This window comes from Lethenteron reissneri, chromosome 70 (assembly GCF_015708825.2).
Source record: "Lethenteron reissneri isolate LAM-NWPU_2019-01 chromosome 70, ASM1570882v1, whole genome shotgun sequence".
Taxonomy (NCBI): domain Eukaryota; kingdom Metazoa; phylum Chordata; class Hyperoartia; order Petromyzontiformes; family Petromyzontidae; genus Lethenteron; species Lethenteron reissneri.
The window spans coordinates 467,107-539,195 of NC_083848.1; the positions used below are offsets into that span (position 1 = coordinate 467,107).

The 72,089-nt window shown below is 54.6% G+C and overlaps 2 protein-coding genes across 8 annotated transcripts in view; both read left to right on the top strand.

Annotated features, from left to right (window-relative positions):
- The first annotated feature begins 16,561 nt into the window (after positions 1-16,561).
- On the top strand, positions 16,562-49,140 carry LOC133360908 (glycogenin-1-like). 2 transcript variants are annotated; one of them, XM_061579790.1, is made up of 7 exons: positions 16,562-17,106; positions 41,929-42,064; positions 42,779-42,953; positions 43,663-43,825; positions 45,395-45,521; positions 46,587-46,965; positions 47,759-49,140. In XM_061579790.1, the coding sequence occupies exons 1-7, from the start codon at positions 17,100-17,102 to the stop codon at positions 47,960-47,962; spliced, it is 1,191 nt and encodes a 396-aa protein (XP_061435774.1). In that variant the 5' UTR covers positions 16,562-17,099; the 3' UTR covers positions 47,963-49,140. The 2 variants fall into 2 exon arrangements, with proteins under 2 accessions (XP_061435774.1, XP_061435773.1); XM_061579789.1 differs by lacking the exon at positions 16,562-17,106 and adding an exon at positions 39,647-39,792.
- Positions 49,141-57,879: 8,739 nt separating this feature from the next.
- Positions 57,880-72,089, top strand: part of LOC133360897 (TSC22 domain family protein 1-like) — a 27,446-nt gene continuing 13,236 nt past the window's right edge. The window contains exons 1-3 of one of the 6 annotated variants that reach the window (XM_061579769.1): positions 60,870-61,180; positions 61,597-61,716; positions 66,303-68,125. In XM_061579769.1, the coding sequence (XP_061435753.1) occupies positions 66,366-68,125 (1,760 nt within the window). In that variant the 5' untranslated portion in view covers positions 60,870-61,180; positions 61,597-61,716; positions 66,303-66,365. The other 5 variants (XM_061579767.1, XM_061579770.1, XM_061579771.1 and 2 more) reach the window with 5 other exon arrangements.

Sequence of the window (72,089 nt, forward strand, 5' to 3'; positions counted from 1 at the left end):
TGAGACTCACAGAGCCAGACTGAGGCTCACAGAGCCAGACTGAGGCTCACAGAGCCAGACTGAGCCTCACAGAGCCAGACTGAGCCTCACAGAGCCAGACTGAGCCTCACAGAGCCAGACTGAGCCTCACAGAGCCAGACAGAGCCTCACAGAGCCAGACTGAGCCTCACAGAGCCAGACTGAGACTCACAGAGCCAGACAGAGCCTCACAGAGCCAGACTGAGCCTCACAGAGCCAGACTGAGACTCACAGAGCCAGACTTAGGCTCACAGAGCCAGACTGAGCCTCACAGAGCCAGACTGAGCCTCACAGAGCCAGACTGAGACTCACAGAGCCAGACTGAGCCTCACAGAGCCAGACTGAGGCTCACAGAGCCAGACTGAGGCTCACAGAGCCGGACTCAGGCTCCCACATGGTTCAGTGTTAATCACTGAGACTCACAGAGCCAGACTAAGGCTCCAACAGGGTTCAGTGTTAATGACTGAGACTCACAGAGCCAGACTAAGGCTCCCACAGGGTTCAGTGTTAATCACTGAGACTCACAGAGCCAGACTATGGCTCCTACAGGGTTCAGTGTTAATCACTGAGACTCACAGAGCCAGACTAAGGCTCCCACATGGTTCAGTGTTAATCACTGAGGCTCACAGAGCCAGACTAAGGCTCCCACAGGGTTCAGTGTTAATCACTGAGAATCACAGAGCCAGACTAAGGCTCCCACAAGGTTCAGTGGTAATCACTGAGGCTCACAGAGCCAGACTAAGGCTCCCACAGGGTTCAGTGTTAATCAATGAGACTCACAGAGCCAGACTAAGGCTCCCACAAGGTTCAGTGTTAATCACTGAGACTCACAGAGCCAGACTAAGGCTCCCACAAGGTTCAGTGGTAATCACTGAGGCTCACAGAGCCAGACTAAGGCTCCCACAGGGTTCAGTGTTAATCACTGAGACTCACAGAGCCAGACTAAGGCTCCCACAAAGTTCAGTGTTAATCACTGAGACTCACAGAGCCAGACTAAGGCTCCCACAGGGTTCAGTATTAATCACTGAGACTCACAGAGCCAGACTAAGGCTCCCACAGGGTTCAGTGTTAATCACTGAGACTCACAGAGCTAGACTAAGGCTCCCACAGGGTTCAGTGTTAATCGCTGAGGCTCACAGAGCCAGACTATGGCTCCTACAGGGTTCAGTGTTAATCACTGAGAATCACAGAGCCAGACTAAGGCTCCCACAAGGTTCAGTGTTAATCTCTGAGGCTCACAGAGCCAGACTAAGGCTCCCACAGGATTCAGTGTTAATCAATGAGACTCACAGAGCTAGACTAAGGCTCGCACAAGGTTCAGTGTTAATCACTGAGACTCACAGAGCCAGACTAAGGCTCCCACAAGGTTCAGTGTTAATCACTGAGACTCACAGAGCCAGACTAAGGCTCCCACAGGGTTCAGTGTTAATCACTGAGACTCACAGAGCCAAACTAAGGCTCCCACAGGGTTCAGTGTTAATCAATGAGACTCACAGAGCCAGACTAAGGCTCCCACAGGGTTCAGTGTTAATCAATGAGACTCACAGAGCCAGACTAAGGCTCCCACAAGGTTCAGTGTTAATCACTGAGATTCACAGAGCCAGACTAAGGCTCCCACAGGATTCAGTATTAATCACTGAGACTCACAGAGCCAGACTAAGGCTCCCACAGGGTTCAGTGTTAATCACTGAGACTCACAGAGCCAGACTAAGGCTCCCGCAGGGTTCAGTATTAATCGCTGAGGCTCACAGAGCCAGACTATGGCTCCTACAGGGTTCAGTGTTAATCACTGCGAATCACAGAACCAGACTAAGGCTCCCACAGGATTCAGTGTTAATCACTGAGACTCACAGAGCCAGACTAAGACTCCCACAGGGTTCATTGTTAATCACTGAGACTCACAGAGCCAGACTAAGACTCATATATGGTTCAGTGTTAGTCCACACTCTGTGCTGTTGTAATGCCGCTCCTCGCCACGAGAGGTCACTAGAGTTGCGGTTTGGGCCCAGCCTGGCCCTGGATGCCCACATGGGCAGCAGCATCACCACCACCACCAGGTAAATCCACTGCTGGTTTCGAATTTCGCGACTCCATCTCTCCAGTGTGGCTCTCAGCGTCTCTCACACGGCCACCGTGAACCCACGCTGACCCTGGCTCGAACCCATCATGATCACCATCATGATCATAATCATCATGATCATGATCATCATCAATATCGTCATCGTCATCATCATTATCATCATGATCATCATCATAATGAACATCATCATGATCACCATCATGATCATAATCATGATCATAATCATGATCATAATCATCATCATCATGATCATCATCATTATCGGCATCGTCATCATCTTCGTCATCATCATCATCGTCATCATCGTCATCATCATCATGATCTTCATCATCATGATCATCATCATTATCGTCATCATCATCGTCATCATCATCGTCATCTTCGTCATCATCATCATCGTCATCATCGTCATCATCATCATGATCTTCATCATCATGATCATCATCATTATCGTCATCATCATCGTCATCATCATCGTCATCTTCGTCATCTTCATCATGATCTTCATCATCATGATCACCATCATGATCAGCATCATGATCACCATCATGATCATAATCATGATCATAATCATCACCGTCATGATCACCATCAGCCGCGGCAGCTGTGATTGGAGTTGTGGGTTCGAGATTCGCCTTCTGGGGCCTCTTTCATTCACTGCACTCAACTGAACCATTCACTCGCTCACAGAGACAAAGGTCCCCCACACAGCCCCAGCAGACTGCAGGGGCAAGGGCCGTTAGCGAGTGGCAGCAGCAGCGCACGTGGTGTCAGTGACATACACACAGTGACACACACAGTGACACACACAGTGACACACAGACACACACAGACAGACACACACACACAGACACACAGACACACACACACAGACACACACACACAGACACACACACACACAGACACACACAGACACACACAGACACACACACAGACACACACACAGACACACACAGTGACACACACACAGTGACACACAGACACACACACACAGACACACACACAGACACACAGACACACACACACAGACACACACACACAGACACACAGACACACACACAGACACACACACACACAGACACACACACAGACACACACACAGACACATGCAAGCACCCACACAACAACAGCCGCCATTCACCACTAATTGGCTCCTGTGCCAGGCTGGGTGCACTTTGAGGCCACGTGACAGACCCAGCAGGTGCCATGGGTTGACTGATGTGCCAGGCTAGGTGCAGGAGGAGGTCACGGGACAGACCCAGCAGGTGCAGTGGGTTGACTGCTGTGCCAGGCTAGGTGTATGAGGAGGTCACGGGACAGACCCTGCAGGTGCCATGGGTTGACTGACTGAGATAAGTGGCCGATGCACCACCTGTGCCCCCTACTGTGTCTACTCGTTGCGTTTTACCCGCCCGGCGCTCCGCTCGTTGTTGTGAGCGTCGCTCCTCTGCCCTCCGCTGTTCCTCCAACTACCCAGTCGCCTCAAGGTGCACCTAGCCTGGCACTGCCCAGTAGTAGCGTCCTTCACGAGCCTCCTCCTCCACAGAGGCCGATCTTGACACAGCTGGTACCAGTCATCGGCAAGTCCACTCAGCTCCACGTCCCCTGTACCACATCAGCTCCAGCCCCTGTCACTCACTCACCCACTCTCCCACCCACTCACCCACTCTCCCACCCATTCACCCACTCTCCCACCCACTCACTCACCCACTCTCCCATCCACTCACTCACTCACCCAATCTCCCACCCACATACTCAACCACTCTCCCACCCATTCACCCACCCACTCTCCCACCCATTCACCCACTCTCCCACGCACTCACTCACCCACTCTCCCACCCATTCACCCACCCACTCTCCCACCCACTCACCCACTCACCCACTCACTCACCCACTCTCCCACCCACATACTCACCCACTCTCCCACCCATTCACCCACCCACTCTCCCACCCATTCACCCACTCTCCCACCCACTCACGCACCCACGCTCCCTCCCACTCACTCACCCACTCTCCCACCCACTCACTCACCCACTCTCCCACCCACTCACTCACCCACTCTCCCACCCACTCACCCACCCACCCACTCTCCCACCCACTCACCCACTCACTCACCCACTCTTCCACCCACTCACCCACTCACTCACCCACTCTCCCACCCATTCACCCACCCACTCTCCCACCCACTCACTCACCCACTCTCCCACCCACTCACTCACCCACTCTCCCACCCACTCACCCACCCACTCTCCCACCCACTCACCCCACTCACTCACCCACTCTCCCACCCATTCACCCACCCACTCTCCCCACCCACTCACTCACCCACTCTCCCACCCACTCACCCACTCTCCCACCCATTCACCCACTCTCCCACCCACTCACCACCCACCCTCCCACCCATTCACCCACCCACTCTCCACCCACTCCCCACCCACCCACCCACTCACCCACCACTCACCCACCCCTCACCCATTTTCCCAACCACCTCACTCACCCACTCACCCACCCACTCACCCACCCCCTCACCCACCCACTCACCCACCCACCCACCCATTCACCCACCCACTCACCCACTCACTCACCCACTCTCCCACCCACTCACTCACCCACTCTCCCACCCACTCACCCACCCACTCTCCCCCCCCACTCACTCACCCACTCACCCACTCTCCCCCCACCCACTCACTCACCCTCTCCCACCTACTCACTCACCCACTCTCCCACCCACTCACCCCCATTCCCACCACTCTCCCACCCACTCACTCACCCACTCTCCCACCCACTCGCTCACCCACTCTCCTACCCACTCACCCACCCACTCTCCCACCCACTCACCCACTCACTCACCCACTCTCCCACCCATTCACCCACCCACTCTCCCACCCACTCACTCACCCACCCACTCACTCACCCACTCTCCCACCCACTCACCCACTCTCCCACCCACTCACCCACTCACCCACCCATTCACCCACTCTCCCACCCACTCACTCACCCACTCTCCCACCCATTCACCCACCCACTCTCCCACCCACTCACCCACCCACTCACCCACCCACTCACCACCCACTCACCCACTTTTCCACCCACTCACTCACCCACTCTCCCACCCACTCACTCACCCACTCTCCCACCCACTCACTCACCCACTCTCCCACCCACTCACCCACCCACTCTCCCACCACTCTCCCACCCACTCACTCACCCACTCACCCACTCTCCCACCCACTCACTCACCCACTCTCCCACCCACTCACTCACCCACTCTCCCACCCACTCACCCACCCACTCTCCCACCCACTCACCCACTCACTCACCCACTCTCCCACCCATTCACCCACCCACTCTCCCACCCACTCACTCACCCACTCTCCCACCCACTCACTCACCCACTCTCCCACCCACTCACCCACCCACTCTCCCACCCACCCACTCTCCCACCCACTCACTCACCCACTCTCCCACCCATTCACCCACCCACTCTCCCACCCATTCACTCACCCACTCTAACACCCACTCACCCACTCTCCCACCCACTCACCCACTCACTCACCCACCCACTCACTCATCCACTCACCCACCCACTCTCCCACCCACTCACCCACTCTCCCACCCACTCACCTACCCACTCACCCACCCACTCTCCCACCTACTCACCCACCCACTTACGCACTCACCCACCCACTTACCCATCACTCCATCTCTTCTCTAGCCCGTGTCGTGCCCGTACACACACACACACACACAGTGACACACACACACACGTAGTGGCACACACAGACCCGCACAGATGCGCGTTTGTGAGCGCGTGTTCAGCAAACTGCAGTCGAAACGGCACGTGAGCTGTGGTTCTCGTTACTGATGTCACAACAGTTCTGGCCTTGTGTCAACAACAACACACACACAGACACGTGTCAAACACACACACGTGTCACACACACACACACAAACACCACACACATACAGACACCACACACACACAGACACGTGTCACATACACACACACACAGACACGTGTCAAACACACACACGTGTCACACACACACACACAAACACCACACACATACAGACACCACACACACACAGACACGTGTCACACACACACAGACACGTGTCACACACACACACACAGACACCACACACACATAGACACGTGTCACACACACACAGACACCACACACACACAGACACGTGTCACACACAAACACCACACACACAGACACGTGTCAAACACACACACACACACGTGTTAAACACACACACGTGTCAAACACACACACACACACGTGTTAAACACACACACACACACGTGTCAAACACACACACACACGTGTCACACACACACAGACACGTGTCAAACACACATACCACACACACGTGTCACAGACACGTGTCAAACACACACACACAGACACCACACACACCACACACACACACCACACACACCACACATACCACACACACACACCACACACACCACACATACCACACACACAAACACACAGCACACACACAGACACCACACACACCACACACACACACCACACACACCACACACACCACACATACCACACACACACCACACACATACCACACACAAACCACACACACCACACACACACCACACACACACACCACACACACCACACACACCACACACACACACCACACACACCACACACACCACACACACACACGCCACACACACACACCACACACACACCACACACATACCACACACAAACCACACACCACACACCACACACACCACACACACACACCACACACATACACCACACACACCACACACGCCACACACGCCACACACACCACACACACCACACACACACACCACACACACCACACACACACCACACATACACCACACACACAACACACACACAACACACACACACCACACACACACCACACACACCACACATACCGCACACACACACCACACACACACGCAACACACACCACACACCACACAGACACCACACACACCACACACACACACCACACACACCACACACACACAAGTGTCAAACACACACACACACACATACACCACACACACACACACCACACACACACACCACACACACACCACACACACCACACACATACACCACACACACACCACACACACCACATACACCACACACACACGTGTCAAACACACACAGACACGTGTCAAACACACACACACACCACACACACACACACCACACACACACCACACACACACACCACACACACACCACACTCCCCACGCACACACCACACACCACACACACCACACACCACACACACACCACACACACACCACACACGCACCACACACACACCACACACACACATACATCAAACACACATACCACACACACACACCACACACACATACATAAAACACACACACACATACCACGCACACACACACACCACACACACACCACACACCACACACACACACCACACACACACCACACACACACACCGCACACACACCACACACACATCAAACACACACACCACACACACACATACATCAAACACATACACACACATACCGCACACACACACCACACACACACCACACACACATCAAACGCACACACCACACACACACCACACACACACACCACACATACATCAAACACACACACATACCACACACACACACCACACACACATACATCAAACACATACCACACACATGCCACACATACATCACACACATGTCACTCACACACAAAGACAAAGATCCCCCGTGTAGCCTTAACAGACTGTAGGGGCAAGTGCTGTTAGCGAGTAGCAGCAGCACCTATGAAGGCCGGCACGGCACACGAGGGGGTGGGTGGCCAGCACCACGCCCGACCGCCTTTGTCTCCCCAGTGGTAAAGTTTTTACACAACGCACCAGGTTACTCATTTGAGGCTGAGTCGACCTAGGGGAGGCCCAGGACCGGTTCAGATAATCGTCACTGGCGGTGTTGGTCGTGAGCGGGAATCGAACCCGGGTCGCCAGGTTCGTAGCGCAGCGTAGCGCTAACCACTGCACCACCGCTCCCCACATGCACACACACAGTGACACACACACTGACACACACACACTGACACACACACAGTGACACACACACTGACACACACACAGTGTCCACACACAGTGTACACACACACAGTGTACACACACACACTGACACACACACACTGACACACACACTGACACACACACACTGACACACACACACACACTGACACACACACAGTGACACACACACTGACACACACACACAGTGTACACAGTGACACACACGCACACTAACTCACTGCACGTGTTCACAATGAACTCACGCTGCCGCTGCAGTGGCAGTGGTGGTGGTGTTGGTGAGCAACTACAGACAACATCAACAACAACATCAACAACAACATCAACAACTCGGCGTGTGTGTCTGTGTGTGTGTGGGGACTCCAATAGGAACTCAGATATATAATGGGTGACGTTTCGGGCAATGCACCTTCTTGATGGCACACTCACAGACTCGCTCACACACACACACCTACCCACTCACCCAATCACACATTCACCTAATCACACACTCACCAACCCACACACTCACGAACCCACGCTCTTACTCACCCACTCACTCACCCACTCCCTCACCCACTCACCCACTCACTCACCCAATCACACACTCACACACCCACTGACCCACACTTCCACTCACTCACACACGCGCAAAAGTCAGGAACCTGTATATAATATAATAATAACCCTGTGTGTCCTAACTTGTGGGCCACCCTGTACAATAACCATAATAACAACCCACAGACTCACCACACAGAGACCCACAGACTCACCACCACCACACAGAAACCCACCGACTCACCACACAGAGACCCACAGACTCACCACACAGAGACCCACAGACTCATCACACAGAGACCCGTAGACTCACCACACAGAGACCCACAGACTCATCACACAGAGACCCACAGACTCACCACACAGAGACCCACAGACTCACCACACAGAGACCCACAGACTCATCACACAGAGACCCACAGACTCATCACACAGAGACCCACAAACTCACCACACAGAGACCCACAGACTCACCACACAGAGACCCATAGACTCACCACACAGAGACCCGTAGACTCATCACACAGAGACCCACAGACTCATCACGCAGAGACCCACAGACTCACCACACAGAGACACACAGACTCACCACACAGAGACCCACAGACTCACCACACAGAGACCCACAGACTCATCACACAGAGACCCACAGACTCACCACACAGAGACCCACAGACTCACCACACAGAGACCCACAGACTCACCACACAGAGACCCACAGACTCATCACACAGAGACCCACAGACTCACACACAGAGACCCACAGACTCATCACACAGAGACCCACAGACTCATCACACAGAGACCCACAGACTCACCACACAGAGACCCGCAGACTCACCACAATGAGACCCACAGACTCACCACACAGAGACCCACAGACTCACCACACAGAGACCCACAGACTCACCACACAGAGACCCACAGACTCACCACATAGAAACCCACAGACTCACCACACAGAGACCCACAGACTCACCACACAGAGACCCACAGACTCATCACACAGAGACCCACACAGACTCACCACACAGAGACCCACAGACTCATCACACAGAGACCCACAGACTCATCACACAGAGACCCACACAGACTCACCACACAGAGACCCACAGACTCATCACACAGAGACCCACAGACTCACCACACAGAGACCCACAGACTCATCACACAGAGACCCACAGACTAACCACACAGACCCACAGACTCACCACACAGAGACCCACAGACTCACCACACAGAGACCCGCAGACTCACCACACAGAGACCCACAGACTCATCACACAGAGACCCACAGACTCACCACACAGAGACCCACAGACTCACCACACAGAGATCCACAGACTCACCACACAGAGACCGACAGACTCACCACACAGAGACCCACAGACTCATCACACAGAGACCCATAGACTCACACACAGAGACCCACAGACTCATCACACAGAGACCCGCAGACTCACCACAATGAGACCCACAGACTCACCACACAGAGACCCACAGACTCACCACACAGAGACCCACAGACTCACCACACAGAGACCCACAGACTCACCACACAGAGACCCACAGACTCACCACACAGAGACCCACAGACTCATCACACAGAGACCCACACAGACTCACCACACAGAGACCCACAGACTCATCACACAGAGACCCACAGACTCACCACACAGAGACCCACAGACTCACCACACAGAGACCCATAGACTCATCACACAGAGACCCACAGACTCATCACACAAAGAACCACAGACTCATCACACAGAGACCCACACAGACTCACCACACAGAGACCCACAGACTCATCACACAGAGACCCACAGACTCATCACACAGAGACCCACAGACTCACCACACAGAGACCCACAGACTCATCACACAGAGACCCACAGACTCACCACACAGACCCACAGACTCACCACAAAGAGACCCACAGACTCACCACACAGAGACCCGCAGACTCACCACACAGAGACCCACAGACTCATCACACAGAGACCCACAGACTCACCACACAGAGACCCATAGACTCATCACGTGTTGAATCTTCGGGAGTTTCCGGGTCTCTGGAGATCCATCTTCTCTGCTGCTAATAGCTCACCATCATGTGAGCGGGTGGTTTACACTCACACGTGGGCAGACAGACACGGAGACCCAGACCCAGGGCTCGAACCCAGACTCTCAGTGTCTCTGACACGGCCATCGTGAACCCCCTGAGAGAGAGACACCCAGACCCAGGGCTTGAACCCAGACTCTCAGTGTCTCTGACACGGCCATTGTGAACCCCCTGAGAGAGAGACACCCAGACCCAGGGCTTGAACCCAGACTCTCAGTGTCTCTGACACGGCCATTGTGAACCCCCTGAGAGAGAAACACCCAGACCCAGGGCTCGAACCCAGACTCTCAGTGTCTCTGACACGGCCATCGTGAACCCCCTGAGAGAGAGAGAGAGAGACACACCCAGACCCAGGGCTCGAACCCAGACTCTCAGTGTCTCTGACTTAGTGAACCCCACTGAGAGCGAGAGACACCCAGACCCAGGGCTCGAACCCAGACTCTCGGTGTCTCTGACACGGCCATCGTGAACCCCCTGAGAGACAGAGACACCCAGACCCAGGGCTTGAACCCAGACTCTCAGTGTCTCTGACACGGCTATTGTGAACCCCCTGAGAGAGAGAGACACCCAGGCCCAGGGCTTGAACCCAGACACTCAGTGTCTCTGACACGGCCATTGTGAACCCCCTGAGAGAGAGAGACACCCAGACCCAGGGCTTGAACCCAGACTCTCAGTGTCTCTGACACGGCCATCGTGAACCCCCTGAGAGAGAGAGACACCCAGACCCAGGGCTTGAACCCAGACACTCAGTGTCTCTGAAACGGCCATCGTGAACCCCCTGAGAGACACAGAGAGACACTCAGACCCAGGGCTTGAACCCAAACTCAGTGTCTCTGACACGGCCATCGTGAACCCCCTAAGAGAGAGAGAGACACCCAGACCCAGGGCTTAAACCCAGACTCTCAGTGTCTCTGACATGGCCATAGTGAACCCCCTGAGAAAGAGAGAGAGACACCCAGACCCAGGGCTCGAACCCAGACTCTCAGTGTCTCTCACACGGCCATCGTGAACCCCATGAGAGAGAGAGACACCCAGACCCAGGGCTCGAACCCAGACTCTCAGTGTCTCTGACACGGCCATCGTGAAGTGTTCTGACCACACGAGCAGCATGCTCGGGTTAAAGTGAGAACACGAACACCCCCTTCTGTGTCATCTCAACACTCTCACACACACACACACTGGCAGCACGCGTGAGTTAAAAAATAGTCTGGGTGTGTGTGCGCGTGTGTGTACGCCTGTGTGTGTGTGTATGCCTGTGCGTGTGTGTGTGTGTTTGAGTACGTGTGTGTGTGCATGCCTGCACGTAGGTGGGTGTGTGTGAGGGTGTCTTTGAGTGCGTGTGTGTGTGTGCATGCCTGTACGTGTGTGTGTTTGTGTTTGAGTGCGTGTGTGTGTGTATGCCTGTACGTGTGTGTGTTTGTGTGTGTGTGTTGAGTGTGTGTGTGTGTGCATGCCTGCACGTAGCTGGGTGTGTGTGAGTGTGTGTACCCATGTGTGTGTGGGTTTGTGTGTTTGAGTGTGTGTGTGTGTGCATGCCTGCACGTACGTGTGTGTGAATGTGTGTGTACGCCTGTGTGTGTGTGAGAGTTTGTGTGTTCGAGTGTGTGTGTGTGCATGCCTGCATGTATGTGTGTGTGAGTGTGTGTTTACGCCTGTGTGTGTGGGTTTGTGTGTGTGTGTTTAAGTGTGTGTGTGTGCATGCCTGCATGTACGTGTGTGAGTGTGTGTACACATGTGTGTGTGGGTTTGTGTGTGTGTGAGAGTTGTGTTTGAGTGTATGTGTGTGTGCATGCCTGCATGTACGTGTGTGAGTGTGTGTACGCCTGTGTGTGCGAGTTTTTGTGGGAGTGTTTTAGAGTGTGTGTGTACGTGTGTGTGTGTGTGTGCGTGTGGGGAGCGGTGGTGCAGCGGTTAGCGCTAAGCTGCGCTACGAACCGGCGACCGAGTTCGATTCCCGCTCACGGCCACCAACACCACCAGTGACCGGTCCTGGGCCTCCCCTAGGTCGACTCAGCCTCAAATGAGTACCTGGTGCGGTGTGTAGTAAACATTGCCACTGGGGAGACAAAGGCGGCCGGGCGTGGTGCTGGCCACCCACCCCCTCGTGTGCCGTGCCGGCCTTCATAGGTGCTCGCTAACAGCACTTGCCCCAACAGTCTGTTAAAGCTACACGGTGTGTCTTTGTTTTCAGTGAGATGTTCACTACCTCGCCTGCTATGCAAGAGGTCGTGAGTTCGACCCCGACCCTAACGCCTGCTGCTGCTGCTGTATATTTAGAGTCTGCGTCTCTCTCTCTCGCCGTGGTCGCGTGGAATTTCCTCCGGGATCCCTCCGGTTTTCCCCTTGACATTTAAAATTCAACGTCACGCGCTCGGAGTATTTGCACTGCTGCTATACTGCTCCTAGTAGTGTGTGTGTGGGAGAGGCTGCCACTTCTCTGTCGGGAGCTGGACCGGTACCGCCTGGATCTTTGCAGTATTCAGGAGCAGTGGCGGCTCCTGCAAAATCACTCAGGGGGGGCAAATGTCTGGATGATTGATAAGGATAAGGTCCACCCATGCAATGAATAAATTAACAGCTTAAGCATGTAAAGGCAACTTCACTTCTTTAATATTAATGAAAAATAAAGTGACTCTTACAATACATCTTGTTTGTTTATATACTCACTATTAAAACAAACCACTCAAGTTTATTTTATTAAAGATTCCACTAGGTAGCGATAAATTATATTGTTGGATGATGACGTTACACGTATGATGACGTAAGCACGTTAGGGCTTGCCCTCCCGGAAGCCATAGAGAATGCATTGGAGCGCCCCCGTTCGAAAAAAAACATCTTTGAATGTAAGTCTATGGGGCCACTCGGGGCGATTCTCAGCCGGAGTGAAATCGCCCAAAAAGAGGCGGTACTCCACAGAACGTAGCATGACGCTGATTGGACTATATCCAGAGGCTGCAGTGACGGCTAGCGTGACTCTGTGGTTGAATGACATTGGTGGTGCGTCGCCCAATCGCCCTAATGAAGAAACCGCCCCTGTTCAGGAGGTCCGGTGGACCGGCTCTGGCTCCTGCCACCATGAGGGGTGGACAGTCCTCAACCCGGGGCAGGAGACTGCCAAACAACAGGGAGTGGCTCTTCTTCTGAACAAGAGAATGAAGGGGGCGTGGGAGCGCGGCGGTGAGATGTGGCTCACCTCCCCATCGACGAGAGGCGAGGAATGGTGGTGGTGGTGTTGGTGGTGCCTGACGCCCCACACCGAAGATGAACATCGGTGGAGGGATGCCAGGCAATGCCGATGATGAAGCAAAGGTCGAGGCGGTGGTGGCCGCGGGTTGCCGAGGGGGTGGAGGCTGCCCCAGTCGCTCGCGGTCACGAATCGCCCTGTAGCTGCACCAACATGGCGACCTACAACAAGGGAAAGAGCCGCGCCGCGACCTCTGACCCCGCGGGAATCCATTTTGCCGGGCGGTCGTCTGAGGTCCAGGATAACGTCACGGGTTGCCAGCTTGCCGGGCCCGTGGCGCCTCAAGTATTTGAGAAAGTAGCCCGCTGCCTGCGAGCGAGCGGGAGGGGTTCACGATGGCCGTGTCAGAGACACTGAGAGCCTGGGTTCAAGCCCTGGGTCTGGGTGTCTCTCTCTCTCAGGGGGTTCACGATGGCCGTGTCAGAGACACTGAGAGTCTGGGTTCAAGCCCTGGGTCTGGGTGTCTCTCTCTCAGGGGGTTCACAATGGCCGTGTCAGAGACACTGAGAGTCTGGGTTCTAGCCCTGGGTCTGGGTGTCTCTCTCTCTCAGGGGGTTCACGATGGCCGTGTCAGAGACACTGAGAGCCTGGGTTCAAGCCCTGGGTCTGGGTGTCTCTCTCAGGGGGTTCACGATGGCCGTGTCAGAGACACTGAGAGTCTGGGTTCAAGCCCTGGGTCTGGGTGTCTCTCTCTCTCAGGGGGTTCACGATGGCCGTGTCAGAGACACTGAGAGTCTGGGTTCAAGCCCTGGGTCTGGGTGTCTCTCTCTCTCAGGGGGTTCACGATGGCCGTGTCAGAGACACTGAGAGCCTGGGTTCAAGCCCTGGGTCTGGGTGTCTCTCTCTCTCTCTCTCAGGGGGTTCACGATGGCCGTGTGAGAGACACTGAGAGTCTGGGTTCAAGCCCGGGGTCTGGGTGTCTCTCTCTCTTTCAGGGGGTTCACGATGGCCGTGTCAGAGACACTGAGAGCCTGGGTTCAAGCCCTGGGTCTGGGTGTCTCTCTCTCTCTCTCTCTCAGGGGGTTCACGATGGCCGTGTGAGAGACACTGAGAGTCTGGGTTCAAGCCCGGGGTCTGGGTGTCTCTCTCTCTTTCAGGGGGTTCACGATGGCCGTGTCAGAGACACTGAGAGGCTGGGTTCAAGCCCGGGGTCTGGGTATCTCTCTCTCAGGGGGAGCGTGAGTGGGTGGGTGGGTAGGCTGGTGGAGGCGCCATCTGTTGAGAAAGGTCCGAGACCAGGAAAAGCGCCGGGCGGAGATGATCTCCCAAGCGAACTGCCCTGGGAGGGTGGCGTCTGTGCACAGACTGCCCTACGTGGCATCGTCACAACAGTGTGGACCGCTGGACGGGTTCCGCAGGATTGGAATGGTGCCCTGGTTGGGTTCCCCCTGTTTAAGAAAGGGGGACCTACAGACTGTAACAACTACAGGGGCATTTCACTCCTCCTCAGTGTGAGGCCGGGAAAGGTCCTGGCAAGGATTATTCAACATCGCCTTGCCAGGCACGCTGAGGAGAGGCTTGCGGAGCCCCAATGCGGTTTCAGAAAAGGACGTTCCTGCCCAGATGCCATATTTTCTGTCCGTCTGCTACAGCAGAGGTGTAGGGAATTCCAACAAGACCTACATCTCTGCTTTATTGACCTGGTCAAGGCCTATGATACCATCAGTAGGCCTGGGCTCTGGGTTGTTCTTCGTGCTTTCAGAGTCCCTGACCCTCTGCTCACGATCATTAAGGACACTTCATGATGGTGAGCGGGCCCGGGTGAAACTACGTGGCCGGGAGTCGGAGCCATTCCCTGTACACCTTGGGGTGCGGCAGGGATGTCCACATCACACTCACCCTACCCCCATCACCTCGCCCCCATCACACTACCCCCATCACACTACCTCCTCCCAGCCCCTCTCCCAGCCCCTCCCTCTCCCAGCCCCTCCCCTCTCCCAGCCCCTCCCTCTCCCAGCCCCTCCTCCTCCCAGCCCCTCCCTCTCCCAGCCCCTCCCTCTCCCAGCCCATCCCCCTCCCAGCCCATCCCCCTCCCAGCCCCTCCCCCTCCCAGCCCCTCCCTCTCCCAGTCCCTCCCCCTCCCAGCCCCTCCCCCTCCCAGCCCCTCCCTCTCCCAGCCCCTCCCCCTCCCAGCCCATCCCCCTCCCAGCCCCTCCCCCTCCCAGCCCCTCCCTCTCCCAGCCCCTCCCCCTCCCAGCCCCTCCCCCTCCCAGCCCCTCCCCCTCCCAGCCCCTCCCTCTCCCAGCCCCTCCCCCTCCCAGCCCATCCCCCTCCCAGCCCCTCCCCCTCCCAGCCCCTCCCTCTCCCAGCCCCTCCCCCTCCCAGCCCCTCCCCCTCCCAGCCCCTCCCTCTCCCAGCCCCTCCCCCTCCCAGCCCCTCCCCCTCCCAGCCCCTCCCCCTCCCAGCCCCTCCCCCGCGTGACGCGTGCCTATAAACGCGGAAGAGAGGCGCTGTGGCAGCTTCCCTCTTCACTCGCGGTGCCACCAGCGGCATCAGCAGCAACATCAGCAGCGGCATCATCAGCAGCGGCAGCAGCAGCAGCGGCAGCATCAGCAGCATCATCAGCAGCGGCAGTGGCATCAGCGGCAGTGGCATCAGCGGCAGCATCAGCAGCAGCGGCGGCAGTGGCATCACCCGCACTCCACACACTGTACCAGTGACACACACATCACACGTGTCCGCACTGTACCAGTGACACACTGCATGCACACACACACACACTGACACCTACACACACACACTGTGACACCTACACACACACACACTGTGACACCTACACACACACACACCGTGACCCCAACACACACACACACACACCGTGACCCCAACACACACACACACACTGTGACACACACACTGTGACACCTACACACACACACACTGTGACACCTACACACACACACACCGTGACCCCAACACACACACACACACCGTGACCCCAACACACGCACAGAGAGAGACAACGCGATACAAGAAAGGACACCATGGCTGGTGAGTGACTTGGATCTGTGTGTGATCTGTTGAAGGGTCTTGCCCCGAAACGTCGCCTGTTTATATCATGTAAGATCAACACACGCGGTGTCACTTACGAGCGTGTTGGGATTTAGTGTTATTTGTGGGGTGAGTGGGTGGGTTTGTGGGTGGCTGAATTGGTGGGTGGGTTGGTGGGTTTGGGTGGGTTTGGGTGGGTGGGTGGGTTTGAGTGGGTTGGAGGGTGAGTGGGTTGGTGGGTGAGTGGGTTGGTGGGTGAGTGGGTTGGAGGGTGAGTGGGTTGGAGGGTGAGTGGGTTGGTGGGTGAGTGGGTTGGTGGGTGGGTTGGTTGGTGGGTGGGTGAATTGGTGGGTGGGTGAATTGGTGGGTGGGTGAATTGGTGGCTGGGTTAGTGGGTGGGTTGGTGAATTGGTGGGTGGGTTGGTGGGTGAGTGGGTTTGTGGGTGGGTGAATTGGTGGGTGGGTGAGGGGGTTTGTGGGTGGGTGAATTTGTGGGTGAGTGGGTGGGTTGGTGAATTGGTGGGTGGGTTGGTGCATTGGTGGGTGGGTTGGTGGGTGATTTGGTGGGTGGGTTGGTGAATTGGTGGGAGCGAGGTGGGTGGGTGAGTTGGTGCTATGAAGAAGGGTCATAGCCCGAAACGTCGCCTGGTGTGTATCTCGTATACACAGCACATGTAATGGTCCATTCAGGAGCAAAGTTGTATTGGTTTGTGTTATTTGTAAGTGGGTGTGTGAGTGACTGGGTGTGTGAGTGAGTGTGTGAGTAGGTGTGTGAGTAGGTGTGTGAGTGACTGGGTGAGTGACTGTGAGTGACTGGGTGACTGGGTGAGTGACTGTGTGAGTGAGAGTGTGAGTGAGAGTGTGAGGGACTGGGTGAGTGAGAGTGTGAGTGAGTGTGAATGTGTGTGACTATGTATGTGAGTGAGTGTGAGGTGGGTGTTGTGAGTGAGTGACTGGGTGAGTGAGTGACTGGGTCAGTGTGGGTGACTGGGTGTGACTATGTATGTGAGTGTGTGAGTGAGTTACTATGTGAGTGTGTGAGTGAGTTACTATGTGAGTGTGTGAGTGAGTTACTATGTGAGTGTGTGAGTGAGTTACTATGTGAGTGTGTGTGAGTTACTATGTGAGTGAGTGAGTGAGTATGTGAGTGTGTGAGTGAGTGTGTGACTATGTGAGTGAGTGTGTGAGTGAGTTACTATGCGAGTGTGTGAGTGAGTTACTATGTGAGTGAGTGAGTGACTATGTGAGTGTGTGAGTGAGTGTGTGACTATGTATGTGAGTGTGTGAGTGAGTTACTATGTGAGTGTGTGAGTGAGTTACTATGTGAGTGTGTGTGTGTGAGTTACTATGTGAGTGAGTGACTATGTGAGTGTGTGAGTGAGTGACTATGTGAGTGTGTGAGTGAGTTACTATGCGAGTGTGTGAGTGAGTGACTATGTGAGTGTGTGAGTGAGTGAGTTACTATGTGAGTGAGTGTGTGAGTGACTATGTGAGTGTGTGAGTGAGTTACTATGCGAGTGTGTGAGTGAGTGACTATGTGAGTGTGTGAGTGAGTGAGTTACTATATGAGTGAGTGAGTTACTATGTGAGTGAGTGTGTGAGTGAGTTACTATGTGAGTGTGTGAGTGAGTTACTATGTGAGTGTGTGTGTGAGTGAGTGTGGGTGTGTACCACTTCGTAGGACGATTACCAAAAACATCGTCCACCACATTAGTTCCTCATGTCCTGCACAAAGACAAAGCCTCCCCGTGTAGCTTCTAACAGGCTGCAGGGGCAAGTGCTGTTAGTAGCGAGTAGCAGCAGCGCCTATGAAGGCTACCGGCACTGTGGCACACGAGGGGGTGGGTGGTCAGCGCCACGCCCGGCCGCCTTTGTCTCCCCAGTGGCGATATTTACTACACATCGCACTAGGTTCTCATTTGAGGCTGAGTCGACCTAGGGGAGGCCCAGGACCGGTTCAGATAATCGTCACTGGTGTTGGTGGCCGTGAGCGGGAATCGAACTCGGGTCGCCGGGTTCGTAGCGCATCGTAGCGCTAACCACTGCACCACCGCTCACCACACACACACACACACGTGTACACACACTGACACACACACGTGTACACACACGACACACAGACAGACACACAGACAGACAGAGACACTGACACACGGGGCACACAGACAGACAGACAGACACACACAGACAGACAGACACACACAGACAGACAGACACACACAGACAGACAGACACACACAGACAGACAGACACACACAGACAGACAGACACACACAGACAGACAGACACACACACACTGACACACACACACTGACACACACACACTGACACACACACACTGACACACACACACACTGACACACACACACAGTGACACACACACACTGACACACACACAGTGACACACACACAGTGACACACACACACACACTGACACACACACAGTGACACACACACAGTGACACACACACACACAGTGACACACACACACACAGTGACACCACACACAGTGACAACACACACACACACAGTGACACACACACACAGTGACACACACAGTGACACACACACACACAGTGACACACACACACAGTGACACACACAGTGACACACACACACTGACACACACAGACAGACACACACAGACAGACAGACACACACACACTGACACACACACACTGACACTCACTCCCAGCGCGAGACCGACTCATTACATCCCGAGGGGGATTGCTCCTCTGAACAAAATCGTCCCACGGTTCAGTTTGCAAGCGCTGAGTTGGCGGTTAAAGTTGACGTTCATATTTGTTTCGATTTCACGGAAGATAGTAAGTGCGGGTGTTGTATACCTGAAGTTTGCGTGTCTCTCTCTCATCATCATCATCATCACGGTGGCTAGGAGATGTTAACTACCTCGCCTGGCGCACAGGAGGTCGTGGGTTCGATCCCGACCCTGACGACGCCTGCTGCTGTTTATTTGAGGTCTGCGTCTTTCTCATCATCATCATCATCACGGTGGGTATGAGATGTTGACTACCTCGCCTGGTCTGCAGGAGGTCGTGGATTTGCCCCTGGGGTGAGGAGCGGGACTGCGCGTGGCAGAGGGGGGGGTAGCAGACCCACAGACTCGCACAGAGACCCACAGACTCGCACAGAGACCCGTAGACTCGCACAGAGACCCGTAGACTCGCACAGAGACCCGTAGACTCGCACAGAGACCCGTAGACTCGCACAGAGACCCGTAGACTCGCACAGAGACCCGTAGACTCGCACAGAGACCCGTAGACTCGCACAGAGACCCGTAGACTCGCACAGAGACCCGTAGACTCGCACAGAGACCCGTAGACTCGCACAGAGACCCGTAGACTCGCACAGAGACCCGTAGACTCGCACAGAGACCCGTAGACTCGCACAGAGACCCGTAGACTCGCACAGAGACCCGTAGACTCGCACAGAGACCCGTAGACTCGCACAGAGACCCGTAGACTCGCACAGAGACCCGTAGACTCGCACAGAGACCCGTAGACTCGCACAGAGACCCGTAGACTCGCACAGAGACCCGTAGACTCGCACAGAGACCCGTAGACTCGCACAGAGACCCGTAGACTCGCACAGAGACCCGTAGACTCGCACAGAGACCCGTAGACTCGCACAGAGACCCGTAGCGTAGACTCGCACAGAGACCCGTAGACTCGCACAGAGACCCGTAGACTCGCACAGAGACCCGTAGACTCGCACAGAGACCCGTAGACTCGCACAGAGACCCGTAGACTCGCACAGAGACCCGTAGACTCGCACAGAGACCCGTAGACCTCGCACAGAGACCCGTAGACTCGCACAGAGACCCGTAGACTCGCACAGAGACCCGTAGACTCGCACAGAGACCCGTAGACTCGCACAGAGACCCGTAGACTCGCACAGAGACCCGTAGACTCGCACAGAGACCCGTAGACTCGCACAGAGAGACCCGTAGACTCGCACAGAGACCCGTAGACTCGCACAGAGACCCGTAGACTGCGCACAGAGACCCTAGACTCGCACAGAGACCCGTAGACTCGCACAGAGACCCTAGACTCGCACAGAGACCCGCAGACTCGCACAGAGACCCGCAGACTCGCACAGAGACCGTGACTCGCACAGAGACCCGTAGACTCGCACAGAGACCCGTAGACTCGCACAGAGACCCGTAGACTCGCACAGAGACCCGTAGACTCGCACAGAGACCCGTAGACTCGCAGAGACCTATAGACTCACACAGAGACCCATAGACTCACACAGAGACCCATAGACTCTCACACAGACCCATTGATTAGCACCGAGACCCATAGACTCACACACAGAGACCCATTGATTAGCACTGAGACCTATAGACTCGCACACACAGACCCATTGATTAGCACCGAGACCTATAGACTCACACCGAGACCCATTGATGGGCACTGAGACCCATAAACTCACACATAGAGACCCATTGATTAGCACTGAGACCCATAAACTCACACAGACCCATTGATGAGCACTGAGACCCATAAACTCACACATAGAGACCCATTGATTAGCACTGAGACCCATAAAATCACACAGAGACCCATTGATTTGCACTGAGACCCATAAACTCACACAGACCCATTGATTAGCACTGAGACCCATAAACTCACACATAGACCCATTGATTAGCACTGAGACCCATAAACTCACACATAGACCCATTGATTAGCACTGAGACCCATAAACTCACACAGACCCATTGATGAGCACTGAGACCCATAAACTCACACATAGAGACCCATTGATTAGCACTGAGACCCATAAAATCACACAGAGACCCATTGATTTGCACTGAGACCCATAAACTCACACAGACCCATTGATTAGCACTGAGACCCATAAACTCACACATAGACCCATTGATTAGCACTGAGACCCATAAACTCACACAGACCCATTGATTAGCACTGAGACCCATAAACTCACACATAGAGACCCATTGATGAGCACTGAGACCCATAAACTCACACATAGAGACCCATTGATTAGTACTGAGACCCATAAACTCACGCAGACCCATTGATTAGCACTGAGACCCATAGACTCACACAGACCCATTGATTAGCACTGAGACCCATAAACTCACACAGAGACCCATTGATTTGCACTGAGACCCATAGACTCACACAGACCCATTGATTAGCACTGAGACCCATAGACTCACTCAGAGATCAATTGATTAGCACTGAGACCCATAGACTCACACAGAGACCCATTGATTAGCACTGAGACCCGTAGACTCGCACAGAGACCCGTAGACTCGCACAGAGACCCGTAGACTCGCACAGAGACCCGTAGACTCGCACAGAGACCTATAGACTCACACAGAGACCCATTGATTAGCACTGAGACCCATAGACTCACACAGAGACCCATTGATTAGCACTGAGACCCATAGACTCTCACACAGACCCATTGATTAGCACCGAGACCCATAGACTCACACACAGAGACCCATTGATTAGCACTGAGACCTATAGACTCGCACACACAGACCCATTGATTAGCACCGAGACCTATAGACTCACACCGAGACCCATTGATGAGCACTGAGACCCATAAACTCACACATAGAGACCCATTGATTAGCACTGAGACCCATAAACTCACACAGACCCATTGATGAGCACTGAGACCCATAAACTCACACATAGAGACCCATTGATTAGCACTGAGACCCATAAAATCACACAGAGACCCATTGATTTGCACTAAGACCCATAAACTCACACAGACCCATTGATTAGCACTGAGACCCATAAACTCACACATAGACCCATTGATTAGCACGAGACCCATAAACTCACACATAGACCCATTGATTAGCACTGAGACCCATAAACTCACACAGACCCATTGATGAGCACTGAGACCCATAAACTCACACATAGAGACCCATTGATTAGCACTGAGACCCATAAAATCACACAGAGACCCATTGATTTGCACTGAGACCCATAAACTCACACAGACCCATTGATTAGCACTGAGACCCATAAACTCACACATAGACCCATTGATTAGCACTGAGACCCATAAACTCACACAGACCCATTGATTAGCACTGAGACCCATAAACTCACACATAGAGACCCATTGATGAGCACTGAGACCCATAAACTCACACATAGAGACCCATTGATTAGTACTGAGACCCATAAACTCACGCAGACCCATTGATTAGCACTGAGACCCATAGACTCACACAGACCCATTGATTAGCACTGAGACCCATAAACTCACACAGAGACCCATTGATTTGCACTGAGACCCATAGACTCACACAGACCCATTGATTAGCACTGAGACCCATAGACTCACTCAGAGATCAATTGATTAGCACTGAGACCCATAGACTCACACAGAGACCCATTGATTAGCACTGAGACCCGTAGACTCGCACAGAGACCCGTAGACTCGCACAGAGACCCGTAGACTCGCACAGAGACCCGTAGACTCGCACAGAGACCCGTAGACTCGCACAGAGACCCGTAGACTCGCACAGAGACCTATAGACTCACACAGAGACCCATTGATTAGCACTGAGACCCATAGACTCACACAGAGACCCATTGATTAGCACTGAGACCCATAGACTCTCACACAGACCCATTGATTAGCACCGAGACCCATAGACTCACACACAGAGACCCATTGATTAGCACTGAGACCCATAAACTCACACACAGACCCATTGATTAGCACTGAGACCCATGAACTCACACAGACCCATTGATTAGCACTGAGACCCATAAAATCACACAGAGACCCATTGATTAGCACTGAGACCCATAAACTCACACACAGACCCATTGATTAGCACTGAGACCCATAAACTCACACAGACCCATTGATTAGCACTGAGACCCATAAACTCACACAGACCCATTGATTAGCACTGAGACCCATAAACTCACACATAGAGACCCATTGATTAGCACTGAGACCCATAAACTCACGCAGACCCATTGATTAGCACTGAGACCCATAGACTCACACAGACCCATTGATTAGCACTGAGACCCATAAACTCACACAGAGACCCATGGATTTGCACTGAGACCCATAGACTCACACAGACCCATTGATTAGCACTGAGACCCATAGACTCACTCAGAGATCCATTGATTAGCACTGAGACCCATAGACTCACACAGAGACCCATTGATTAGCACTGAGACCCATAGACTCACACAGACCCATTGATTAGCACCGAGACCCATAGACTCACTCAGAGATCCATTGATTAGCACCGAGACCCATAGACTCATACAGACCCATTGATTAGCACTGCGACCCATAGACTCACACAGACCCATTGATTAGCACCGAGACCCATAGACTCACTCAGAGATCCATTGATTAGCACCGAGACCCATAGACTCACACAGACCCATTGATTAGCACTGAGACCCATAGACTCACACAGATACCCATTGATTAGCACCGAGACCCATAGACTCACACAGACCCATTGATTAGCACTGAGACCCATAGACTCACACAGACCCATTGATTAGCACCGAGACCCATAAACTCACACAGAGACCCATTGATTAGCACCGAGACCCATAGACTCACACCGAGACCCATAGACTCACACAGAGACCCATAGACTCACACAGAGACCCATAGACTCACACAGAGACCCATAGACTCACACAGAGACCCATAGACTCACACAGAGACCCATAGACTCACACAGAGACCCACAGACTCACACAGAGACCCATTGATTAGCACCGAGACCCATAGACTCACACACAGAGACCCACAGACTCACACAGAGACCCACAGACTCACACAGAGACCCATAGACTCACACAGAGACCCATAGACTCACACACAGAGACCCATTGATTAGCACAGAGACCCATAGACTCACACACAGAGACCCATAGACTCGCACAGAGACACATAGACTCACACAGAGACCCATAGACTCACACAGAGACCCATTGATTAGCACAGAGACCCATAGACTCACACACAGAGACCCATAGACTCACACAGAGACCCATAGACTCACACAGAGACCCATTGATTAGCACAGAGACCCATAGACTCACACACAGAGACCCATAAACTCACACACAGAGACCCATTGATTAGCACCGAGACCCATAGACTCACACACAGAGACCCACAGACTCACACACAGAGACCCACAGACTCACACACAGAGACCCATAGACTCACACAGAGACCCACAGACTCACACACAGAGACCCACAGACTCACACACAGAGACCCATAGACTCACACAGAGACCCACAGACTCACACACAGAGACCCATAGACTCACACAGAGACCCACAGACTCACACACAGAGACCCATAGACTCGCACAGAGACCCACAGACTCACACACAGAGACTCATTGATGAAGTGTGCATCTCTGCGTGATGAGTCTTTGGCTTTATATTCTTGGTTTTCTCGGTAACGTCACGTAGAAGGGAAGTAATGAAATAAGAGCCACGAATATGAATCCCTACAGTCACTGTCCAAAGCATGACTACTGTACAGACCCTACAGGACTACTGTACAGACGCTACAGATCCTACAGGACCCTATAGGGGTACTGTACAGACCCTACAGGAGTGCTGTATAAATAGCCAGGGCCACTGTGCGGGTTTTTGCTTCCAATGTTCAGTGGCCGTGAGAGATGCCGCTTCGGGGGAATGGAGAGTGGGGGGCAGGGTGGGGGGTGGGGGGTGGGGTGGGGGGTAGTGTGGGGGGCAGGGTGGGGGGTAGTGTGGGGGGTAGGGTGGGGGGTAGGGTGGGGGGCAGGGTGGGGGGCAGGGTGGGGGGCAGGGTGGGGGGCAGGGTGGGGGGCAGGGTGGGGGGCAGGGTGGGGGGCAGGGTGGGGGGCAGGGTGGGGGGCAGGGTTGGGGGGCAGGGTGGGGGGGAGGAGAGGGGGGAGGAGAGGGGGGATGGGATGGAGGGGAGGGGGAGGTCAGGACAAATTTATCTATAACTACCCCTTGTTGTTGTCGTGTTGTTGTTGTCGTGTTGTTGTTGTCGTGTTTCGTGTTGTTTTGTTGTTGTTGTTGTCCTCCCCCCCCCCCCGGCACCTCGGTTGGCTCCGTGCGGTGCGAGAGAAGTTCAACACAAATCTCGACATGGAGGCCATTGTGAACCTCCAAACACAAGGGGGGGGGGGGTCCCCCTCTTACGCAGGAGGTCGTGGGTTCCATCCCGACCCTGACGACGCCTGCTGCTGCTGCTGCTGCGTATGTGGAGTCTGCGTCTCTCTCCCCGTGGTGGTCGCTGCGTGGATTTGTCTCCGGCTCCTCCGGCTTTCCCCCTCCACGTTTAGAGTCAACATCAGCAGCAGCACCACGTGGTGCAGAGGATGGTGGTGGTGGTGGTGGTGTCAGCCGCTGTCTATCTCCACGTGGTGACGGTGGTGACGGTGGTGACGGTGGTGACGGTGGTGACGGTGGTGACGGTGGTGACGGTGGTGACGGTGGTGACGGTGGTGACGGTGGTGACGGTGGTGACGGTGGTGACGGTGGTGACGGTGGTGTCAGCCACTGTAGATGTCCACGTGGTGACGATGATGACGATGATGACGATGATGACGGTGGTGGTGGTGGTGGTGATGGTGGTGGTGGTGGTGATGATGACGATGGTGGTGGTGGTGGTGTCAGCCGCTGTCGATCTCCACGTGGTGACGATGATGACGACGGTGGTGGTGGTGGTGGTGATGGTGGTGATGATGATGACGATGACGATGGTGGTGGTGTCAGCTGCTGTGTTAAGCTGCTCCCATTGGTGGTGGCCAGGTGGCTTCTGGAAGCCGAGCTACACCTGGTCACGTGGTCACCTGGTCACCTGGTCACGTGGTCACGTGGTTCATCGGTTTTTTTTCGTGACGGACCTTTAGAGGCAAGTGCTGTGCCTCATGAAGGCCGGGACAACAATTTGATGGGTGGGTGGTCAGCACCACGCCCGGCCGCCTTTGTCTTCCCAGCGGCAATGTTTGCTACACACTGAGTCGACCTAGGGGAGGCCCAGGACCGGTCCAGATAATCGTCACTGGCGGTGGTGGTGGCCGTGAGCGGGAATTGAACTCGGGTCGCCGGGTTCGTAGCGCAGCGTAGCGCTAACCGCTGCACCACCGCTCCTGGCACACACTGACATACACTGACATACACACAGACACACGCACGCGCACGCACGCGCACGCACACTGACACACACGCACACACTGACACGCACGCACACAAGCACACACTGACACACACACACACTGACACACACACACTGACACACACACACTGACACACACACACTGACACACACACACTGACACACACACACTGACACACACACACTGACACACACACACGCACTGGCACACACACACGCACTGGCACACACACACACACTGACACACGCACTGGCACACACACACTGGCAGACACACACACACACTGACACACACACACACTGACACACACACACACTGACACACACACACACTGACACACACACACACTGACACACACACACACTGACACACACATTGACACACACACACTGACACGGCCATTGTGAACACACTGACACACACACACTGGCAGACACACACACACTGACACACACGGACTGACACACGGACTGACACACGCACTGACACACGGACTGACACACGGACTGACACACGGACTGACACACGGACTGACACACGGACTGACATACACACTGGCACATACACACTGGCACACATACTGGCACACACACACACTGACACACACACACACACTGACACACACACACACACTGACACACACACACACTGACACACACACACACTGACACACACACACACACACACTGACACACACACACACACACATTGACACACACACACACACACTGACACACACACACACTGACACACACACACACACTGACACACACACACTGACACACACACACACACACTGACACACACACACACACACTGACACACACACACACACACTGACACACACACACACACACTGACACACACACACACACACTGACACACACACACACACACTGACACACACACACACACAGACACACACACACACACACTGGCACACACACTGACACGGCCATTGTGAACACACTGACGGAGACGGCCAAGACCCTGAGCCTCGTGCCAAGGGTCTTGTCCGTGCTGCCATCGTAGGTTCCACACGGCCATGCGTGTAGCTTGCGTGTAGCTTGCGTGTAGCTTGCGTGTAGTGTAGTGTGTGCATGTAGCGTGCATGTAGTGTGCGTGGTGTGGTGTGTGCGTGTAGTGTGTGGTGCGTGTAGTGTGTGTCGTGCATGTAGCATGTGTGTGTGTAGTGTGCGTGTAGTGTCAGTGTGTAGTGTGCGTGTAGTGTCAGTGTGTAGTGCGCGTGTGTGTGTGTGTAGTGTGTGTGTGTCATGCATGTAGCGTGTGTGTGTGTAGTGTGAGTGAGTGTGTGTGTAGTGTGCGTGTTGTGTGTGTGTGTGTGTAGTGTGCGTGTAGTGTCAGTGTGTAGTGTAGTGTGTGTAGTGTGAGTGTGTGTGCGTGTGTCGTGCATGTAGCTTGCATGTAGCTTGCGTGTCGTGTGCATGTCATGTGTCCCTATGTTGAACGCCTCTCTCGCCCCGCACGTAGCGAGCCGTGCTAATCGCTGGTGCCGGGGGGAAGGACGACAAACGAGACGCACAAAGCAGTTTCTCAATCAATGGGTTTGTCAGTCGGCCCAGGGCGCGTGCGTGCCAGGAGCGGTGGTGCAGCGGTTAGCGCCACGCTGCGCTACGAACCCGGCTATGACCCGAGTTCGATTCCCCGCTCACGGCCACCAACACCGCCGGTGACGATTATCTGAACCGGTCCTGGGCCCTCCCCTAGGTCGACTCGGCCTCAAATGAGTACCTGGTGCGGTGTGTAGCAAACATCGCCACTGGGGAGACAAAGGCGGCCGGGCGTGGTGCTGGCCACCTCCACCCCCTCGTGGGCATTTCCTGCCTTCCGTTAAGGTGCTGCTGCTACTTGTTCACAGCATTTTGCCCCAACAGTCTGTGACCAATGAAAGTCGACTAGACAATGTCCACGTGACCCAGGTGAGCTGTGTAGTTCGGCTTCCAGAAGCCGCCTGGCCACCACCAATGGGAGCAGCTCAACACAGCGGCTGACACCACCACCATCGTCATCATCACCATCATCACCACCACCACCACCACTGTCGTCGTCATCATCACCACGTGGAGATATACAGCGGCTGACACCATCACCATCACCACCACCACCACCACCGTCGTCATCATCGTCACCACGTGGAGATCGACAGCGGCTGACACCACCACCATCGTCATCATCACCACCACCGTCGTCATCATCGTCACCACGTGGAGATCGACAGCGGCTGACACCACCACCATCGTCATCATCACCACCACCGTCGTCATCATCGTCACCACGTGGAGATCGACAGCGGCTGACACCACCACCACCATCACCACCACTGTCACCACCGTCACCACGTGGACATCTACAACGGCAGCCACATCCTCTGCACCACGTGGTGCTGCTGCTGATGTTGACTCTAAACGTGGAGGGGGAAAGCCGGAGGAGCCGGAGACAAATCCACGCAGCGACCACCACGGGGAGAGAGACGCAGACTCCACATACATATCAGCAGCAGGCATCGTCAGGGTCGGGATGGAACCCACGACCTCCTGTAGACCAGGCGACGTAGTCAACATCTCCTAGCCACCGTGATGATGATGAGAGAGAGACACCCAGACCCAGGGATTGAACCCAGGCTCTCAGTGTCTATGACACGACCATCGTGAAACCCCTGAGAGAGAGACATCCAGACCCAGGGATTGAACCCAGACTCTGTGTGTCTCTGGCTTAGTGAACCCACTGAGACCGATACACCCAGGCCCAGGGATTGAACCCAGACTCTGTGTGTCTCTGGCTGAGTGAACCCCACTGAGAGAGACACACCCAGACCCAGGGCTCGAACCCAGATTCTCAGTGTCTCTGGCTGAGTGAACCCCACTGAGAGAGAGAGACACCCAGACCCAGGCCTTGAAACCAGACTCTGTGTCTCTGGCTTAGTGAACCCACTGAGAGACACACACCCAGACCCAGGGATTGAACCCAGGCTCTCAGTGTCTCTGACACGGCCATCGTGAAACCCCTGAGAGAGAGACACCCAGACCCAGAGATTGAACCCAGACTCTCGGTGTCTCTGGCTGAGTGTACCCCACAGAGAGACAGACACACCCAGGCCCAGGGCTCGAACCCAGGCTCTCGGTGTCTCTGACACGGCCATTATGAGCCTCGCCCTTCTGAGTAATGATTTGGGTTCACTTGAGGCTCGAAATTGGTGTGGAGACAAAGGTTCCCCTTGTAGCCTCGCACAGACCGCAGGGGCAAGTGCTGTTAGCGAGGGAGTTGTAGCAGCACCTACAAAGGTGGTCACTGTGGCACACGAGGGGGTGGGTGGCCAGCACCACGCCTGGCCGCCTTTGTCTCCCCCAGTGGCGATGTTCACTACACACCGCACCAGGTACTCATTTGAGGCTGAGTCGACCTAGGGGAGGCCCAAGACTGGTTCAGATAATCGTCACTGGTGTTAGCCGTGAGCGGGAATCCAACTCGGGTCGCCAGGTTTGTAGCGCAGCGTATCGCTAACCGCTGGACCACCACTCCCTACAAAACACACACACAGTGACACACACGCACCTACACACGCACCTACACACGCACCTACACACACCTACACACACACACCTACACACACACACACGCACCTACACACGCACTTACACACACCTACACACACACACGCACCTACACACGCACCTACCTACACACGCACCTACACACGCACCTACACACGCACCTACACACACACCTATACACAAAGACAAAGATCCCCCATATAGCCTTAACAGACTGTAGGGGCAAGTGCTGTTAGCGAGCACCTATGAAGGCCGGCACGGCACACGAGGGGGTGGGTGGCCAGCACCACGCCCGGCCGCCTTTGTTTCCCCAGTGGCGATGTTCACTACACACCGCACCAGGTACTCATTTGAGGCTGAGTCGACCTGCAGGTTTGGTCACGCAGCCGACAGACAACACTTTCTAAGCTTCCGCATCAGCAGCAGCATCAGCAGTAGCTGATGCTGCTGATGCTGCTGCTGATGCTGCTGATGCTACTGCTGATGCTGCTGCTACTGCTACTGCTGATGCTGCTGCTACTGCTACTGCTGCTGCTGCTACTGCTACTGCTGATGCTGCTGCTACTACTGCTGCTACTACTGCTGCTGCTACTACTGCTGCTGCTACTACTGCTGCTGCTGCTGATGCTGCTGCTGATGCTATTGCTGATGCTGCTGCTGATGCTATTGCTGATGCTGATGCTGCTGCTACTGATGCTGCTACTGCTGCTGCTGCTACTGCTGCTACTACTGCTGCTGCTACTACTGCTGCTGCTGCTGATGCTGATGCTATTGCTGATGCTGCTGCTGATGCTGCTGCTACTGATACTGCTACTGCTGCTGCTGCTACTGATGCTGCTACTGCTGCAGGGCATCGCCCCGATGACTCCCAAGTCGGGCGGAACCTTAGAAAGTGTCGTCTGCGTGGCCACAGCCGCAGGGAGACGGGTCAGGGCGAGCTGGGGCGTGTGTGTGTGTGTAGGTGTGTGTGTGTGTGTAGGTGTGTGTGTGTGTGTGTAGGTAGGTGTGTGTGTAGGTAGGTGGGTGTGTAGGTAGGTGTGTGTGTGGAGGTGTAGGTGTGTGTGTGTGTGTAGGTGGGTGTGTAGGTAGGTGTGTGTGTGGAGGAGTAGCTGTGGAGGTGTGTGTGTGTGTGTAGGTGTGTAGGTGTGTGGAGGTGTGTGTGTGTGGAGGTGTAGCTGTGTAGGTGTGTGTGTGTGGAGGTGTGTGTGTGTGTGTGGAGGTGTAGGTGTGTGGAGGTGTAGGTGTGTGGAGGTGTAGGTGTGTGGAGGTGTAGGTGTGTGGAGGTGTAGGTGTGTGTGTGTGGAGGTGTAGGTGTGTGTGTGTGTGGAGGTGTAGGTGTGTGTGTGTGTGGAGGTGTAGGTGTGTGTGTGTGTGGAGGTGTAGGTGTGTGTGTGTGTGGAGGTGTAGGTGTGTGTGTGTGGAGGTGTAGCTGTGTGTGTGTGTGGAGGTGTAGCTGTGTGTGTGTGTGGAGGTGTAGCTGTGTGTGTGTGTGTGGAGGTGTAGCTGTGTGTGTGTGTGTGGAGGTGTAGGTGTGTGTGTGTGTGTGGAGGTGTAGGTGTGTGTGTGTGTGTGGAGGTGTAGGTGTGTGTGTGTGGAGGTGTAGGTGTGTGTGTGTGTGTGTGTGGAGGTGTAGGTGTGTGTGTGTGTGTGTGTGGAGGTGTAGGTGTGTGTGTGTGTGTGTGTGGAGGTGTAGGTGTGTGTGTGTGTGTGTGGAGGTGTAGGTGTGTGTGTGTGTGTGTGTGGAGGTGTAGGAGTGTGTGTGGAGGTGTAGGTGTGTGTGTGTGTGTGGAGGTGTAGGTGTGTGTGTGTGTGGAGGTGTAGGTGTGTGTGTGGAGGTGTAGGTGTGTGTGTGTGTGGAGGTGTAGGTGTGTGTGTGGAGGTGTAGGTGTAGGTGTGTGTGTGTGTGGAGGTGTAGGTGTGTGTGTGTGTGTGTAGGTAGGTGTGTGTGTAGGTAGGTGTGTGTGTGGAGGTGTAGGTGTGTGTGTGTGTGTAGGTGGGTGTGTAGGTAGGTGTGTGTGTGGAGGTGTAGCTGTGGAGGTGTGTGTGTGTGTGGAGGTGTGTAGGTGTGTGGAGGTGTGTGTGTGTGTGTGTGGAGGTGTAGCTGTGTAGGTGTGTGTGTGTGGAGGTGTGTGTGTGTGTGTGGAGGTGTAGGTGTGTGGAGGTGTAGGTGTGTGGAGGTGTAGGTGTGTGGAGGTGTAGGTGTGTGGAGGTGTAGGTGTGTGTGTGTGTGTGGAGGTGTAGGTGTGTGTGTGTGTGGAGGTGTAGGTGTGTGTGTGTGTGGAGGTGTAGGTGTGTGTGTGTGTGGAGGTGTAGGTGTGTGTGTGTGTGGAGGTGTAGGTGTGTGTGTGTGTGGAGGTGTAGGTGTGTGTGTGTGTGGAGGTGTAGCTGTGTGTGTGTGTGGAGGTGTAGCTGTGTGTGTGTGTGGAGGTGTAGCTGTGTGTGTGTGTGGAGGTGTAGCTGTGTGTGTGTGTGGAGGTGTAGCTGTGTGTGTGTGTGGAGGTGTAGCTGTGTGTGTGTGTGTGGAGGTGTAGCTGTGTGTGTGTGTGTGGAGGTGTAGGTGTGTGTGTGTGTGTGGAGGTGTGTGTGTGTGTGTGTGTGGAGGTGTAGGTGTGTGTGTGTGGAGGTGTAGGTGTGTGTGTGTGGAGGTGTAGGTGTGTGTGTGTGGAGGTGTAGGTGTGTGTGTGTGTGTGTGTGGAGGTGTAGGTGTGTGTGTGTGTGTGGAGGTGTGTGTGTGTGTGTGTGTGGAGGTGTGTGTGTGTGTGTGTGTGTGGAGGTGTGTGTGTGTGTGTGTGTGGAGGTGTGTGTGTGTGTGTGTGTGGAGGTGTAGGTGTGTGTGTGTGTGGAGGTGTAGGTGTGTGTGTGTGGAGGTGTAGGTGTGTGTGTGTGTGGAGGTGTAGGTGTGTGTGTGTGTGGAGGTGTAGGTGTGTGTGTGTGTGGAGGTGTAGGTGTGTGTGTGTGTGGAGGTGTAGGTGTGTGTGTGTGTGGAGGTGTAGGTGTGTGTGTGTGTGGAGGTGTAGGTGTGTGTGTGTGTGGAGGTGTAGGTGTGGTGTGTGTGTGGAGGTGTAGGTGTGTGTGTGTGTGGAGGTGTAGGTGTGTGTGTGTGTGGAGGTGTAGGTGTGTGGTGTGTGGAGGTGTAGGTGTGTGTGTGTGTGGAGGTGTAGGTGTGTGTGTGTGTGGAGGTGTAGGTGTGTGTGTGTGTGGAGGTGTAGGTGTGTGTGTGTGTGGAGGTGTAGGTGTGTGTGTGTGTGGAGGTGTAGGTGTGTGTGTGTGTGGAGGTGTAGGTGTGTGTGTGTGTGGAGGTGTAGGTGTGTGTGTGTGTGGAGGTGTAGGGTGTGTGTGTGTGGAGGTGTAGCTGTGTGTAGGTGTGTAGGTGTGTGTAGGTGTGTGTGTAGCTGCTGCTGCTGCAGTAGTAGCAGCAAGCCGCTGCAGGGCGTCTCGCCCTGCCCTGCAGGCTCCATTCGGGTGGAGGGTGGTGGTGGAGAGTGGTGGTGGTGGGGGGTGGTGGTGGTGGTGGGGGGTGGTGGTGGTGAGTGGTGGTGGTAATTGTTGGTTGTGGTGGTAGTAATTGGTGGTTGTGGTGGTGATGGTGATGGTGGTGAGTGGTGGTGGTGTTGTCATTCATTACGGAGGCCGCCTTTGAAGGACGAGTTTGGGGGGAAGGAAGAAAGTGGGGGGAGGGAGGGGAGGAAAGTGGGGGGGGGGGGGATGGAAAGTTGGGGGCGTGGAAGGTTTAGGGGTGGGGGTGGTGGAAGGTTTAGGGGTGGGGGTGGTGGAAGATTGGGGGGCGGGGGTGAATGTTTGAGTGTGGGTTGGTCGTCGTGGGTGTAAGTGGGTGGTGTAGAATGGTGGGTGCTATTGGTGGGTGGTGTAGGGTGGTGGGTGCTATTGGTGGGTGGTAGTGGGTGGTGTAGGATGGTGGGTGGGTGGTGGTGGAGGCGGTGGTGGTGGAGGCGGTGGTGGTCATTGCGGTGGTGGTTGTGGTTGGTGGTGGTTGGTGGTGGAGGAGGAGACGCTGCTGGTGGTGATGATGGTGGTGGTAGTAATTGTGGTGAAGGTGGTAGTGGTGTAGTAGTTATGGTTGTGTTGGAGGTTCTCGTGGTGATGGTTGTGGTGGTGGAGTTGGAGGCGGTGGTGGAGGTATTATGGTTATGGTGGTTGAGGTTGTGCTCATAATTGTTGTGGTAAATGTGTTGGTTGTTGGTGGTGGTGGTGGTGGTGGAGGTATTATGGTTATTGTGGTTGAGGTTGTGCTCATAATTGTGGTGGTTGTGGTAAATGTGGTGTAGTAAAATGTGTTGGTTGTTGGTGGTGAACTTTGCATTCATTCATGCGCAGCGCACGCCACTGCAGCGCGGCCTTCTAACCACCACCGCCACCACGTGGCTGCCCCTGCTACTGCTGCTCCTCCTGCTGCTGCTCCTGCTGCTGTTGCTACCACTGCTGCTGTTGCTGCTACTGGTGCTGTTGCTGCTACTGCAGATGCTGCTGCCACTGTTGATGCTGCTGCCACTGCTGCTGCTGCTGCTACTGCTGCCACTGCTGCTGCCACTGCTGCTGCTGCTGCTACTGCTGCCACTGCTGCTGCTGCTGCTACTGCTGCTCCTGCTGCCACCGCTGTTGCTGCTGCCTCCTTCCCTCTCCTCGTCTGTGGTGCCTCCTCCCCCTCCTGGCACCTCAGAGTCGTCCCCTCTCGTGAGAGCGAGAGAATGCTGTGTGTATGCTGTGTGTGCGTCACCACGTGACCGTGTTCTGTGTGTACGTCACCACGTGACCGTGTGCTGTGTGTACGTCACCACGTGACCGTCTGCTGTGTGTACGTCACCACGTGCGTCACCACGTGACCGTGTGCTGTGTGTGCGTCACCACGTGACCGTGTGCTGTGTGTACGTCACCACGTGACCGTCTGCTGTGTGTACGTCACCACGTGCGTCACCACGTGACCGTGTGCTGTGTGTACGTCACCACGTGATCGTGTGCTGTGTGTACGTCACCACGTGCGTCACCACGTGACCGTGTGCTGTGTGTACGTCACCACGTGACCGTCTGCTGTGTGTGCGTCACCACGTGACCGTGTGCTGTGTGTGCGTCACCACGTGACCGTCTGCTGTGTGTACGTCACCACGTGACCGTGTGCTGTGTGTACGTCACCACGTGACCGTGTGCTGTGTGTACGTCACCACGTGACCGTGCTGTGTGTACGTCACCACGTGACCGTCTGCTGTGTGTACGTCACCACGTGACCGTGCTGTGTGTGCGTCACCACGTGACCGTCTGCTGTGTGTGCGTCACCACGTGACCGTCTGCTGTGTGTGCGTCACCACGTGACCGTCTGCTGTGTGTACGTCACCACGTGACCGTGTGCTGTGTGTACGTCACCACGTGACCGTGTGCTGTGTGTACGTCACCACGTGACCGTGTGCTGTGTGTACGTCACCACGTGACCGTGTGCTGTGTGTGCGTCACCACGTGACCGTGTGCTGTGTGTGCGTCACCACGTGACCGTCTGCTGTGTGTGCGTCACCACGTGACCGTCTGCTGTGTGTGCGTCACCACGTGACCGTCTGCTGTGTGTACGTCACCACGTGACCGTGTGCTGTGTGTACGTCACCACGTGACCGTGTGCTGTGTGTACGTCACCACGTGACCGTGTGCTGTGTGTACGTCACCACGTGACCGTGTGCTGTGTGTACGTCACCACGTGACCGTGCTGTGTGTACGTCACCACGTGACCGTGCTGTGTGTACGTCACCACGTGACCGTGTGCTGTGTGTACGTCACCACGTGACCGTGCTGTGTGTACGTCACCACGTGATCGTGTGCTGTGTGTACGTCACCACGTGACAGGGTTCTGTGTGTATGATGGACGTGCGTCACTGCACGTGGTTATTTTCGGCTGCCATTGCCGCTGCGTCTTCTGCGAAGGGGATTTGCCCCCCCCCCCCCCCCCGTTACTCGATAGCAGCCGTGAATAGTCTCCCAGATATTCAAGAGCTCCATTTAGACTGTGAGCTCGCGGTGGCTGGGAGATGTTGACTACCTCGCCTGGTACGCAGGAGGTCGTGGGTTCGTGGGTTCCATCCCAACCCCTGACGACGCCTGCTGCTGCTGTATATTTTGAGTCTGCGTTTCTCTCTCATCATCATCATCACGGTGGCTAGGAGATGTTAACTACATCGCCTGGTCTACAGGAGGTCGTCGGTTCGATCCCGACCCTGACGACGCCTGCTGCTGCTGTATATTTGAAGTCTGCGTGTCTCATCATCATCATCATCACAGTGGCTAGGAGATGTTTACTACCTCGCCTGGTACGCAGGAGGTCGTCGGTTCGATCCCGACCCTGACGACGCCTGCTGTGTATTTGGAGTCTGTGTCTCTCTCATCATCATCATCATCATCACGGTGGCTATGAGATGTTGACTACCTCGCCTGGCACGCAGGAGGTCGTGGGTTCGATCCCGACCCTGACGACGCCTGCTGCTGCTGCTGTGCATTTCGCCGTCGCCATCAGCACCACGTCTCGGGAGCCTTCGGCTGCTGCTCTGAATGTTCTCGTGGTTCAAGTTCAAGTTCATGTATTAGGTGTAGCCCTGTGAGCCATTCGGCTCTTGAATCGGGTGCAACCGCAACAAACAAAAAACAAAAACATGAACAAGAAAACGTCTTGTAGTGACTATGTGACTGAGTGGTGATGACGATGTCGGCCAATGTGTGTTGGGCTCTCGTTTGTGTTGGGCAGGTCGCTTCTGAAAAGTAGTGTGGGTCTCTGTGGGTCTCTGTGGGTTTCTGTGTGGTCTCTGTGGGGTCTCTGTGGGTCTCTGTGGGGTCTCTGTGGGGTCTCTGTGGGGTCTTTGTGGGTCTCTGTGGGGTCTCTGTGGGGTCTCTGTGGGTCTCTGTGGGGTCTCTGTGGGGTCTCTGTGGGGTCTCTGTGGGGTCTCTGTGGGGTCTCTGTGGGTCTCTGTGGGGTCTCTGTGGGGTCTCTGTGGGGCTCTGTGGGGTCTCTGTGGGGTCTCTGTGGGTCTCTGTGGGGTCTTTGTGGGTCTCTGTGGGTCTCTGTGGGTCTCTGTGGGGTCTCTGTGGGGTCTCTGTGGGGTCTCTGTGGGGTCTCTGTGGGTCTCTGTGGGTCTCTGTGGGGTCTCTGTGTGTCTCTGTGGGTCTTTGTGGGTCTCTGTGGGTCTCTGTGGGTATGTATAGGTCTGTGTCGGTTTATATGGGTCTCTGTGGGTCTCTGTGGGTTTATATGGGTCTCTGTAGGTCTCTTTGGGTCTCTATAATACTCTATGGGTCTCTGTGGGTTTATATGGGTCTCTGTGGGTTTATATGGGTTTCTGTGGGTCTTTATGGGTCTCTGTGGGTTTATATGGGTCTCTGTGGGTCTCTGTGGGTCTCTATGGTACTCTATGGGTCTTTGTGGGTTTATATGGGTTTCTGTGGGTTTATATGGGTCTCTGTGGGTCTCTGTGGGTTTATATAGGTCTCTGTGGGTCTTTGTGGGTTTATATGGGTCTCTGTGGGTCTCTGTGGGTTTCTGTGGGTTTCTGTGGGTCTCTGTGGGTTTATATGGGTCTGTGTGGGTCTCTGTGGGTTTATATGGGTCTGTGTGGGTCTCTGTGGGTGGGTCTCTGTGGGTCTCTCCGGCTCTCTCTGAGTCTGTAGACACGTGACGCCTCCACGTGGTTGAGTTTGCTCGCATCGTTGATGGGCAAGCTCAACAGGCGGGGGGGAGGGGGGGGGCTGCCTTGGCACCTCGTCAAGCGGTGGTCGTCTTCGTTTCTTAGCCGCCGGACGGGCGCTCCGTTGGCAGTGAATGTTGATGTGCGAGTTGGTACGGTCCAGACTCTCAAACCCCCCCACGACATCCCTTTGCACTTGGTGTCGCCCACCCCTCTGCATTGCGGGTGCACATGAGGCCACGTGGTGTGCTGCTTGCCTCTCTCTCTCTCGCTCCGTGTGTGTATATAATATAATAATTATACAACTGCTAGACGAACACACATTGTATATATTTTTAATAATAATATAATATTATCGTGAATGTTGACGACCCAGCTTGCTGTCGTGGCAAGAACTTGGCCCGCTCGCTCCCAGCAGTAGCGGCAGCCTGTTGGAGGCTATACGGGGGACCTTTGTCTGTGTGTTGTGATGGTTGGTGGTGATGTTGGTGATGGTGATGTTGGTGATGGTGGCTTTGTCATCTTAAATGCGACGATGAGTTTTGCAATAGGGTGTCGCTAATAGGATTTCTGTTGGTATCTTTGCTTGTAGGATTTTGCAATAGGGTGTCGCTAATAGGACTGCTGTTGGTGTCTTTGCTTGTAGGATTTTGCAATAGGGTGTCGCTAATAGGATTGGTGGTATATCCCATAGGGGTTGGCCTATTGCGGTTTGCTTTGGCAGTGGGCTTGGTGGTTCACTGGGTGAGTGGGGGGGTTGGTGGTTCACTGGGTGAGTGGGGGGGTTGGTGGTTCACTGGGTGAGTGGGGGGCTTGGTGGGTGACTGGGTGAGTGGGGGGCTTGGTGGGTGACTGGTGAGTGGGGGGCTTGGTGGTGACTGGGTGAGTGGGGGGCTTGGTGGGTGACTGGGTGAGTGGGGGGCTTGGTGGGTGACTGGGTGAGTGGGGGGCTTGGTGGGTGACTGGGTGAGTTGGGGGGGTTGGTGGGTGACTGGGTGAGTGGGGGGCTTGGTGGGTGACTGGGTGAGTGGGGGGCTTGGTGGGTGACTGGGTGAGTGGGGGGCTTGGTGGGTGACTGGGTGAGTTGGGGGGTTGGTGGTTCACTGGGTGAGTTGGGGGGTTGGTGGTTCACTGGTTGAAGCGATGGGCTGGTTGCCACTCTTCGCTAAGCGGCCTCTCTCCACGCTGCTTTCCTACTGCACCACCGCCGCCTGCATCATGCCGCCGCCGCCCGCCGCAACAGGTGAGCTCCCGGCACGGGAATGTGGAATTCCCACGTGGCGTGGCGGCGCTGGCGAGTTGGGGGGGGGGGGGGGGAGCGGTGGCTACGAGCCCGGCGGAGAGCGGCGATGTCGCGGTTTTGCGTCGGCACCGGCTCCTTGGGAGCTGTGCGGAGTCGGCCTCAAGTGGCGGTAGTACCCGGTGCGGTGAACTTCGCCGCTGGGGAGACAAAGGTGGCCGGGCGGGCGTGGTGCCGGCCTCCTCCTCCTACCCCCGTGCGTGCCGTTCGTAGGTGCTCGCTCACTAACGTTGTGTTTAGAGCTTCATTTTGGTGATTTCGGAGACGTTTTGGTTTAGCCGTGTTTGTTTGTTTGTAGTGTAATGTGAGGGACATATCCGGGTTGCTGTTGGATCACACCTCGTACGATGATTGGCTCTGCCGGTCCTGGCCCATAGCCAATGGGGAGAAGCCTAGGGGCGTGGCCCTGACGTCATGGGAAGGTGACAGCTGCAAGTAGATGATTGGTTCTGCTGGCTTTAGCCACAGCCAATGGGGGGACGAGTCAGGGGCGTGGTCCCGGGAGCCTACGATGGAGTCTGGAAGATTCCATAGAGGCTAACCAGGATTGGTGGAAAGGTACCACGTGACCCGGGTATTAAAAGGGGTGGAGACGGACAACACGTGGTCAGATCTGGAACGAACGGAGGATGAGGCCACGCGGGAGTGGGGTCCAGGCTACACCACGTGGTCCAGGCTGCCCACGTGGTCCAGGCTGCCACGTGGTCCAGGCTGCCCACGTGGTCCAGGCTGCCACGTGGTCCAGGCTGCCACGTGGTCCAGGCTGCCACGTGGTCCAGGCTGCCACGTGGTCCAGGCTGCCACGTGGCCGCGCGTGTGTCTCTCTCTCTATCCCTCTCACGCTGTCTGTCAGCTGTGTGAAGGAGTGTTGTAAAGAAAGGCAAATAAAGACCGGATTCCAGAAGTCTATTCCACGACCTTTATTACAGTAGCACAGAGCTCGACTGATAACTTTAATCTAAATTGCCTTGTGGTTGTTGTTGTTGTTTGACTCGCATCCCACTGGGATTTTTGCACGCAGCGTTGAAGTGCGGTGCTTTTTGTTAGCCACTTGAAGATGTTTTCTTGTTTTTGTTTGTTGCGGTTGCACCCGAGTTAAGAGCCGCATGGCTCACAGGGATACACCTCATAATACAGCACTTGCTCCAACAGTACATTAAGGCTATACGGGGGATCTTTGTCTTGTGTGTGTCTTCGTGCATGTGTGCGTGTGTCTGCGTGCGTGTTTGTACATGTGTGTGAGTCTGTGCGTGTGTCTGCGTGCGTGTGTCTGCATGCGTGTTTGTACGTGTGTGTCTGCGTGCGTGTGTCTGCATGCGTGTTTGTACGTGTGTGTCTGCGTGCGTGTGTCTGCGTGCGTGTTTGTACATGTGTGTGAGTCTGTGCGTGTGTGTCTGCGTGCGTGTTTGTGCGTGTGTCTTCGTGCATGTGTCTGAGGTGCGTGTCTGCGTGCGTGTTTGTACGTGTGTCTGCGCGTGTGTGTGTGCGTGCGTGTGTGCGTGCGTGTTTGTGTAATCGTGCTGGCACAGTAGGGGGGTACAGCTGGTGGTGCATCTACCAGTGGTCATCTCAGTCGGTCAACCCATGGCACCTGCTGGGCCTGTCCCGTGACCTCCTGCACCTAGCCTGGCACAGTAGGGGGGTTACAGCTGGTGTGTGTGCATCTGCCGGTCATCTCAGTCAGCCAACCCATGGCACCTGCTGGGCCTGTCCCGTGACCTCCTGCACCTAGCCTGGCACAGTAGGGGGGTTACAGCTGGTGTGTGTGCATCTGCCGGCCATCTCGGTCAGCCAACCCATGGCACCTGCTGGGTCTGTCCCGTGACCTCCTCCTGCCAGCAGGGAGCCTTCCACACTTAACGTGGTAGCCTCAAAGTGGTGCACCTAGCCTGGCACAGGCGCCGTGGTGACGTCACCGTCACTTCGTAGCGAATGGCGGCTGTTGTTGCGGGAGGGCGAGGAGTGGGCGACCAGGTGTTGACCCGTTGATCTTCATAGATTGTGGACCGGTTGACCCCTCGTTGACCCTTCGTTGACCCCCCATTGACCCCCCCGTTGACCTCCCGTTGACCCCCGCAGACGAGGCGTTTGTGACGCTGGCGACCAACGACTCCTACGCCAAGGGGGCGCTGGTGCTGGCTCACTCGCTACGGCAGCAGGGCACCACGCGACAACTCGTCATCCTGGTCACACCACACGTGTCGGCAGCCTACCGGTGAGTGGGTGGGTGAGTGTGTGTGTGAGTGGGTGAGTGGTTGTGAGTGGGTGAGTGGGTGGGTGGGTGAGTGAGTGAGTGTAGCTGGTGCTGGCTCACTCGCTACGGCAGCAGGGCACCACGCGGCAGCTCGTCATCCTGGTCACCCCACACGTGTCAGCAGCCTACCGGTAGGGGGGTGAGTGGATGGGTGGGTGGGTGGGTGAGTGTGGGTGGGTGAGTGGGTGGGTGTGAGTGGGTGAGTGGGTGAGTGGGTGGGTGAGTGGGTGGGTGAGTGGGTGAGTGGGTGGGTGAGTGGGTGAGTGTGGGTGGGTGGGTGAGTAGGTGAGTGTGGGTGGGTGTGTGGACGGGTGGGTGGGTGTGTGGACGGGTGGGTGGGTGTGTGGACGGGTGGGTGGGTGTGTGGACGGGTGGGTGGGTGTGTGGGTGGGTGGGTGTGTGGGTGTGTGGGTGAGGTGTGTGTGGGTGGGTGTGTGGTGTGGGTAATGTAGTCGGTAGTGTAGCGGGTAGCGCTACGCTGCACTACGAACCTGGCGACCCGAGTTCGATTCCCTTTCACGGCCTCCAACACGGCCACCAACACCACCACCAGCGACGATTATCTGAACTGGTCCTCAGCCTATACACAGACAAAGATCCGTGCCCCTCCTCTCACCCCCCCTCCCCCCCTCACCCCCCCCCCCTCACCCCCCCCTCACCCCCCCCCCCCCCCAGCTCTGCGCTGGGCGTGGCCTACGACCTGGTGCAGCCTGTGGACGTGATGGACTCTGGCGACGCGGCCCACCTGGCCCTGATGGAGCGCCCCGAGCTCGGGGTGACGCTCACCAAGATCCACTGCTGGGCGCTCACCCAGTACACCAAGGCCGTCTTCATGGACGCAGACACCCTGGTGAGAGTGGGGGGCACACAGACACCCTGGTGAGAGTGGGGGGCACACAGACACCCTGGTGAGAGTGGGGGGCACACAGACACCCTGGTGAGAGTGGGGGGCACAGAGCCCCCCCCAGTGAGTCCACTGACCCTGTGGGAGCCCCATCGACTCGTCACACAGAGAAACCCCCTTGTGACCCCGTGTGTCTCTCCCCGTGGTCTCCCCCCGTCTGTCTCCGTGTGACCCCGTGTGTCTCTCCCCGTGTCTCCTCCCGTGTCCCCCCCATGTCTCTCCCCGTGTCTCCCCCGCGTGTCTCCCCCCGTGTCCCCCCCGTGGTCCCCCCCGTGTCCCCCCCGTGTCTCTCCCCGTGTCTCTCCCCGTGTCTCCCGTGTGTCCCCCCATGTCTCCCCCCGTGTCTCCCCGTGTCTCCCCCGTGTCTCCCCCCGTGTCCCCCCCCCCGTGTCCCCCCCCGTGTCTCCCCGTTCTCCCCCCATGTCCCCCCCCGTGTCCCCCCATGTTTCCCCCCGTGTCTCCCCCCGTGTCTCCCCGTGTCTCCCCGTGTCTCCCCCCTGTCCCCCCCCCGTGTCTCCCCGTGTCTCCCCCGTGTCCCCCCCCGTGTCTCCCCCCGTGTCTCCCCCATGTCCCCCCCCGTGTCTCCCCCGTCGTCTCCCCCATGTCCCCCCCCCCCCCCCGTGTCTCCCCCCGTGTCTCCCCCCCGTGTCCCCAGGCCGTGGCCCCGCTGGATGACCTCTTTGAGCGCGAGGAGCTGTCGGCGGCTCCCGACCCCGGTTGGCCGGACTGCTTCAACTCGGGCCTCTTCGTGTTCCGCCCCTCGCTGGACACGTACGCACAGCTGCTGGAACTCGCTCGCTCCACCGGCAGCTTCGATGGTGAGTCACTCACTCACCAGCTCACTCACTCACCAGCTCACTCACTCACTCGCTGGACACGTACGCACAGCTGCTGGAACTCGCTCGCTCCACCGGCAGCTTCGATGGTGAGTCACTCACTCACCAGCTCACTCACTCACCAGGTCACTCACTCACTCACTCGCTGGACACGTACGCACAGCTGCTGGAACTCGCTCGCTCCACCGGCAGCTTCGATGGTGAGTCACTCACTCACCAGCTCACTCACTCCCCAGCTCACTCACTCACTCACTCGCTGGACACGTACGCACAGCTGCTGGAACTCGCTCGCTCCACCGGCAGCTTCGATGGTGAGTCACTCACTCACCAGCTCACTCACCCACTCACTCACCAGCTCACTCACCAGCTCACTCACTCGCTCACCAGCTCACTCACCAGCTCACTCACTCGCTGGACACGTACGCACAGCTGCTGGAGCACGCTCGCTCTACAGGCAGCTTCGATGGTGAGTCACTCACTCACCAGCTCACTCACTCACTCACTCACTCGCTCGCTCACCAGCTCGCTCACTCACTCACTCACCAGCTCACTCACCAGCTCACTCACTCACCAGCTCACTCACTCACCAGCTCACTCACTCACCAGCTCACTCACTCGCTCACCAGCTCACTCGCTCACCAGCTCACTCGCTCACCAGCTCACTCACCAACTCACTCACCTCACCCACTCACTGGACACATACTCTCAGCTGCTAGCGCTCGCTCACTCCACCGGCAGCTTCGATGGTGAGTCACTCGCTCGCTCACTCACTCACCAGCTCGCTCACCAGCTCGCTCACCAGCTCACTCACCAGCTCACTCACCAGCTCACTCGCTCGCTCACCAGCTCACTCACCAGCTCGCTCACTCACTCACCAGCTCACTCACTTGCTCGCTCACTCACTCAGTGTGGTGGTGGTTGATGATGGTGGTGGTGGTTGATGATGGTGGTGTGGTGGTTGGTGGTGGTGGTGTGGTGAGCGGTGGTGCAGTGGTTAGCGCTACGCTGCGCTACGAACCCGGCTATGACCCGAGTTCGATTCCCGCTCACGGCCACCAACACCACCAGTGACGATTATCTGAACCGGTCCTGGGCCTCTCCTAGGTCGACTCAGTCTCAAATGAGTACCTGGTGCGGTGTGTAGTCAACATCGCCACTGGGGAGACAAAGGCGGCCGGGCGTGGTGCTGGCCACCCACCCCCTCGTGTGCCACAGTGCCGGTAGCCTTCACAGGTGCTGCTGCTACTCGCTACTAACAGCACTTGCCCCTACAGCCTGTTAGAGGCTACACGGGGGATCTTTGTCTGTGTATAGGTGCTGCTACTTGCTACTAACAGCACTTGCCCCTACAGTCTGTTAGAGGCTACACGGGGGACCTTTGTCTGTGTATAGGCGCTGCTGCTACTCGCTACTCACAGCACTTGCCCCTACAGTCTGTTAGAGGCTACACGGGGATCTTTGTCTGTGTATAGGTGCTGCTACTCGCTACGATGAACAGCACTTGTCCCTGCAGTGTGTGTGAGGCTACACGGGGGACCTTTGTCTGTGTAGGGGGTGACCAGGGCCTGCTGAACACGTTCTTCAGCGGCTGGGCCACGGAGAACATCGACCGCCACCTCCCGTTCACCTACAACCTGAGCATCGCGTCAGTGTACTCTTACCTGCCAGCCTACAAACGGTACACACACACACAGTGTACACACACACACACGTACACACACACACACAGCATCGCGTCCGTGTACTCTTACCTGCCGGCCTACAAAAGGTGTGTACACACACACACAGTGTACACACAGTGTACACACACACACACACAGTGTACACACACACACAGCATTGCATCCGTCTACTCGTACCTGCCAGCCTACAAAAGGTGTGTACACACAGTGTACACACACACACACAGTGTACACACACACATACACAGCATCGCGTCAGTGTACTCGTACCTGCCAGCCTACAAACGGTGTGTACACACACAGTGTATATACACACACACACACACGTACACACACAGTGTACACACACACACACACAGCATCGCCTCAGTCTACTCGTACCTGCCAGCCTACAAACGGTGTATACACACACACACACGTGTACACACAGTGTACACACGTACACACACAGCATCGCATCCGTCTACTCGTACCTGCCGGCCTTCAAAAGGTACACACGTACACACACACACGTACGTACACACACGTACGTACACACACGTACACACACGTACACACACACACACACGTACACACACACACGTGGTGTACACACACACATGTATACACACACACACACGTGCGTACACACACGCATGCGTACACACACACGTACACGCATACGGACACATGAACGCACATGGAGATGGACACACACACAGGTCACCCCCTAACAAACTGATCATCACCACCACCATCACCATCACCACCACCTTCACCTTCACCACCATCACCATCACCACCACCACCTTCACCACCTTCACCACCACCACCACCTTCACCTTCACCACCACCTTCACCACCACCATCACCTTCACCACCACCATCACCTTCACCACCACCAGCACCTTCACCACCAGCACCTTCACCACCACCACCTTCACCACCACCTTCACCACCACCACCACCTTCACCACCACCACCTTCACCACCACCACCTTCACCACCACCACCACTAGGAGCCGGAAGGCCGCGGGGTGATGCTGCCTCCCCCCTCCCCCCCACCTCCACCCCCTTCCAAGATTTGGTGGCGATGTCAAGGTGGTCCACTTCCTGGGTGCGGTGAAGCCCTGGCACTGCCGCTACGACTCCACGTCCGGCACCGTCTCCTCCTCCTCCTCGGACCTCACGCAGCAGCACCAGCAGCAGCAGCAGCTGCCCCACCAGCTGCCCCACCACGCCAACTTCCTGCAGCGCTGGTGGCAGCTGTTCCACGCCAGCGTGTTGCCCACGCTGCCCGCGGACGCCGCCGCTGCGGCCGTGGCGCAAGCGGCCGCCGGCGTAGAGGTTGGTGGTGACGCCGGTGGTGGCGCCGGTGATGGCGCCGGTGGTGGCGGTGGTGTCGATGGTGTCGGTGGTGGCGGCGGTGGCGGTGTCGGTGGTGGTTCTGCTGCTGGAGAGGTGAGCGCATGGCCTCATTCTTGCTTCCTGTTTTTTAGTTTGTGCTGCTCGCTATGAGATGTTGACTCTCTCATCATCATCACGGTGGCTATGAGATGTTGACTACCTCGCCTGGTACGCAGGAGGTCGTGGGTTCGATCCCGACCCTAACGGCGCCTGCTGCTGCTGCTGCTGTATATGTGGAGTCTGCGTCTCTCCCTCTCATCATCACGGTGGCTATGAGATGTTGACTACCTCGCCTGGTCTACAGGAGGTCGTGGGTTCGATCCCGACCCTGACGCCTGCTGCTGCTATGTATGTGGAGTTTGCGTCTCTCTCCCCGTAGTGGTCGCTGCGTGGATTTGTCTCCGGCTCCTCCGGCTTTTCCCCCTCCACGTTTAGAGTCAACAACAACATCAACATCAACAACATCAGCAGCAGCACGTGGTCCAGAGTCTTTGACTGCTGCTATAATGTCCACACGGTGGTGATGATGATGATGCTCGTTGGTTCTTTCAGTAAAGTCGCGTAGAAAGAGAACACAATAGATTAAATACCAGCACACGACGCTTCGATTGCAACACAAGCAATCATCGTCAGGTTCAAATGAAAGAGAAAACCAACCTAGTGAACTTAGAACTACAATGCAATACAGCACACAGAGTCGGCCAACACGACAGTCAACACCCTACCTGGTTGGTGGACCACACGCGGATGGGTGAGCGGAGCTCTCTTCCTACCCCGTGCCACCACTACCGCCCCCCCCCCCCCCCCCCCGTGTGGACTAATCCCCATCCGTCCCACGCTTGCTCAGGTTTCGTCTCTGCAGTCGGCGCTGTCGGCGCTGGCCGTGGCTCCTGGCGCCGGCTCCTCGCAGCAGGAGCAGCAGCAGCAGCAGCAGCAGCAGGAGCACGAGGAGCGCAGGCGGAGGCAGCAGTGGGAGAGTGGACAGGCCGACTACCTGGGAGCGGACGCATTCAAGCACATCCAGCGCAAGCTCGACTCGCAGCTCAAGTGACGCGGCGGGGGCCAGGGTGGGGGAGGTGGGGGGGGAGGCCATAGTGGGCCCATAGTGGGCCCGTAGTTGGCCCTATAGTTGGCCCTATAGTTGGTCCTATAGTTGGCCCTATAGTGGGGTCATAGTGGGGCCTACTTGGCCCTCTCGTCCAACTGGCTGACCGACCGCTCATTTGTACACTCACTCGCTCACTCAACCATTCACTCAACCACTCGCTCACTCACTCAACCACTCACTCATTCAACTACTCACTCACTCAACCATTCACTCACTCACTCTACCACTCACTCACTCAACCACTCACTCACTCAACCACTCACTCACTCAACCACTCACTCACTCAACCATTCACTCAACTACTCACTCACTCACTCACTCTACCACTCACTCACTCAACCACTCACTCACTCAACCACTCACTCACTCAACCACTCGCTCACTCACTCAGCCACTCATTCACTCACTCAACCACTCACTCACTCACTCAGCCACTCACTCACTCAACCACTCACCCACACGCTCACCCACCCACATGCTCTCCCACTCTCCCATCCACACGCTCACCCACCCACACTCACCCCCACAACCCCCTTGTGGTGCCACGTGGTACCACGCGGTGCCGCGTGGTGCCACGTGGACATTCCACATTCCCATGGCGGGTGACAGTCTGTCCACGATGCATCCACCCACCACTGAATGTTTACCCCGAAATCAAGTGGTGCTGTGAATCACGTGGTGATGGTAGTGGTGGTGATGGTGATGGTGGTGATGGTGATGGTGGTGATGGGCATTATGTTGGTGATGGGCATTATGTTGGTGAAGTTGGCGATGGTGATTGTGGTTTTTAATGGTAGCGATTGTGGTGATCATGGTGATGATCTCCATCAAGATGATGGCAATGTTAAAGGTGATAATGATGATAATGGTGGTGGTGGTTTGAACGCTGGAACCTCAACCGGACCCATATAGAGACCCATATAGAGACCCATATAGAGACCCATATAGAGACCCATATAGAGACCCATATAGAGACCCATATAGAGACCCATATATAGACCCATATAGAGACCCATATAGAGACCCATATAGAGACCCATATAGAGACCCATATAGAGACCCATATAGAGACCCATATAGAGACCCATATAGAGACCCATATAGAGACCCATATAGAGACCCATATATAGGAACCTCTAGAGAAACCCCATAGACCCATACAGAGACTCATGGACTGACTCACAAAGACACTGACAAACACACACACACAAGGCAAAGCTCCCCCGTGTAGCCTCTAACAGGCTGTAGGGGCAAGTGCTGTTAGCGAGCAGCACCTATGAAGGCTACCGGCACTGTGGCACACGAGGGGGTGGGTGGCCAGCACCACGCCCAGTGACACACTGACACAGTGACACACTGACACATACACAGTGACACACACACAGTGAGACACACACACAGACAGACACGGTGACACAGAAACGGTGACACACACAGTGACACACACACAGACAGTGACACACAGTGACACACAGTGAGACACACAGACACAGTGACACACACAGACTGACTGCCACACAGCTGATATAACGGCTGACTTAGCTGATGACAGCCTGACTCGGCTGGTGACCAGCTGACTTGTCACGCAGCTGGTGACAGCCTGACTCGGCTACAGACCAGCTGACTTGTGACTCAGCTGGTGACAGCCTGACTCGGCTACAGACCAGTTGATTTGTCACGCAGCTGGTGACAGCCTGACTCAGCTGGAGATCAGCTGACTTGTCACGCAGTCAGCGTTGCCTCCAGCATTGAGCCGGAGTCATCGCAGCTGCTGCTGCTGCTGCAGCTGCTGCTGCTGCTGCTGTTGCTGCTGCTGTTGCTGCTGCTGCAGCTGCTGTTGCTGCTGCTGCAGCTGCTGTTGCTGCTGCTGCAGCTGCTGTTGCTGCTGCTGCAGCTGCTTTTCGTTTGTGGTTCCTTGTTGAGAGGAAGGACCCCCAGCACCGGCGACCAGGCGTGACGGACACCGCGACCTGCTGCTGCTGCTGGGGGTGTTTCTGTGGGGGGGGGGGGGTGTTGTTCTGGGGGTGTTGCTGTTGATGGTTGTAACACAGGCGGCGGCGGTGGTGGTTCTTTAGTCGAATAGAAACAATAAAAAAATACATTTGACAACATGGCTCCCGTTTTGAGAGTGAGTGTGGGTCTGTACCTGTGTGTGTGTGTGTACCTGTGTGTGTGTGTGTGTACCTGTGGGTGTGTGTGTGTGTACCTGTGTGTGTGGGTGTGTGTGTGTGTACCTGTGTGTGTGTGTGTGTACCTGTGTGTGTGTGTGTGTACCTGTGTGGGTGTGTGTGTGTGTGTACCTGTGGGTGTGTGTGTGTGTGTGTACCTGTGGGTGTGTGTGTGTACCTGTGGGTGTGTGTGTGTGTGTGTACCTGTGGGTGTGTGTGTGTGTGTACCTGTGGGTGTGTGTACCTGTGGGTGTGTGTACCTGTGGGTGTGTGTACCTGTGGGTGTGTGTACCTGTGGGTGTGTGTGTACCTGTGGGTGTGTGGGTGTGTGTACCTGTGGGTGTGTGTGTGTGTGTACCTGTGGGTGTGTGTGTGTGTGTACCTGTGGGTGTGTGTGTGTGTGTACCTGTGGGTGTGTGTGTGTGTACCTGTGGGTGTGTGTGTGTGTACCTGTGGGTGTGTGTGTGTGTACCTGTGGGTGTGTGTGTGTGTACCTGTGTGTGTGTACCTGTACAAAGTCCCATTGGTGAGCTCCTCCGGCAGGACACTCCACCCCCACAGCTCCCAATCGGTGATGGGGAAGTTGTGGAGAGAGTGGAGAGTTTCCCATACCTGGGCAGTGTGCTTATGACCGGCTCCAGTTTAACAGCAGAGGTCTCACTCCGAATCAGTCGAGCGGCAATATCTTTTCATCGGTTGCGTAACGATGTGTGGAAGCTACCTGGTCTGTCGCTCCGCACGAAGCTTCAGGTCTTCTCGGCCACGGTCATTCCCTCCCTTCTCTACGCTTGCGAAACGTGGAGCCCCCTAATGGAGCATCTTCGCCGGTTGTAAACATTTAGGCTGGCCTGCCTACGATCCATCCTGGGTTTAACCAGGCTGGATTGTGTGAGGAGCTCACAAACCCTTGATAGATCTGGGCAAAGTCCCATCGGTGAGCTCCTCCGGCAGGCAAGGCTGCGTTGGCTGGGTCATGTAGCCCGCATGCCCAGCCACCGCATGCCTAAACAGCTTTTGTTCGGCCGGATCGAGGGGGCTAAACGGGCGCGGCACGGGCTAGAGAAGAGATGGAGTGATGTGGTACAGGAGGACGTGGAGCTGAGTGGACTTGCCGATGACTGGTACCAGCGGTGTCAAGATCGGCCTCTGTGGAGGAGGCTCGTGAAGGACGCTACTGGGCAGTTGGAGGCAGTCGCCCTCCAACAACAACGGTGGGCGGAGGAGCGACGCTCACAACAACGAGCGGAGCGCCGGGTGGATAAAGCACAGCGAGTTGGCATCATCTGCCAGTCATCTCAGTCGGTCGACCCGTGGCACCTGCAGGGTCTGTCCCGTGACCTCCTGCCAGCAGGGGGCCCGTTGACACTTCACGTGATAGCCTCGGAGTGTATCGCCACTGGGGAGACAAAGGCGGCCGGGCGTGGTGCTGGCCACCCACCCCCTCGTGTGCCACAGTGCAGGCGCTCCTTAACAGCACTTGCCCCAACAGTCTATTAAAGGCTATACGGGGGATCGTTGTCTTTATTGTGATACATTTTTAAAACAATCTAATCTCAGCGAGTTTATTGTCTCAGCCTGGTCACCAATGACTCAATACACAGAGACCCATAGACTCACCACACAGAGACTCATAGACTCATCACACAGAGACCCACAGACTCATCACAGAGACCCACAGACTCATCACACAGAGACCCACAGACTCGCCACAGAGAGACCCACAGACTCACCACACAGAGACTCATAGACTCATCACACAGAGACCCACAGACTCATCACAGAGACCCACAGACTCATCACCACAGAGACCCACAGACTCACCACAGAGAGACCCACAGACTCACCACACAGAGACTCATAGACTCATGACACAGAGACCCACAGACTCATCACAGAGACCCACAGACTCATCACACAGAGACCCACAGACTCGCCACACAGAGACCCACAGACTCACCACACAGAGACCCACAGACTCACCACACAGAGACTCACAGACTCATCACACAGAGACCCACAGACTCGCCACACAGAGACCCACAGACTCACCACACAGAGACCCACAGACTCACCACACAGAGACTCACAGACTCATCACACAGAGACCCACAGACTCATCACACAGAAACCCATAGACTCACACACAGAGACCCACAGACTCACACACAGAGACCCACAGTCTCATCACAGAGAGACCCACAGACTCACACGCAGATACCCACAGACTCATCACCACAGAGACCCACAGACTCACCACAGAGAGACCCACAGACTCACCACACAGAGACCCACAGACTCACCACACAGAGACCCACAGACTCACCACACACAGACCCACAAACTCACCACACAGAGACCCACAGACTCACCACACAGAGACCCATAGACTCACCACACAGAGACGCACAGACTCACCACACAGAGACCCACAGACTCATCACAGAGACCCACAGACTCATCACACAGAGACCCACAGACTCGCCACACAGAGACCCACAGACTCACCACACAGAGACCCACAGACTCACCACACAGATACTCACAGACTCATCACACAGAGACCCACAGACTCATCACACAGAAACCCATAGACTCACACACAGAGACCCACAGACTCACACACAGAGACCCACAGACTCACCACACAGAGACCCACAGTCTCATCACAGAGAGACCCACAGACTCACACGCAGAGACCCACAGACTCATCACCACAGAGACCCACAGACTCACCACAGAGAGACCCACAGACTCACCACACAGAGACCCACAGACTCACCACACAGAGACCCACAGACTCACCACACACAGACCCACAAACTCACCACACAGAGACCCACAGACTCACCACACAGAGACGCACAGACTCACCACACAGAGACCCACAGACTCACCACACAGAGACGCACAGACTCACCACACAGAGACCCACAGACTCATCACACAGAGACTCACAGACTCACCACACAGAGACGCACAGACTCACCACACAGAGACCCACAGACTCACCACACAGAGACCCACAGACTCACCACACAGAGACGCATAGACTCACCACACAGAGACCCACACACTCGTGACCGCCACCTGCTGTTCGCCCAGCGTCACTGCGTGTCTGGCGCCGACGTGGAGACTGACAATTGGCGACGCTTCGGGCAATGCGCCTCCCGCAGAGCGCGATAGCCAACTCACGAAGTCACCCACAAACTCACTCACAAAGTCACTCACGACGTCGCCCACAAACTCACTCACAAAGTCACCCACAAACTCAGTCAGACTCAGTCACAAACTCACCCACAAAGTCACCTACAAACTCACTCACAAAGTCACCCACAAACTCACCTACAAACTCACTCACGAAGTCACCCACAAACTCACCCACAAACTCACTCACAAACTCACCCACAAACTCACTCACGAAGTCACCCACAAACTCACTCAAACTCACTCACGAAGTCGCCCACAAATTCACTCTCAAACTAACCCACAAACTCACCTACAAACTCACTCACGAAGTCACCCACAAACTCACTCAAACTCACTCACGAAGTCGCCCACAAACTCACTCTCAAACTCACCCACAAACTCGCTCACAAACTCACTCACAAAGTCACCCACAAACTCACCCAAAAACTCACCCACAAACTCACTCAAACTCACCTACAAACTCACTCACAAAGTCACCCACAAAATCACCCACAAACTCACTCACAAACAAAGATCCCCCGTGCAGCCTTAACAGACTGTTGGGGCAAGTGCCTATGAAGGCCGGTACAGCACACGAGGGGGTGGGTGGCCAGCACCACGCCCGGCCGCCTTTGTCTCCCCGATGGTGATGATTACTACACACTGCACCAGGTACTCATTTGAGACTGAGTCAACCTAGGAGAGGCCCAGGACCGCTTCTGATAATCGTCACTGGTGGTGTTGGTAGCCGTGAGCGGGAATCGAACTCGGGACGTTGGGTAGCGCAGTGCGCTAACCGCTGCGCCACCGCTCCCCACTCACACACGAAGCTACTCACGTGTTCACACAGTCACCCAACTACTCGGCACACTCACTCACACACTCACACACTCACTACTCACACACACACTCACTCACACACTCACTACTCACACACACACTCACTCACACACACTCACACACTCACACACACACTCACTCACACACTCACACACACTCACTACTCACACACACACTGACTCACACACACTCACACACTCACTCACACTCACTCACACACACACTCACTCACACACTCACCCATCCACTCACATGCCCACACAGACCCACCCACTCACACACCCAATTACTCACACTCTCACCGACTCGCACACCCACACGCCAACTCACATTCACACACCCACAAATTCACTCACCCACCCACAAAGACAATGATCGTCCACACACTCGCCCATCCACTCACATCCACAGAGACCCATAGACTCACACAGAGACCCATAGACTCACACAGAGACACAGACTCACACAGAGACACAGACTCACACACAGACCCATAGACTCACACAGAGACACAGACTCACACAGAGACACATAGACTCACACAGCGACCCATAGATTCACACAGACCCATAGACTCACACAGAGACCCATAGACTCACACAGCGACCCATACACACACAGAGACCCATAGCCTCACACAGAGACCCATAGACTCACACGGAAACCCATAGACTCACATAGAGACACAGACTCATACAGAGACGCATAGACTCACACAGAGACCCATAGACTCACACAGAGACACAGACTCACACAGAGACACAGACTCACACACAGACCCATAGACTCACACAGAGACACAGACTCACACAGAGACACATAGACTCACACAGCGACCCATAGATTCACACAGACCCATAGACTCACACAGAGACCCATAGACTCACACAGCGACCCATACACACACAGAGACCCATATCCTCACACAGAGACCCATAGACTCACACAGAAACCCATAGACTCACATAGAGACACAGACTCATACAGAGACGCATAGACTCACACAGAGACCCATAGACTCACACAGAGACACAGACTCACACAGAGACACAGACTCACACACAGACCCATAGACTCACACAGAGACACAGACTCACACAGAGACACATAGACTCACACAGCGACCCATAGATTCACACAGACCCATAGACTCACACAGAGACCCATAGACTCACACAGCGACCCATACACACACAGAGACCCATAGACTCACACAGAGACCCATAGACTCACACAGAAACCCATAGACTCACATAGAGACACAGACTCATACAGAGACGCATAGACTCACACAGAAACCCATAGACTCACACAGAGACACAGACTCACACAGAGACCCATAGATTCACACAGAGACCCATAGACTCACACAGAGACCCCTAGACTCACACAGAGACCCATAGACTCACGCAGAGACCCATAGACTCACACAGAGACACAGACTCACACAGAGACCCATAGATTAACACAGAGACCCATAGACTTACACAGAGACCCATAGACTCACACAGAGACCCATAGACTCACACAGAGGCCCATAGACTCACACACAGAGACTCACTCACACAGAGACCCATAGACTCACACAGAGACACATAGACTCGCACAGAGACCCATAGACTCACACAGAGACACATAGACTCACACAGAAACCCATAGACTCACACAGAGACCCATAGACTCACACAGAGGCCCATAGACTCACACACAGAGACCCACTCACACAGAGACCCATAGACTCACACAGAGACCCATAGACTCACATAGAGACACAGACTCATACAGAGACACATAGACTCACACAGAGACCCATAGACTCACACAGAAACCCATAGACTCACATAGAGACACAGACTCATACAGAGACACATAGACTCGCACAGAGACCCATAGACTCGCACAGAGACACAGACTCACACAGAGACACAGACTCACACAGAGACCCATAGATTCACACAGAGACCCACAGACTCACCACACAGAGACCCACAGACTCACACAGAGGCCCACAGACTCACCACACAGAGACCCACAAACCCACCACACAGAGAGCCATAGACTCATCACACAGAGACCCAGAGACTCATCACACAGACCCACAGACTCACCACACAGAGAGCCATAGACTCATCACACAGAGACCCACAGACTCACCACACAGAGACCCACAGACTCACCACACAGAGACCCACAGACTCACCACACAGAGACCCACAGACTCACCACACAAAGACCCACAGACTCACCACACGGAGAGCCATAGACTCATCACACAGAGACGCAGAGACTCATCACACAGAGACCCACCACACAGAGACCCATAGACTCACCACACAGAGACCCAGAGACTCACCACATAGAGACTCACCACACAGAGACCCACAGACTCACCATACAGAGACCCACAGACTCACCACACAGAGACCCACAGACTCATCACACAGAAACCCACAGACTCACCACACAGAGACCCATAGACTCACCATACAGAGACCCACAGACTCACCACACAGAGACCCACAGACTCACACACACAGAGACCCACAGACTCATCACACAGAGACCCAGAGACTCGCCACATAGAGACTCACCACACAGAGACCTATATACTCACCACACAGAGACCCACAGACTCACCACACAGAGACCCACAGACTCACCACACAGAGACCCACAGACTCACCACACATAGACCCACAGACTCATCACACAGAGACCCACAGACTCACACACACAGAGACCCACAGACTCATTACACAGAGACCCAGAGACTCACCACATAGAGACTCACCACACAGAGACCCATATACTCACCACACAGAGACCCACAGACTCACCACACAGAGACCCACAGACTCACCACACAGAGACCCACAGACTCACCACACAGAGACCCACAGACTCATCACCACAGAGACCCATAGACTCACCACACAGAGACCCACAGACTCACCACACAGAGACCCAGAGACTCACCACACAGAGACTCACAGACTCACCACACAGAGACCCACAGACTCACCACACAGAGACCCACAGACTCACCACACAGAGACCCACAGACTCATCACCACAGAGACCCACAGACTCACCACAGAGACCCATAGACTCACCACACAGAGACCCACAGACTCACCACACAGAGACCCAGAGACTCACCACACAAAGACTCACAGACTCACCACACAGAGACCCACAGACTCACCACACAGAGACACACAGACTCACCACTCACACACACAGACCCATGACTAACCCACATCCACTTTAGAACTGTGTGACGTCATTTGCACCCTCCGGGATTCCTGTGAGGCGACGTCATCGCTCGACGCACGCCCCACCCGCGACGCTATGACGTCATCCACCCCCCCCACTCCCTTTTGGAATTCCTCGAATTCTAAATCGGTTTTCTAATCTTTCGATTGCATAACGGAATCGATTGCCTCCTTTTAACACCGACATAGCCTCAATGGAATCGATTCCACCACGGTCGCCGGTCGATTCAACGCCCCCACCCACCGTCGAAGGCGAACGTAACCGCAGATCGGAATCGACTTTTTGGCGCGTAAGGGGCGTGGCGACGAATCGATTCCGGCGGATCGATCTCCCTCCCTCCCCCCTCCAAAGCCGCCGCTGAGTGAAGCGGCGTCATCACGAGGCGACCGCATCACAACCCGCCACCGCCGCCGCCCTCAGAAGCTTGTGCGCTGCCGCCATCTTAAAAAAGTTCGCCACCTATTTTTTTTTTATCTTAAAAAGAAACAGCGATTAAAGTCGCGGTAACTAGAAGATAACTTTCCATTAAAGTTACTCGCCGCGGGGTGGGCGGGGAGGCAACGTCGTCCCCACACTTGGAGACTCCGACGAACCATCGCCGGCTTCGCTCGAGGCGGTCGGGCAAGTACTACGGCCTGGGAACCCCTCGCCCCCTCATCCCCGGCCGCGCGAGCCAGGCGACACCGTAGGCTTCGGCCTACCCCCCCCTCGGTCTCTTGTAGGCCGGGGTAGGTTCGGTTGAGTTTAATCGTTGAGATGTTGAACGTTTTTAGGAGCTCGAGCGAGAGAGAAAGGAAAAGGTGAGGAGAGGTTTACGGCTCTCGCGACTTGGGAAGCGATTGTGTCGATTGAACGGTGGAACGGGTTCCTTGTGTGGGAAAATGTCCTGAGTTTAGTGGGTTTAAGTGTCTGTGGGTTTAGTGGGTTTAAGTGTTGTGGGTTTAAGGGTCTGTGGGTTTAGTGGGTTTAAGTGTCATGGGTTAGTGGGTTTAAGTGTCATGGAGTTAGTGGGTTTAAGTGTTGTGGGTTTAGTGGGTTTAAGTGTCATGGGTTAGTGGGTTTAAGTGTCATGGGTTAGTGGGTTTAAGTGTCATGGAGTTAGTGGGTTTAAGTGTTGTGGGTTTAGTGGGTTTAAGTGTCGTGGGGTTAGTGGGTTTAAGTGTCGTGGGGTTAGTGGGTTTAAGTGTTGTGGGGTTAGTGGGTTTAAGTGTCTGTGGGTTTAGTGGGTTTAAGTGTCTGTGGGTTTAGTGGGTTTAAGTGTTGTGGGTTTAAGGGTCTGTGGGTTTAGTGGGTTTAAGTGTCATGGGTTAGTGGGTTTAAGTGTCATGGAGTTAGTGGGTTTAAGTGTTGTGGGTTTAGTGGGTTTAAGTGTCATGGGTTAGTGGGTTTAAGTGTCATGGGTTAGTGGGTTTAAGTGTCATGGAGTTAGTGGGTTTAAGTGTTGTGGGTTTAGTGGGTTTAAGTGTCGTGGGGTTAGTGGGTTTAAGTGTCGTGGGGTTAGTGGGTTTAAGTGTTGTGGGGTTAGTGGGTTTAAGTGTTGTGGGTTTAGTGGGTTTAAGTGTCATGGGGTTAGTGGGTTTAAGTGTTGTGGGTTTAGTGGGTTTAAGTGTCTGTGGGTTTAGTGGGTTTAAGTGTCTGTGGGTTTAGTGGGTTTAAGTGTCTGTGGGTTTAGTGGGTTTAAGTGTAATGGGGTTAGTGGGTTTAAGTGTTGTGGGTTTAGTGGGTTTAAGTGTCATGGGGTTAGTGGGTTTAAGTGTCTGTGGGTTTAGTGGGTTTAAGTGTCGTGGGGTTAGTGGGTTTAAGTGTTGTGAGTTTAGTGGGTTTAAGTGTCATGGGTTTAGTGGGTTTAAGTGTTGTGGGTTTAGTGGGCTTAAGTGTCGTGGGGTTAGTGGGTTTAAGTGTCGTGGGGTTAGTGGGTTTAAGTGTCGTGGGGTTAGTGGGTTTAAGTGTCTGTGGGTTTAGTGGGTTTAAGTGTCATGGGTTTAGTGGGTTTAAGTGTCGTGGGTTTAGTGGGTTTAAGTGTCATGGGTTAGTGGGTTTAAGTGTCGTGGGTTTAAGTGTCTGTGGGTTTAGTGGGTTTAAGTGTCGTGGGTTTAGTGGGTTTAAGTGTCGTGGGTTTAGTGGGTTTAAGTGTCATGGGTTAGTGGGTTTAAGTGTTGTGGGTTTAGTGGGTTTAAGTGTCATGGGTTAGTGGGTTTAAGTGTTGTGGGTTTAGTGGGTTTAAGTGTTGTGGGTTTAGTGGGTTTAAGTGTTGTGGGTTTAAGTGTCATGGGTTTAGTGGGTTTAAGTGTTGTGGGTTTAGTGGGTTTAAGTGTTGTGGGTTTAGTGGGTTTAAGTGTCATGGGGTTAGTGGGTTTAGTGGGTTTAAGTGTCATGGGTTAGTGGGTTTAAGTGTCATGGGTTTAGTGGGTTTAAGTGTTGTGGGTTTAGTGGGTTTAAGTGTCGTGGGGTTAGTGGGTTTAAGTGTTGTGGGTTTAGTGGGTTTAAGTGTCATGGGTTTAGTGGGTTTAGTGGGTTTAAGTGTCATGGGTTAGTGGGTTTAAGTGTTGTGGGTTTAGTGGGCTTAAGTGTCGTGGGTTTAAGTGTCTGTGGGTTTAGTGGGTTTAAGTGTCATGGGTTAGTGGGTTTAAGTGTTGTGGGTTTAGTGGGTTTAAGTGTTGTGGGTTTAAGTGTCTGTGGGTTTAGTGGGTTTAAGTGTCATGGGTTAGTGGGTTTAAGTGTCATGGAGTTAGTGGGTTTAAGTGTCGTGGGTTTAAGTGTCATGGACTTAGTGGGTTTAAGTGTCATGGGTTAGTGGGTTTAAGTGTCATGGGTTAGTGGGTTTAAGTGTCATGGGTTAGTGGGTTTAAGTGTCATGGGTTAGTGGGTTTAAGTGTCATGGGTTAGTGGGTTTAAGTGTCATGGCCTTAGTGGGTTTAAGTGTCATGGGTTAGTGGGTTTAAGTGTCATGGGGTTAGTGGGTTTAAGTGTCTGTGGGTTTAGTGGGTTTAAGTGTCATGGGGTTAGTGGGTTTAAGTGTCTCTGGGTTTAGTGGGTTTAAGTGTCGTGGGTTTAAGTGTTGTGGGTTTAAGTATCTGTGGGTTTAGTGGGTTTAAGTGTCGTGGGGTTAGTGGGTTTAAGTGTCATGGGGTTAGTGGGTTTAAGTGTCATGGGTTAGTGGGTTTAAGTGTCATGGGGTTAGTGGGTTTAAGTGTCTGTGGGTTTAGTGGGTTTAAGTGTCGTGGGGTTAGTGGGTTTAAGTGTCGTGGGGTTAGTGGGTTTAAGTGTCTGTGGGTTTAGTGGGTTTAAGTATCTGTGGGTTTAGTGGGTTTAAGTGTCGTGGGGTTAGTGGGTTTAAGTGTCGTGGGGTTAGTGGGTTTAAGTGTCTGTGGGTTTAGTGGGTTTAAGTATCTGTGGGTTTAGTGGGTTTAAGTGTCGTGGGGTTAGTGGGTTTAAGTGTCTGTGGGTTTAGTGGGTTTAAGTATCTGTGGGTTTAGTGGGTTTAAGTGTCGTGGGGTTAGTGGGTTTAACCATCGTTCACTTGTTTGAGATGGGCAGAAGTTTACACTTGAACGGGCTGAATGGGTGTGTTTTGCAGTGACCCTCATGGTGAACCGGTGCGTTAATTCGCTTGTTAACGGCGCCTTGTTGAACTGCGTGGGCTGAGGCGCGTGGTAGAAGAGAGGGTTCCAGATGTTGACTACCTCTCCCGGTATGCAGGAGGTCGTGGGTTCGATTCCAGATGCCTCACAATCCTGCTGCTGTATATTTGGAGTTTTCGTGTCTTTCATCATCGTCACGGTGGCTATGAGATGTTAACTCTCTCGCCTGGTATACAGGAGGTCGTGGGTTCAATCTCGATTCCTGACCATGCGTGTATGTGCCAAGATGTTAACTACCTCACCTGGTATGCACGAGGTCGTGGGTTCAATCCTGAACCCTGACTATGTGTGTATGTGCCGAGATGTTAACTACCTCGCCTGGTATGCAGGATGCCATGGGTTCAATCGCGGACCACGTCGCCTGCTGTATACTCAGAGTTTGCATGTCTCTCTCCCCGTGGTCGCGTGCATTTTCCTCTCCGGGTCCTCCGGTTTTTCCCTCATTTATAATCAACGTCACGTGAAGAGCATTTGGCTGCGGCTACACATCTCCACTTGATGATGATGGTGGTGATCTGCCGCCACTTGGTTGAGCTATCATTTGTGATAGCCAATTCGCTTCTGAAAAAGAGCTCCTGCACGGCAGGTCAGTGGGGCTTTCCACCTGGTGTAAGATAAAAAGTGTTTCGTGATTGTTTAAGTTCACGGTGCGATGACAATGGCTTAAGTGGCTTTTAGAAGAAAAAGCGAAAGTAAATACAGGGGACTCCGCTACTTACAAACTTTCAGAGATTCGAACAAACCTGTCCATATGTCCAGTTGCAGCAGCCTGGCGATGGTGGCATCTACATCTGCAGAACGTGAAGAACCAGTGGCATCTACATCTACAGAACGTGAAGAACCAGTGGCATCTACATCTACAGAACGTGAAGAACCAGTGGCATCTACATCTACAGAACGTGAAGAACCAATGGCATCTACATCTACAGAACGTGAAGAACCAGTGGCATCTACATCTGTAGAACGTGAAGAACCAGTGGCATCTACATCTACAGAACGTGAAGAACCAGTGGCACCTACATCTGCAGAACGTGAAGAACCAGTGGCACCTACATCTGTAGAACGTGAAGAACCAGTGGCATCTACATCTGCAGAACATGAAGAACCAGTGGCACCTACATCTACAGAACGTGAAGAACCAGTGGCATCTACATCTGTAGAACGTGAAGAACCAGTGGCACCTACATCTACAGAACGTGAAGAACCAGTGGCATCTACATCTGCAGAACGTGAAGAACCAGTGGCATCTACAGAACGTGAAGAACCAGTGGCATCTACATCTACAGAACGTGAAGAACCAATGGCATCTACATCTACAGAACGTGAAGAACCAGTGGCATCTACATCTGTAGAACGTGAAGAACCAATGGCATCTACATCTACAGAACGTGAAGAACCAGTGGCACCTACATCTGCAGAACGTGAAGAACCAGTGGCACCTACATCTGTAGAACGTGAAGAACCAGTGGCATCTACATCTACAGAACGTGAAGAACCAGTGGCACCTACATCTACAGAACGTGAAGAACCAGTGGCATCTACATCTGTAGAACGTGAAGAACCAGTGGCACCTACATCTACAGAACGTGAAGAACCAGTGGCACCTACATCTACAGAACGTGAAGAACCAGTGGCATCTACATCTACAGAACGTGAAGAACCAGTGGCATCTACATCTGTAGAACGTGAAGAACCAGTGGCACCTACATCTACAGAACGTGAAGAACCAGTGGCATCTACATCTGTAGAACGTGAAGAACCAGTGGCACCTACATCTACAGAACGTGAAGAACCAGTGGCATCTACATCTACAGAACGTGAAGAACCAGTGGCATCTACATCTGTAGAACGTGAAGGACCAGTGGCATCTACATCTACAGAATGTGAAGAACCAGTGGCATCTACAGAACGTGAAAAACCAGTGGCATCTACATCTGCAGAACGTGAAGAACCAGTGGCATCTACATCTGCAGAACGTGAAGAACCAGTGGCACCTACATCTACAGAACGTGAAGAACCAGTGTCATCTACATCTGTAGAACGTGAAGAACCAGTGGCACCTACATCTGTAGAACGTGAAGAACCAGTGGCACCTACATCTGTAGAACGTGAAGAACCAGTGGCACCTACATCTGTAGAACGTGAAAAACCAGTGGCATCTACATCTGCAGAACGTGAAGAACCAGTGGCATCTACATCTGCAGAACGTGAAGAACCAGTGGCACCTACATCTACAGAACGTGAAGAACCAGTGTCATCTACATCTGTAGAACGTGAAGAACCAGTGGCACCTACATCTGTAGAACGTGAAGAACCAGTGGCACCTACATCTGTAGAACGTGAAGAACCAGTGGCACCTACATCTGTAGAACGTGAAAAACCAGTGGCATCTACATCTGCAGAACGTGAAGAACCAGTGGCATCTACATCTGCAGAACGTGAAGAACCAGTGGCACCTACATCTGTAGAACGTGAAGAACCAGTGGCATCTACATCTGTAGAACGTGAAGAACCAGTGGCATCTACATCTACAGAACGTGAAGAACCAGTGGCACCTACATCTGTAGAACGTGAAGAACCAGTGGCACCTACATCTACAGAACGTGAAGAACCAGTGGCATCTACATCTGCAGAACGTGAAGAGCCAGTGGCATCTACATCTGTAGAACGTGAAGAACCAGTGGCATCTACATCTGCAGAACGTGACGAACCAGTGGCATCTACATCTACAGAACGTGAAGAACTAGTGGCATCTACATCTGTAGAACGTGAAGAACCAGTGGCATCTACATCTGCAGAACGTGACGAACCAGTGGCATCTACATCTGCAGAACGTGAAGAACCAGTGGCACCTACATCTGTAGAACGTGAAGAACCAGTGGCATCTACATCTGTAGAACGTGAAGAACCAGTGGCATCTACATCTACAGAACGTGAAGAACCAGTGGCACCTACATCTGTAGAACGTGAAGAACCAGTGGCACCTACATCTACAGAACGTGAAGAACCAGTGGCATCTACATCTGCAGAATGTGAAGAACCAGTGGCATCTACATCTGCAGAACGTGAAGAACCAGTGACATCTACATCTACAGAACGTGAAGAACCAGTGGCATCTACATCTACAGAACGTGAAGAACCAGTGGCATCTACATCTACAGAACGTGAAGAACCAGTGGCACCTACATCTACAGAACGTGAAGAACCAGTGGCACCTACATCTACAGAACGTGAAGAACCAGTGGCACCTACATCTACAGAACGTGAAGAACCAGTGGCATCTACATCTGCAGAACGTGAAGAACCAGTGACATCTACATCTGCAGAATGTGAAGAACCAGTGGCATCTACATCTACAGAATGTGAAGAACCAGTGGCATCTGTAGAATGTGAAGAACTAGTGGCATCTACATCTACAGAACGTGAAGAACTAGTGGCATCTGCAGAACGTGAAGAACCAGTGGCACCTACATCTGTAGAATGTGAAGAACCAGTGGCATCTACATCTACAGAACGTGAAGAACCAGTGGCATCTACATCTACAGAATGTGAAGAACCAGTGGCATCTACATCTACAGAACGTGAAGAACTAGTGGCATCTGTAGAATGTGAAGGACCAGTGGCACCTACATCTGCAGGAGATTATACAACTGTTACAGCCATTCCCCGTGTCAGTGACGATGCCGTACAACACGTTTTGAATCGTTAGCAGTCAAGTTGGACTTAGGAACACAGACATCTGGAACCTGAGACGCGTTCGTGAGTATTTCCTGTAACAGGCGACGCTTCGGACAACAGCCCTTAGAAACGTATGTAGAGGAGTGCCAAAGACAAAGATCCCCCAGGTAGACTAAACAGACTTGGGCAAGTGCTGTGAGTAGCGAATATCAGCGTCGATGAAGGCTACCGGCACTGTGGCACACGAGGGGGTGGGTGGCCAGCACCACGCCCACCCGGCCGCCTTTGTCTCCCCACTGCTAGCGATGTTCACTACACACCGCACCGGGTACTCGTTTGAGGCTGAGTCGACCTAGGGGAGGCCCAGGGACCGGTAGAGATCATCGCTGTCACTGGCGGCGGTGGTGGCCGTGAGCGGGAGTCGAACTCGGGTCGCCGGGTTCGTAGCGCAGCGTGGCGATTATCTGAACCGGTGCCTGGGCCTCCCCTAGGTCGACTCAGCCTCAAACGAGTAACCTGGTGTGGCGTGTAGTAAACATCGCCACAGGGGAGACAAAGGCGGCCGGGCGTGGTGCTGGCCACCCACCCCCTCGTGTGCCACAGTGCCGGTAGCCTTCAAAGGCAGCGCTGCTACTCGCTACCAAACGGCACTTGCCCCGACTGCCCATGAAGACTACACGGGGGATCTTTGTCTTTGTGTGTGCAGTTTTGGTGACTCATAACATCCCTTCCGGCAAGCAAGCCTGAGTCAAGACTCGAGGCTTTTGGGAATCAAACAGATGATTTTTGTGTGCTAATTCTCCTTGTTAACTTGAATTTTTACTCACTGTTACGGTACGTGTAGAGTGATCACGTGTTTATTTGTGAGTCTTAACTAACACACGCAGCTTTGTGAGTCTTCACTAACACACGTATCTTTAGTTAGTAATAATACCCATTGTTTAAATAATAGATAAACCTGATGTTGATGTCTCTGCCCTGCGTGTATTTCTGTGTGTGTGTCAGTGTCGTCACCACCATGTCTATCAGCTGCTGGATGAAGGTCTCTGTGGTGACGACGATGATGACGTCTCTAGCCTGTGCGTGTATCTCTCTGTGTGTGTGTGTGTGTCAGTGTCTCTGTGTGTGTGTGTCAGTGTCTCTGTGTGTGTGTGTCAGTGTCTCTCTGTGTGTGTGTCAGTGTCTCTCTGTGTGTGTGTCAGTGTCTCTCTGTGTGTGTGTGTCAGTGTCTCTCTGTGTGTGTGTCAGTGTCTCTCTCTCTGTGTGTGTGTCAGTGTCTCTCTCTGTGTGTGTGTCAGTGTCTCTCTCGGTGTTACCGGCGAGCGAGCCCCTGATTGGGGAAACTCGCTCCCTTTGTTGTGGCGATGCGTCAACCTTGACCACCACCTGTCCTCCCCCCCCCGCCTGTCTGTCTGCCTGTACGTGTGTCCGTCTGCTTGTTTGTCTGCCTGTCCGTCTGCCTGTCCGTCTGCCCGTTCGTCTCCTCCCGTGCAGCCGATAGAAAATCTGGCCCCGACTTCACCGCAGCTCCCCTCTTCATCCTCCTTTTCCTCCTCGATGGATCCCGGAGAATCCAGAGAGGTCCCTCCTCCTCACCACCACCACCACCCTCCGTCGCCGCCCTCCTCCTCCTCGTCGTCGTCGTCCTCGTCGTCGTCCGAGGCTGCGACCGCCCCTGCGGCGGCTCAGCTGCGCAAGAAGAGCGGCTTCCAGATCACCAGCGTGGTGGTGCCGCCCCTACGGCCCGCCTCGTCCGCCAGCGTCGCCGACGACTCGGAGGGGGGCGAGGACGCGGAGGCGGAGGCCGTCACCGCATCGTCGTCCTCGTCGTCCGTGGCGGGGGTCGCCGGGGTCGCGGGGGTGGCGGGGGTCGCCGGGGTCACGGGGGTCGAGGGGGAGGGGAGCGCCACGACCGAGGGGGAGGAGGAGAGGAAGCTCTATGGAGAGTCACGGACGCCGGATCTTGGGCAGCTGCAGCAGCTGCAGCTGCAGTACAACAGCAGCAGTGAGTGCCAGCAGCAGCAGTTGCAGCATCAACTAAATCAGCAGCAGCAGCAGTTGCAGCATCAACAACATCAGCAGCATCAGCATCAACAAAATCAGCTGCCGCAGTACAACAGCGGCAGTGAGTACCAACAGCAGCAGGAACATCAGCAGCAGCTGCAGTTGCAGCAGCAGTTGCAGCAACAGCAGCAGTATCAACAAAATCATCAACAGCAGCAGCAGCAGCAGCACAGTCATCTGGACAACAACCACCACCACCATCAGCAGCAGCAGCAGTGGACCGCGGAACCTTCCTTCGTACAACCACCGCAACTACCGCAACTACCGCAAGCACCGCAAGCACCGCAACTACCGCAGCCATCGGCAGCGTTTACAAACGGTACCGCTGCTGCTGCTGCTACTGCTGCAACAACAACAACAACCGTCGACGTTGCTGCTGCTGCCGCTGCCGCCGCTGCTGCTTCCGCCTCCGCTTCGGCCGCTGCTGCTGCTTCACTGGACTCGGCTCCTCGTTCGCCTGCTGCTGCCGTCGCCGCCGCCTGCTACGCCACAGCGGCGTCGCCACGTCCCACGCCCACCACCACCGACGCCTCCTCAGCCACCGCCGCCGCCGTGGAAGCGTGCGGCGGCGGCGACGACGGGCGCAGAAGTTCCGTCGGTTGCGTGCAACTCGCGCCGCCCACAACACCGGCGGCACGGGGAGACGTCCGGCCGTGCGCGGAACTCTGCGACGGTTGCTTGCAACCGACGACGGCGGCGGCGACGGTCGCCACGACGGCGGTCGCCACGGCGGCGGTCGCCGCGACGACGGTCGCCACGGCGACTGCGCAGAACCCGTCGCGGTTCCGCGTGGTCAAGCTGGACTCGGAGCACATCGTGCCGTACCGGCGGGGCCGCTGGACTTGCTCGGACTTTCACGAGAGGGATCCCTCCCTGTACCACCACCACCACCACTATCAGCACCACCACCACCACCTGCTGCACCATCAGAATCAGCAGCAGCAGTTTCAACAGCTGCAGAACAGTCTGCATCTCCATCACCAGCAGCAGCAGCAGCAGCAGCACCACCACGGCACCGTGGCCAATCACATCAGCATCATCGACTGCGACGTCGCTGCCTTTCGTCGCCTGTCTCTGCCCACCGAGACGGAGATCTCGCTGGCGCAGGTGCAGCACCTGCAGCAGCTGCACCTGCAGCAGCAGCAGCAGGAGCTGTTGCTGCAGCAGCAACAGCTGCAGCAGCAGCAGCAGCAGAGTGACGGACAGTTGGACGGGTTGATTCAGAGCCTTCCGTTGGACGGGGAAGATGAGAGGTGAGGGGTCAAGTGGTGTCTGTGTGTGTGTCTGTGTGTGAGTGTCTGTGTGAGTGTGTGAGTGTGTGTGAGTGTGTGTCTGTCTGTGTGAGTGTGTCTCTGTCTGTGTGAGTGTGTGTCTCTGTGTGTGTGTCTGGCTGTGTGAGTGTGTGTCTGTGTGGGTGTGTGTCTGTGTGTGAGTGTCTGTGTGTCTGTGTGAGTGTGTGAGTGTGTGTCTGTGTGTGAGTGTGTGTCTGTGTGTGAGTTTATGTGTCTGAGTGTGTGTCTGTGTGTGTGTCTGTGTCTGTCTGTGTGGGTGTGTGTCTGTGTGTGAGTGTGTGTCTGTGTGTGAGTGTGTGTCTGTGTGTGAGTGTCTGTGAGTGTCTGTGTCTGAGTGTGTGTCTGTGTGTGTGTCTGTGCGTCTGTGCATCTGTCTGTCTGGGTGTGTGTCTGTGTGAGTGTGTGTCTGTGTGTGAGTGTCTGTGTACGTGTCTGTGTGCGTGTCTGTGTGCTATGAACCCGGTGACCCAAGTTCGATCCCGCTCACGGCCAACACCAGTGACGATTATCTAAACCTGGTTCTGGGCCTCCCCTAGGTCGACTCAGGCTCAAATGAGTACCCAGTGCGGTGTACAAATATCGTCGCGAGGGAGACAAAGGCGGCCGGGCGTGGTGCTGGCCACCCACCCCCTCATTGTGCCGTTCCTGCCTTCATAGGTGCTCGCCAACAGCACTTGCCCCAACAGTATGTTAAGGCTACATGGGGGATCTTTGTGTGTGAGAGTGCGTGTACATACGTGTGTGTGTGTCGTCTAAAGTGTGTGGCATTCCGCAGGATTGTAAATATGCCCTGGTGGTCCCCCTCTTTAATAAGGGGGACCGCACAGACTGTAACAACTACAGGGGCATCTCACTCCTCAGGTCCTGGCAAGGATTATTCAACATCGCCTTGCCAGGCACGCTGAGGAGAGGCTTGCGGAGCCCCAATGTGATTTCAGGAAAGGGCGGTCCTGCCCAGATGCCATATTTTCTGTCCGTCTGCTACAGCAGAGGTGTAGGGAATTCCATCAAGACCTACATCTCTGCTTTATTGACCTGGTCAAGGCCTATGATACCACCAGTAGGCCTGGGCTCTGGGTTGTTCTTCGTGCTTTCGGAGTCCCTGACCCTCTGCTCACGATCATTAAGGACCTTCATGATGGTGAGCGGGCCCGGGTGAAACTACGTGGCCGGGAATCGGAGCCATTCCCTGTACACCTTGGGGTGCGACAGTGATGTCCTCTGGCTCCAACATTATTTAACATCATCTTTGACCACGTAGTTCAAGAAGCTTTCCATGGCTGTACCGGAGGAATTTCCATCTGATACAGATGCGAATGGGAGGCTGATCGATGCCCGGGTGCGGTTAAGGGATGGTTCCTTATTGGTCAACCACGTTATGTATGCCGATGATCAGGTGATTGCCGCTCATTCAAAGGAGGAGTTGGAGGCGCTGCTGCTGAACCTGGAGCATGCCGCTAAGAGGTGGGGCCTTACCATTAGCCACACCAAAACTAAGCACTTGCCTGGGTATTTTGTACCATCGGACACTCCACCCCCACAACTCTCAATCGGTGATGGGGCAGTAGTGGAGAGAGTGGAGAGTTTCCCATACCTGGGCAGTGTGCTTATGACCGGCTCCAGTTTGACAGCAGAGGTCTCGCTCCGAATCAGTCGAGCGGCATTATCTTTTCATCGGCTGCATAATGCTGTGTGGAAGCTACCTGGTCTGTCGCTTCACACTAAATGCACCTGCAGGGTCTGTCCCGTGATCACCTCCTCGTGCACCTAGCCTGGCACAGCAGCGGTCAACCCACGGCACCTGCAGGGTCTGTCCCGTGACCTTGGAGTGCACCTAGCCTGGCGCGAGCGTTGCCGGTGCCGTTGTTGTGCGGTGCCGGAGTGGTGGTGCAGCGGTTAGCGCCACGCTGCGCTACGAACCCGGCTATGACCCGAGTTCGATTCCCGCTCATGGCCACCAACACCACCAGTGACGATTATCTGAACCGACTCAGCCTCAAATGAGTACCTGGTGCGGTGTGTAGCGAACATCGCCACTGGGGAGACAAAGGCGGCCGGGCGTGGTGCTGGCCACCCACCCCCTCGTGTGCCACAGTGCCGGTAGCCTTCACAGGTGCTGCTGCTGCCGCTACTAACAGCACTTGCCCCTACAGTCTGTTAAGGCTACACGGGGGATCTTTGTATTTGTGCATGTATATATAGCGGTATGGATGTGTGTACTGTGTGTGTATGTAGGATATGAATGTGTGTGTAGGGTATGAATGTGTGTGTGTAGGGTGTGTGTGTGTGTAGGGTATGAATGTGTGTGTATGTAGGGTATGAATGTGTGTGTATGTAGGGTATGAATGTGTGTGTGTGTGTGTAGGGTATGAATGTGTGTGTGTGTGTAGGGTGTGTGTGCGTGTGTAGGGTGTGTGTGTGTGTAGGGTATGAATGTGTGTATGTAGGGTGTGTGTGTGTAGGGTATGAATGTGTGTGTGTATGTAGGGTGTGTGTGTGTAGGGTGTGTGTGTAGGGTATGAATGTGTGTGTGTATGTAGGGTGTGTGTGTGTAGGGTGTGTGTGTGTGTAGGGTATGAATGTGTGTGTGTAGGGTATGAATGTGTGTGTATGTAGGGTGTGTGTGTGTAGGGTATGAATGTGTGTGTGTAGGGTGTGTGTGTGCGTGTAGGGTGTGTGTGTGTGTGTAGGGTATGAATGTGTGCGTGTAGGGTGTGTGTGTGTGTGTAGGGTATGAATGTGTGTGTGTCGGGTGTGTGTGTGTAGGGTATGAATGTGTGTGTGTAGGGTGTGTGTGTGTAGGGTATGAATGTGTGTGTGTAGGGTGTGTGTGTGTATGTATCTATAACTATAAAAGGGAAATTCGTGAATATGTGTGTCTGTTCAAAATGTTTAGCGTACTTCCCGACATGCAACAAACTTGAAATTTGCCATGTGGGTATTTTCCAGACTGTACACCGTGCAAACATTATTAAAATAGACTTTTTTTTCGTAATTTTTGCACGGGAAGTTAGCGGTGACATCACATCTGTCACGTGACCCGCGCACGCGCGGCGGTTAGCGCTACGCTGACCTACGAACCTGGCGACCCGAGTTCGATTGCCGCTCACGGCCACCACCGGTGACGAGTATCTGAACCGGTCCTGGGCCTCCCCTAGGTCGACTCGGCCTCAAATGAGTACCTGGTGCGGTGTGTAGCAAACATCGCCACTGGGGAGACAAAGGCGGCCGGGCGTGGTGCTGGCCACCCCACCCTTTCGTGTGCCGTTCCGGCCTTCATAGGTGCTCGCTAACAGCACTTGCCCCAACAGTCTGTTCAGGCTATACGGGGGATCTTTGTTTTTTATAGGGTATATATATGTGTGTGTATAGGGTATGTATGTGTGTGTATAGGGTATGTATATGTGTGTGTGTGTATAGGGTATGTGTGTGTGTGTATGTGTGTGTGTATAGGGTATATATATGTGTGTGTATAGGGTATATATATGTGTGTGTATAGGGTATGTATATGTGTGTGTGTATAGGGTATGTGTGTGTGTGTGTGTATAGGGTGTATAGGGTATGTGTGTGTATGTGTGTGTGTGTATAGGGTATGTGTGTGTGTGTGTGTATAGGGTATGTATATGTGTGTGTGTATGTGTGTGTGTGTATAGGGTATGTGTGTGTATAGGGTATGTGTGTGTATGTGTGTGTGTGTATAGGGTATGTATATGTGTGTGTGTATAGGGTATGTATATGTGTGTCTGTGTGTGTGTGTATATATAGGGTATGTATATGTGTGTGTATATAGGGTATGTATATGTATGTATATAGGGTGTATACGTGTGTATAGGGTATGTATATGTGTGTATACGTGTGTGTATGTGTGTAAGGAATCACCGATTGGCCACGGAAAGGGGCGGTTGTTGCTATTCCCACCACGGCC

What these genes read in the sequence shown, in the direction of transcription:
- LOC133360908 (XM_061579789.1), top strand. Translation starts at nt 39,693, where the DNA reads ATGGGCTGGTTGCCACTCTTCGCTAAGCGGCCTCTCTCCACGCTGCTT. An exon ending in CACGTGTCGGCAGCCTACCG is followed by an intron (nt 42,065 to 42,778) that starts GTGAGTGGGTGG and finishes CCCCCCCCCCAG; the next exon opens with CTCTGCGCTGGGCGTGGCCT. An exon ending in TACCTGCCAGCCTACAAACG is followed by an intron (nt 45,522 to 46,586) that starts GTACACACACAC and finishes CCCCCTTCCAAG; the next exon opens with ATTTGGTGGCGATGTCAAGG.